This window comes from Esox lucius, chromosome 4 (assembly GCF_011004845.1).
Source record: "Esox lucius isolate fEsoLuc1 chromosome 4, fEsoLuc1.pri, whole genome shotgun sequence".
In the NCBI taxonomy this organism is placed as follows: domain Eukaryota; kingdom Metazoa; phylum Chordata; class Actinopteri; order Esociformes; family Esocidae; genus Esox; species Esox lucius.
Window position 1 is genome coordinate 29,620,735 of NC_047572.1, and position 72,089 is coordinate 29,692,823.

General features: G+C 43.9%; 2 protein-coding genes across 3 annotated transcripts; both read right to left on the minus strand.

The window, feature by feature from the left end:
• Positions 1-3,282: 3,282 nt before the first annotated feature.
• LOC117594429 (vegetative cell wall protein gp1-like) lies at positions 3,283-11,595 on the minus strand (the record flags this gene model as incomplete). Its single annotated transcript, XM_034291982.1, has 3 exons — positions 3,283-3,312; positions 10,237-10,418; positions 10,746-11,595. Coding segments are annotated over 3 exons (1,062 nt in total), but the record flags the coding sequence as incomplete, so codon positions are not given.
• A 9,839-nt stretch (positions 11,596-21,434) lies between these two features.
• Positions 21,435-60,472, minus strand: LOC105027974 (complexin-1). Of its 2 annotated transcripts, none has more exons than XM_010900381.5 (4): positions 60,029-60,472; positions 59,071-59,185; positions 28,022-28,200; positions 21,435-25,447 (listed from the first exon to the last, which is right to left on the minus strand). In XM_010900381.5, exons 2-4 carry the CDS (start codon positions 59,099-59,101, stop codon positions 25,250-25,252), a joined length of 408 nt encoding a protein of 135 aa, XP_010898683.1. In that variant the 5' UTR covers positions 59,102-59,185; positions 60,029-60,472; the 3' UTR covers positions 21,435-25,249. The 2 variants fall into 2 exon arrangements, with proteins under 2 accessions (XP_010898683.1, XP_010898690.1); XM_010900388.5 differs by lacking the exon at positions 60,029-60,472 and adding an exon at positions 59,886-60,013.
• Between the last annotated feature and the right edge of the window lie 11,617 nt (positions 60,473-72,089).

Consider the following 72,089-nt stretch of genomic DNA (forward strand, 5'->3'; position numbering starts at 1 on the left):
CGTAAACAGGATGCCCTTGGACTGCAGAGGACTACCTGTTTATTACCCGTCTCACACCGCGGCCTCGCCCTGGGCCTCGTTGACAGGAGAGATTGATGTAATACTGTCCTTTATGTTCCACTGCCTCCCACGCACTGCAGATAATACGACTCGTCAAAGACCTGCAGGCTTGAACGACAGCAGGAGAACGGAGGACTTTTCAACGGTAGTGCCGGCCCTATGGCTCTGTTCCGCAGCTCCAGGACCAGTACGGCTCATGTTTCCATGTTCTGAATTGGCAACGCCTGCATTGTGGTTGGTAGACGTGTGCAGCTGATGCGTATAGCGCTGTTTCCAATAGAGTCTTCATACATCACACTATTTACCTTGACTTGCAAGCTCAGGGCTTCGCCAATCTGTCTTGCCCAAGGTCGTAGCAAGCAGGGAGATGACTCAGCGCTGACAAGAAGGGAGCGAGAAAGTTAGAGGGAATATACCTTCCGAAAAGACAGCTTGTGAAAAAGGCTCGTAACAACATTCTTGTTTTGATAATTTGTCAAAGCTAAATAATTTTTCAATCACGTCTTCCTCACAGTCGTTTAAAAGTCGCACTGTGGGGATTTTTTTTTAAATCATGCACTGAAAAACAAATTGATGCATACATAATTAATTCCAAACTTTTAACAATCCTGTTATGATCCAAATGAGTTACCCAAATTCCAATAATATCACTGTCACCAAAGCACCTCTGAAGTCCCCGCAGGTACACTGATGCAGCAGGCGTTGGTCAGACAGTGGCACTTTTACATGGGTGGATTGATCATGTTTTGAATAACACATTTCTTCACTTCTTTTAGAACCTGAATCTGTACATTTCTACATACCCATAGTTGTTTTGTTGTAACAGTGAATGTGCCTGCCGTTTTTTTTTTCCCTGGGACTTCTGGTTAGGAACTTGGGATAAACTGCTGATGGATTAAAATAGATCATGCATCTCATAGGATCCTCCTTTTATGTCTGGCTTATTTTTCGGGGAGAGGTTTCTTCGCATGAAATGTCATGACAAGGTGGGGGGTTTGCACTGCCAACCTTTACTACTGGTGAATAGTGTCTAAATGGTGCACACTGCATTAGCTTTTCAAGTGTTCACTCGTACAGTGCAGTGGAGTATTGGCTCCGAGGAGTGGGCGGTATTTGGTTGGGAGGGCATGCAGTCATCCATCTTTTCGGGACGCCCTGCTTTCAGATCCTTCTTGCATCCAGAAAATATTGACATCCAAAGTGATCTATGGGCAGTAAACACGGCGGGGGTTTGATCGAGGAGAGAATTGTGTGGATTTAGATTCATAGAACGCATGGCTTGCTCTGCCCTTCCAGCCGCCTAGCTGGTAAATAATTTATTTACACTCTTTCCTCTGGGATGTGATGAGCCATCATGCTTGTGTAACTAGGCCAATGTGTCTGACTACTACAGTCAAGCACCATTTCATTGCTCTGGAAATGCTATTTAATGAAGTAGACCACGCACTTGCCATATTCATTTGTTTAAAACCTGGGGCAGTTGTCAATCTGTATGCCTGAAATGTTACAGATTGCACAATGTAAATGTAAAGATAATTTCTGATTGGTAAATTCATCAAAGCTCAACCAATGTCTACAATATATTACACAGAGGCCTAATGGAACCAAACATGAAAGCGTGACATTACTCGGAGACAAAAATACCACCGCATTCAATAACGCCGTGAAAAATAATTCTTAACGTTTTATCTGTGAAACATCCATGCAGAATCAGTCTGTTTCCATGCATCGTATTTCAATGTCCCTGCGTTAGGTTTTCTTTCAAAGTAGTGAATGATGTACCGTAGAGTGAATTCATTTTAGAGAAGGCGAAAAACTGCAGCATAACCTGTTTTTATGTGTGTGCTGTAACGTAACGTAACTTTCGGTTCAGGTAGACTAAAGATACTGAGAAGGTTTGTTCCAACTAGAATTCTGATCACTAAATGATCTCTTTCATTTAGAATAATCTTGATGTTATCTGTATGTAAACTAAATCCAACTAGTTCTTGCTGTGAAATAGTAAAACATTAGTAGGTACCATATTAGGCTACTGCTGAAGCCTCTGGGAATGCTTCGTTTCAGACACGTGTTGGATGCTTTCAAGATGGTTCTCTACTGGGCTGTAACAGAAAGCATCTGGGTAATGTTTCACTCTTCTCCTCTCACGTTTATACTGACGTAAAGTGTTGCTCAAGCACCTGGAATTCCTTCCTTCCGTGACAGGGAATTCCTTCCTTCCGTGACAGGAGAAACCTTGGCAGCTGTTGGACATCTTCAAAGTGGAAACATTTTATATCTCAAAGCTCCACGGAGCTCGGCAATTGTAAATTAATGAGATGGCAGCGTCCTGTTGGATGTACTATCTAGACCGATTCTCACAGTTGGACTGTAGGTGAATATTTTTTGATGATGCTCAAATCGTGTAATATCTGCAGTGACGTCTTGCTGTGATGCATTGGAATGTAGATTCTGTGGGAACACTAATACAAGTTGGCTCCCAGAAAGGGAGACATCGTTACAAAACAGTCAGAGAAGCTAACGCTGCTTACTCTGTTAAATAAAATACTCACTTTAAACAAGAGTAATAACAGATGCCATAACATTACTTTTAAAGGCAACAGTGAAAAATAATGTACATAAAAATACTGCATTTACACCCAGTTCGTAAATTATTCTCATTCGTCTGATACAATGAAATGTTTATGTAAGTCTAGAATATTGCAATATAGAGATCTGCTTTAAAATTGTATCGACCACCAAGCCATTGCCAGAGCTACGACACATATCTTACAGAAGGTTATGACAAATTTCTGTTTCAAAGTGGGTTAAATACTAAATAGTGCTCTGATTTATTGAGTGGGAAGATGGTTGGCCTGGCAGTCTTCCCTAATCTCAGTTGGGGGACATTCACTATGTGGGTGTGTGTGTGTGTGTGTGTGTGTGTGTGTGTGTGTGTGTGTGTGTGTGTGTGTGTGTGTGTGTGTGTGTGTGTGTGTTTGTGTGTGTGGCACAGGGATGCTTGCATGTGCGGCTTTCACATAAATGTTTAACCACCTGCAGGCTCAACTGGCCCCCGCGGGATTTGAGCACCATAGGCTGCCCTCCATGTGTGGTGGTCGTGGGGTACACAGTCTCCGGAGAAGGTTTCAAAGACAGTTATTTCACGCTGTAGCGCGCATATTCTGTGACACCGTGCGATCTATCGGTCTTGCAAATGTTGTTGCAAATTGAAAGCATGTGTCACAATAAACAGTCCGAGTGGAACTTCAACTGTGAAAGGAAAACAGAAAAAATAGCCGTTTGTCGTAAACTGATTGCCTTGACTCGGCGAACACAATGTGAAAATGGGGTTTCACATTTAATCAATGTCTCATTTAAAAGCCTGATTCATTTATTGTCTGTGTTAAAGTGAACAGTATCGTTGCTTTAAGATAAGATGTACACTGCCCGTGGTGTTAATTATACAGGAGTTTTTAACACTTGATTATAATGAGGATAATTATGAACAAGCTGAATATTCATAAATTGGTTGTCAAGGAAATGCACCAGGATTGTGGGAGCATTAGGCCTATAACTTCAGATTGGCTTAGCCATCAAACGTGTCACACGCCTGCGTTGAGACTGGTACTCCGTGAAATGATGGATGGTTCATGTTCATTTGACTATTCAGTGGTATTTTGTCATACCGAGGCTTTTCATCGAAAAATAATATTACCTCCTGATAAACCATCACCGTGTGCATGTTCTGCATGCGCGCGAAGAAATACTGTGTCTACTCAAATGTTTAAATCTCCCCATGTTTTATGATCGGTGAATGTGTTTTTGTTTGTGAAATAAGAATCAATCAAAGCATACCTTGACACCCACATAAGGCCCCTCCCCCGCGTGCGACAAGCTGTGATTTAATCAGCTTTATAGGGAAGCAGGTGGAATCCGGGTGTGAGAGTTCAGACGAGATGAGTGCTGCGCAAGATTCATCTAAACTTTCAAAGAAATTCAATTAAAATGGCAGAGATAAAAATACAAAAACTTGCCGGGGCATCCTTTGTGTACCGTTCCCTCTGTTCAAAAAGGTATTTGCTAAGCGCGTCACCAGGAGAAATAATACTGAATACCTACAGCTCCTATTTGTTTTCGAAATTCTTTTGTGCTAACGCTCCAAAAGAACTGGAACTGTGGAGTTTAGTCAGCACTGTGGTAAAAAGAGAGTACTTGTAAGAAACTGCATTAAATGACTGTTTTATATAATTTTCCGAATTCAAGAAATTGGGGTGGTTAGAGGGCATTTGGCTTGCAAACCCCATCATGTTGGAACACATTGCAGAAGGACCTGAAACGAAAACATTATTTTCAAATGTTTAAATAACATATTGGAGTTCTGCTGGACCCAAATTGCATGTTTATACACCTGCTCTGTTACATGTTCTTATGCCTAATGTTGACTCACGTTGTGTTTGTTTTGTGTATGCTTTTTCCCTTAAAAATAATAAAGAAAGAATGATACATTATACAAGTGCCTTACATTTTCCTGTTTTATCAACATTAAATGTTATCAGTCAAACTTAAAAAAAAGTATTTGCTAATTTTTAATAAAGGGACCTGGAGTGAATGAATACATAACCCTAATTCACCACACACACAGTAATTGTCCCCCATTTACACATTTGTTGTGCTTCCTTATAGCTTAAATGAAAAAGCTTTCTGTAGTTGTTGATTGGTCTCCCACATCAGGCTGGACGAATTTTGGCCCACTCTTCCATGAAGGACTGCCTTAACACCCATACCATTTAAGGGCCTTTTAACATGACCAAAGAGCGAGACATACATTCATGGTTCATCCAATGACATCCTCCAAGTCTTTACATGGCAAAAAACCCTCAAACCCAGTGGTTTCCAACCTATTTTGGTAACTTCACCAATTTTGACCTGCAGCGAGTAGCTGTGAAGTACCCCCTCATGTACATTTTACCTGTAACTTTATGGTCTAATGAGTTTCAATACCCCTGCTTGGGAATCACTGTTCAAACACCATGCTGTTCAGTTGGTACGCAGAAGTCCTGGAAAATTGGTTCTGTGTACCTACAGGTAGGTTTAGCTGTGGCTAATGTGCCGTATGTATATATATACAGTGGGGAGAACAAGTATTTGATGCACTGCCGATTTTGCAGGTTTTCCTACTTACAAAGCATGTAGAGGTGTGTCATTTTTATCACAGGTACACTTCGACTGTGAGAGACAGAATCTAAAACAAAAATCCAGAAAATGTAAAGATTACCCATGCCCTTAGAGCTCACATCCCCCCAAAACATCAGTGAGCCACCACAATGCTTCACAGTGGGGATGGTATTCTGTTCACTATAGGCCTTGTTGACCCCTCTCCAAACATAGAGCTTATGGTTGTGACCTCTCTATTTTGGTCTCGTCACTCCAAATTACAGTGTGCCAGCAGCTGTGAGGTATGGCAAGATCTTGGTTTACTACTTGGTTCATGCCTTGTGGTCAGAGCCGCCCTGAAGTCAGGAATCAATATGATTTGTTGAGACAATGAAGAGGGCGGAGCTTGCTTTTGAAACAAGCCGAATGCTCTAATTTGACATTTGACCAGATTTTGTGCCTTGTCCCTGCCCTGAAATCTAACCCACACTCTTGTTCTGACCCAAACACTTTTAGAGTTAAACTTAAGTGGTTTCAGAGATGGAACATGAGCTCCGCCCTGTCCATTGAATTGTGTTGGTGTTGGTGAAACTCTGAACTCCTGGCAGCAAGCTCTCAATGGTGCAGCTGGAACTCCCTAAGGATATGGGGGCCCATTCCAAATATTTTTAGCCTCCTTAGGGGGAAGAGGCTTTGACACATCCTCTTCACCACTAACTTTCTGTAACTGATGAGGACCCAAGTAACTTGACACTCACTATCATTTCCCCTTCACTTTTCCTTTCTCCGTGATGGGATTGAGGGGATTACGGTTTTAAATGCTAAGCTGAAGTTGGCAGACAATATTCTCATGTATGTTTTCCTCTTGTCCAGGTGGGAGAGGGCATTGTGGAGGACAGTCAAGCGGACGTTTTTCCGTGGAGCCGTTGGGCTGTCGTCCATGGATCGGTCGCCTTTCAGAGCACTTTACGTCACAGTGGTCTGCTTGCTGTACGTGGTGGTCCTGTGGGAGGCTGATGGTGCTGGGGCAGACACTGTTCAGCTGGTCTGGGCATGCTTTAGGTCTGCTCCATGGTGTCCTGTCTTTCCCCACGGCCTCGTAAATGTTGATGTGTTTAACGGTTTTTACTCACATCAGCCATGGAGAGCATGCTAAGGTAGTCGTCTGGAACAGCAGTTGCTGTCAAGTGTGGTTAAGTGTTATTTGCCTCGTATTTTGCGTGTCTGGTGGATTTGTGTTGCTGGGCAGTTTGCAGCTCTTTACTGTAGGTGGTTATTATTTTTAGACAGGTTCATATAGTACTTGGTTGAAGAGCTGATAACATTCAGGGTTAAAAACAGGCAAAACAAGGGAAATTGAAGGGGCAAATTTATTTTTCACTCTGCTTATAGTGGCTCTCAAAAGCATTCACTCCCCATGAACCTTTCCAGATTTAATTGTGTTACCATATGAAATCAAAATCCATTCAAACAGGATTTCCTACCACTGATAAACACAAGTCCATAATTAAATCAGTTAAAAATATAAAACTGAAAATGATTGCCTCTGGTGGGTACGACAGTTGGTTTGAAACAAAAAGGTCCAATGTACTGGAGTGTACCAGTCTTAGCCCGGAACTCAATCTAATTGAGAATATGCTGTTCACCAAACGATCCCCATCCAACCTGAAATGTTGCAAAAAAGAATGGGCCACAAATGATTTGTCCAAAGCCGGTAGAAACTTTTCCAAAAACACTCATGGCTGTAATTGCTACCAAAGCTATCCCTACCAAGTGTCTGAATACTTATGCAATCAATACTTTGCTAGTTTGTATTTATAATTCATTTAGAACTGGTTTTAGATTTCACTTTTCGCTTTAACATATTGGACTTTCTTTTTGTGTTGATCAGTGGCAAAAAAACAAAAAAATTAAATCCACATAGATTTCATGTTGTAACACAAGAAAATGTGGAAAAGTCCAAAGGGGTGAATACTTTTGAGAGCGACTGTATGTATGGTAGGGCACATGAGAGCTGTTCTAATATATTAGACGGTAGCCTCTGTGAAAGGTGCCACTGCGTCAGTGAGGTTGCAGTGTGTTCTGGGTACTGCTACTATAATTGGTCCCTGGCGCATGTTGAACAGACTTGTAATGGATTCCGAAAAGAAATATACAGTGCAAATGCATGTAGAACTGTCAGAGAACTGTCCATTGTAAAGACACGTAGAGTGGTGAGTGTAGTCTCCGTTTCGGAACGCAACCAAGTTTACTTCGACCAGGATTCCTTATTCTGTGCTGGGTCTTAATTTAACCGTTGGTGCTTTGCTTACTTTAGATACTGTAGGGGCAGATGGTACCTTTCACCAACTGCTTTAGCGCAGCACAGTTTGTGTCCTGAGGCCAGGCATTTCTCTGCTGTAGATGTTAACACACAAAAAAGGGTGTTTCGTATGGCAATAGGTTATACTCAGTTTATTGGCACGCACACAGGGTATATTTTTTTAAATACAGTAATCACAGTGTGTAGCTCCTACCGTAAAATATTTTAGATCGTGACCCAAAGTATTATCAACAAAACTGGGTATCAAAAATTGTATTATCAATCACTTGTCTACTCTTTCTTTTCATCAGTTTATTTAACTACAGTGGGTAGAACAAGAATTTGATAAACTTCCGATTTTGCAGGTTTTGTAATATGTAATCTGTAATATTTATCATAGGTACTCTACAACTGTGAGTGACGGAATCTAAAATAAAAATCCAGAAAATCACATTGTATGATTTTTAAGTAATTAATGTGCATTTTATTGCAAGACATAAGTATTTGATACATCAGAAATGCAGAACTTAATATTTGGTACAGAAACCTTTGTTTGCAATTACAGAGATCATACGTTTCCTGTAGTTCTTGACCAGGTTTGCACACACTGCAGCAGGGATTTTGGCCCACTCCTCCATACAGATCTTCTCCAGATCCTTCAGGTTTCTGGGCTGTTGCTGGGCAATACAGACTTTCAGCTCCCTCCAAAGATTTTCTATTTGCGTTCAAATCTGGAGACTGGCTGGGCCACTCCAGGACCTTGAGATGCTTCTTACGGAGCCACTCCTTAGTTGACCTGGCTGTGTGTTTCGGGTTGTTGTCATGCTGGAAGACCCAGCCACAACCCATCTTCAATGCTCTTACTGAGGGAAGGAGGTTGTTGGCCAAGATCTCACGATACATGGCCCCATCCATCCTCCCCTCAATACGGTGCAGTCGTCCTGTCCCCTTTGCAGAAAAGCATCCCCAAAGAATGATGTTTCCACCTCCATGCTTCACGGTTGGGATGGTGTTCTTGGGGTTTCACTCATCCTTCTTCTTCCTCCAAACACGGCGAGTGGAGTTTAGACCAAAAAGCTCTATTTTTGTCTCATCAGACCACATGACCTTCTCCCATTCCTCCTCTGGATAATCCAGATGGTCATTGGCAAACTTCAGACGGGCCTGGACATGCGCTGACTTGAGCAGGGGGACCATGTGTGTGCTACAGGATTTGAATCCATGACGGCGTAATGTGTTATTAATGGTTTTCTTTGAGACTGTGGTCCCAGCTCTCTTCAGGTCATTGATCAGGTCCTGCCGTGTAGTTCTGGGCTGATCCCTCACCTTCCTCATGATCATTGATGCCCCACGAGATGAGATCTTGCATGGAGCCCCAGACCAAGGGAGATTGAAAAAATATATGTTATGTTATGCAATAAAATGCACATTTATTATTTAAAAATCATACAAAGTGATGGAGTTGTTCCTGCCCCAAGTGGAGGAGTTTAAGTATCTAGGGGTCTTGTTCACGAGTGAGGGAAGGATGGAACGGGAGATTGACAGACGGATCAGTGCAGCTTCTGCAGTAATGCGGTCAATGTATCGGTCTATCATGGTGAAGAAAGAGCTGAGGCGTAAGACAAAGCTCTCGATTTACCGGTCAATCTACGTTCCTACTCTCACCTATGGTCATGAGCTTTGGGTCATGACCGAAAGGACAAGATCCCGGATACAGGCGGCCGAAATGAGCTTTCTCCGCAGGGTGGCTGGGCAATCCCTTAGAGATAGGGTGAGAAGCTCGGTCACCCGGGAGGAGCTCAGAGTAGAGCCGCTGCTCCTCCACATCGAGAGGGGTCAGCTGAGGTGGCTTGGGCATCTGTTCCGGATGCCTCCTGGACGCCTTCCCGGGAAGGTATTCCGGGCCCGTCCCACCAGGAGGAGACCCCGGGGAAGGCAGTATTATTCACTTTGTCAGCTCAGGGATTCAATCTTTATGTTACTGGTTGGATGCTCTAAACACTCTAGGCCACAAGTAGCCACATATTGTGAAAATTGTAATCAGTGACAAATTAGTTTTGTAAGTAAAACTTCTCTATAAGCATGGAAACGGGGTTGAACTTACATAACTAAATACATTTTGCTTACATATTGTCACGGTCGTGGGATGGAAAGGACACAGGCGCAGAGTAGAGGTAGGGAAGGTAATCCATTTTTAATCAAACAAAAGAAAGAAGGAATCCAACAAACAAAAAGGCAGCAACCAGTGACGTGGGTCTTCCTTACACAGGATACACAAAACCAAAATGAACCACGCCTTGGGGCCTAACGAACTAAACTTAAATAGGGTCCCCAATTGGAGGCAATAACTAACACCTGCCTCCAATTGGGGAAACCAAAAAAAGGTGTAGAGGTGGCTAAAGGCCACCTCCTGTCCTGTCCCGGCTATGCCCCGAGCCCAGCGCAGAGATGGCTAGGGGCACAGCCGGGACGTGACAGTACCCCCCCCCCAAAGGCGCGGGCTCCCGACCGAAAGACCGGGACGACCACACCCGGACCGGTGGAGGCTCAGCGCCCGGAGCCGCCGGCACAGGCCGGGGAGGCGGAGCCGCAGGGACAGGCCGGGGAGGCAGAGGGTCAGGAGACGGGAGAGCCGGCGGAGGGACAGGAGCCGGCAGGAGAGCCGGCGGCGGGTCGACAGCCGGTGGAGGAGCAGGAGCCGGGGGAGCCGGCAGAGGGTCGACAGCCGGCGGAGGAGCAGGAGCCGGGGGAGCCGGTGGAGGAATAGGAGACGGGGAAACCGGCGGAGGGTCAGGAGCCGGCGGAAGAGCCGGCGGAAGAGCCGGCGGAGGAGCAGGAGACGGGGGAGCCGGCGGGGGAATAGGAGCCGGCGGAGGAGCAGGAGCCGGGGGAGGCGGAAGAGCCGGCGGAGGAATAGGAGACGGGGGAGCCGGCGGAGGGTCAGGAGCCTGCGGAAGAGCCGGCGGAGGAGTAGGAGACGGGGAAACCGGTGGAGGGTCAGGAGCCGGCGGAAGAGCCGGCGGAGGAGTAGGAGCCGGCGGAGGAGCAGGAGCCGGGGGAGCCGGCGGAGGGTCCGGAGCCGGCGGAAGGGCCGGCAGTGGGTCCGGAGCCGGCGGAAGAGCCGGCGGAGGGTCCGGAGCCGGCGGAAGAGCCGGCGGAGGAGTAGGAGCCGGGGGAGCCGGCGGAGGGTCAGGAGCCTGCGGAAGAGCCGGCGGAGGAGTAGGAGACGGGGAAACCGGTGGAGGGTCAGGAGCCGGCGGAAGAGCCGGCGGAGGAGCAGGAGCCGGGGGAGCCGGCGGAGGGTCCGGAGCCGGCGGAAGGGCCGGCGGTGGGTCCGGAGCCGGCGGAAGGGCCGGCGGAGGGTCCGGAGCCGGCGGAAGAGCCAGCGGAGGAGTAGGAGCCGGGGGAGCCGGCGGAGGAATAGGAGCCGGCAGAGGAATAGGAGACGGGGGAGCCGGCGGGGGAATAGGAACCGGTGGAGGAGCAGGAGCCGGGGGAGCCGGGGGAGCCGGCGGAGGGTCCGGAGCCGGCGGGAGAGCCGGCGGAGGAGCAGGAGCCGGTGGAGGAGCAGGAGCCGGTGGAGGAGCAGGAGCCGGGGGAGGAGCAGGAGCCGGGGGAGCCGGCGGAGGGTCCGGAGCCGGCGGAAGAGCCGGCGGAGGAGTAGGAGCCGGGGGAGCCGGCGGAGGAATAGGAGCCGGCAGAGGAATAGGAGACGGGGGAGCCGGCGGGGGAATAGGAACCGGTGGAGGAGCAGGAGCCGGGGGAGCCGGGGGAGCCGGCGGAGGGTCCGGAGCTGGCGGGAGAGCCGGCGGAGGAGCAGGAGCCGGTGGAGGAGCAGGAGCCGGGGGAGGAGCAGGAGCCGGGGGAGCCGGCGGAGGGTCCGGAGCCGGCGGAAGAGCCGGCGGAGGAGTAGGAGCCGGGGGAGCCGGCGGAGGAATAGGAGCCGGCAGAGGAATAGGAGACGGGGGAGCCGGCGGGGGAATAGGAGCCGGTGGAGGAGCAGGAGCCGGGGGAGCCGGCGGAGGGTCCGGAGCCGGCGGGAGAGCCGGCGGAGGAGTAGGAGCCGGGGGAGCCGGCGGAGGAATAGGAGACAGGGGAGCCGGCGGAGGAACAGGAGCCGGCAGAGGAATAGGAGACGGGGGAGCCGGCGGGGGAATAGGAGCCGGCGGCAGGTCGGCAGCCGGCGGAGGAACAGGAGCCGGGGGAGCCGGGGGAGCCGGCGGAGGGTTGACGGCCGGCGGGGGAGCAGGAGACAGGGGAGCCGGGACAGGCGAGGGCGCCGCTGAGGCCGGGACAGGCGAGGGCGCCGCTGAGGCCGGGACAGGCGAGGGCGCCGCTGAGGCCGGGACAGGCGAGGGCGCCGCTGAGGCCGGGACAGGCGAGGGCGCCGTGGGACGATGCGGGGGCTCCTGGGCAGGTGAAGGCGCTGCGGGACAAGGCGGCCAGTCAACCGCGGGCTCGGGCGGCGGCGGCCAGTCATCCGCGGCCCCGGGCGGCGGCGACCAGTCATCCGCGGCCCCGGGCGGCGGCGGCCAGTCATCCGCGGCCCCGGGCGGCGGCGGCCAGTCATCCGCGGCCCCGGGCGGCGGCGGCCAGTCATCCGCGGGCCCGGGCGGCGGCGGCCAGTCATCCGCGGGCCCGGGCGGCGGCGGCCAGTCATCCGCGGGCCCGGGCGGTGGCGGCCAGTCATCCACGGGCCCGGGCGGCGGCCAGTCCACGGCGGGTCCTGGCGGCGGCGAAAACAGGGCAGCGGGAGGAGCTGGCGGCTGAGGCCACTGGGCAACGGGTGTAGCTGGCGGCTGAGGCCACTGGGCAGCGGGAGGAGCTGGCGGCTGAGGCCACTGGGCAGCGGGAGGAGCTGGCGGCTGAGGCCACTGGGCAACGGGTGTAGCTGGCGGCTGAGGCCACTGGGCAGCGGGTGTAGCTGGCGGCTGAGGCCACTGGGCAGCGGGAGGAGCTGGCGGCTGAGGCCACTGGGCAGCGGGAGGAGCTGGCGGCTGAGGCCACTGGGCAGCGGGAGGAGCTGGCGGTAGAGGCCACTGGGCAGCGGGAGGAGCTGGCGGTAGAGGCCACTGGGCAGCGGGAGGAGCTGGCGGTAGAGGCCACTGGGCAGCGGGAGGAGCTGGCGGTAGAGGCCACTGGGCAGCGGGAGGAGCTGGCGGCTGCGGCCACTGGGCAGCGGGAGGAGCTGGCGGCAGCGGCCACTGGGCAGTGGGAGGAGCTGGCGGCAGCGGCCACTGGGCAGCGGGAGGAGCTGGCGGCTGCGGCCACTGGGCAGCGGGAGGAGCTGGCGGCTGCGGCCACTGGGCAGTGGGAGGAGCTGGCGGCTGCGGCCACTGGGCAGCGGGGGGCGCTGGCGGCTGCGGCCACTGGGCAGCGGGGGGCGCTGGCGGCTGCGGCCACTGGGCAGCGGGGGGCGCTGGTTGCGGCTCCCGGGCAGCAGGGGGCGCTGGCGGCGCTGGCTGCGGCCACTGGGCAGCGGGAGGAGCTGGCGGCTGCGGCCACTGGGCAGGGGGAGGAGCTGGCGGCTGCGGCCACTGGGCAGCGGGGGGCGCTGGCGGCTGCGGCCACTGGGCAGCGGGGGGCGCTGGCGGCTGCGGCCACTGGGCAGCGGGGGGCGCTGGTTGCGGCTCCCGGGCAGCAGGGGGCGCTGGCGGCGCTGGCTGCGGCTCCCAGGCAGCGGGGGGCGCTGGCTGCGGCTCCCAAGCAGCAGGGGGTGCTGGTGGCGCTGGCTGCGGCTCCCAAACAGCAGGGGGTGCTGGTGGCGCTGGCTGCGGCTCCCAGGCAGCGGGGGGCGCTGGCGGCGCTGGCTGCAGCGCAGGCGGCGGTTCCCAAGCAGCAGGGGGTGCTAGCGGCGCTGGCTGCGGCTCCCAGGCAGCAGGGGGCGCTGGCTGCGGCTCCCAGGCAGCAGGGGGCGCTGGCTGCGGCTCCCAGGCAGCAGGGGGCGCTGGCGACGCTGGCTGCGGCTCCCTGGCAGCGGGGGGCGCTGGCTGCGGCTCCCGGGCAGCGGGGGGCGCTGGCGGCGCTGGCTGCGGCTCCCAGGCAGCGGGGGGCGCTGGCTGCGAGAACCGGTACGGCGGGTCCCGATAGCCCCACCAGTCCTCACATCTCCCTACATCAGGGAAAGCCCTCATAGGCCCCCCCGGCGTTGTTGCCCGACGCCTAGGAGCTGGCACCGGGCAGGGCTGGGGCACCTGGACTACCCCACACGTGAGCACGGGTGGCACGGCTGCGTCCTTCCATTCCGCCTGCCCCCACAGCACCCCGCCAAGAAATTCTTGGGGCGGACACACGGAGGTTTGCTTACGTCGCCTCCGTCGACGTCTCCTCTGGGGTGGATGCTGTGGAGGCCCGGTGTGCCGCAGAGGACAGTAGGGGTTCTCCTCCTCCTCGGTGTCGCTGTCCGGCCAACCGAGGAGTTCCCCTACCGTCCATTTCTGCTGTGTCTCTTGGTGGTGGTTCATTCTGTCACGGTCGTGGGATGGAAAGGACACAGGCGCAGAGTAGAGGTAGGGAAGGTAATCCATTTTTAATCAAACAAAAGAAAGAAGGAATCCAACAAACAAAAAGGCAGCAACCAGTGACGTGGGTCTTCCTTACACAGGATACACAAAACCAAAATGAACCACGCCTTGGGGCCTAACGAACTAAACTTAAATAGGGTCCCCAATTGGAGGCAATAACTAACACCTGCCTCCAATTGGGGAAACCAAAAAAAGGTGTAGAGGTGGCTAAAGGCCACCTCCTGTCCTGTCCCGGCTATGCCCCGAGCCCAGCGCAGAGATGGCTAGGGGCACAGCCGGGACGTGACACATATACCGTTAGGTCCCGAAATATTTGGACATTGACACAATTTTCATAATTTGGGCTCTGTACGCCACCACAATGGATTTGAAATGAAAAAACTGAGATTAAATTGAAGTTCAGACTTTCAGCTTTAATTCAAAGGGTTGAACAAAAATATTGTATGGAATTGCAACCATTTTCATACACAGTCCCCTTATTTCAGGGGCTCAAATGTGATTGGACAAGTTAACACAATCATAGATAAAATGTTCATTTTTAATACTTGGTCAAGAATCGTTTGCAGGCAATGACTGCCTGAAGTCTGGAACGCATGGACATCACCAAATGCTGAGTTTCCTCCTTGGTGATGCCTTGCCAGGCCTTTACTGCAGCTGTCTTCAGTTGTTGTTTGTTCGTGGGTCTCTCTGCCTTGAGTTTTGTCTTCAGTAAGTGAAATGCATGCTCGATCGGGTTGAGATGAGGTGATTGACTCGGCCATTGCAGAATATTCCACTTCTTTGCCTTTAAAAACTCCCGGGTTGCTTTTGCAGTATGTTTTGGGTCATTGTCCACCTGTAAAGTGAAGCGCTGTCCAATCAACTTCGCTGAAATTGGCTGAATCTGAGCAGACAATATATCCCTATACACTTCAGAATTAATCCTGCTGCTTTTGTCTTCTTTCACATCAATAAACACTAGTGACCCAGTGCCACTGGAAGCCATGCATGGCTGTGCCATCACACTGCCTCCACCATGTTTTACAGATGATGTGGTATGCTTCGGATCATGAGCCGTTCCAAGCCTTCACCATACATTTTCCTTCCCATGATTCTAGTACAGAATGAAATAATTAGTTTCAGCTGTCCAAAGAATGCTGTTCCAGAACTGGGCTGGCTTTTTTAGATGTTTTTTTGGCAAAGTCTAATCAGGCCTTTCTATTCTTGAGGCTTATGAATGGTTTGCACCTTGTGGTGAACCCTCTGTATTTGCTCTCATGAAGACTTCTCTTTATGTTAGACTTGGATAATGATATGCCTACCTCCTGGAGAGTATTCTTCACTTGACTGGATGTTGTTAAGGGGTTCTTCTTCACCATGGACAGGAACCTACAATCATCCACCACTATTGTCTTCCATGGACGTCCAGGCCTTTTTGTGTTGCAGAGCTCGACAGTGTATTCTGTTTTCTCAGAATGTAGCAAACGGTTGATTTGTCCACTCCTAATGGTCCTGTAAGCTTTCTGATGGATTTATTTTTTGCAGCCTAAAGATGGCCTGTTTCACTTGCATTGAGAGCTACTTTGACCGCATGTTGTGGATTCACAGCAACAGCTTCCAAATGCGAATGCCACACCTGGAATCAAACCTGCCTAATTGATGAAGAAATAATGAAGGAATAGCCCACATCTGTCCATGAAACAGCTTTTGAGTCAGTTGTCTAATTACTTTTGGTGCCTTGTAAAATACCCTCAAAGTAAAGCTGAGAGACTGCCCATATTCATTATTTAACTGTGACTTAAATATATTATTGGTAAAGAGACAATATAACAAAGCTTGTGTCAGTCTCCAATTATTTCCAGACCTAACTGTATGCAGTACATACATGCATATATACATACAATACCGGGTCACTGTGACCCTCACAATATGCAATACAAACTTACACACTTGCATACATACATACGAATATGGAGAGAACCAAGAAATTATTTTGAAATAGCTTTTGTTAGCAATGTAATCCACACTCTCCTGCAATTTACACGTAACTGAATAGAAGTTTCAATGCAACTTGGCATAGATTCTATGCGTCTCTGGAACTCCCCTGGAGTAACAGAGCAATATTCTTCAAAAAAGATTCCCTCAAATGAATTCCCTCTTTTGTCCAAAACCTCCTATAGGTGCATAATTGGGTTAAAAAGTTTATACTCATCAAACCTCTCATGCTCTGTGGATGGGGGCATTGTATTCCTGGAGGGGACCAAATAATTAACCCTTTTTTAAAGTCACCTATACCCTTTTCTATTTCCATTTTGATCCAAAATGAGTTCAGCTGGGCCTACTCGGCGTCTTTATTCATGCCACAGAGCATGGTAGGATGTTAATTAATCTGCATTTGTTATGTTCCTCCTCTCACTTATTCAGGATTTTCCTTTAATTTGTCACCCATCTGTTTATATGCAGAAACACACAGTATTGAGGTAATTGAAAAAGACATCAGCATCAGTCACTGGTTTTAATGGTGGACCAAATTAAAGGCAATGTCCTCCACCATAACTACACTCACCTAAAGGATTATTAGGAACACCTGTTCAATTTTTCATTAATGCAATTATCTAATCAACCAATCACATGGCAGTTGCTTCAATGCATTTAGGGGTGTGGTCCTGGTCAAGACAATCTCCTGAACTCCAAACTGAATGTCAGAATGGGAAAGAAAGGTGATTTAAGCAATTTTGAGCGTGGCATGGTTGTTGGTGCCAGACGGCCCGGTCTGAGTATTTCACAATCTGCTCAGTTACTGGGATTTTCACGCACAACCATTTCTAGGGTTTACAAAGAATGGTGTGAAAAGGGAAAAACATCCAGTATGCGGCAGTCCTGTGGGCGAAAATGCCTTGTTGATGCTAGAGGTCAGAGGAGAATGGGCCGACTGATTCAAGCTGATAGAAGAGCAACTTTGACTGAAATAACCACTCATTACAACCGAGGTATGCAGCAAAGCATTTGTGAAGCCACAACACGCACAACCTTGAGGCGGATGGGCTACAACAGCAGAAGACCCCACCGGGTACCACTCATCTCCACTACAAATAGGAAAAAGAGGCTACAATTTGCACAAGCTCACCAAAATTGGACAGTTGAAGACTGGAAGAATGTTGCCTGGTCTGATGAGTCTCGATTTCTGTTGAGACATTCAGATGGTAGAGTCAAAATTTGGCGTAAACAGAATGAGAACTTGGATCCATCATGCCTTGTTACCACTGTGCAGGCTGCTGGTGGTGGTGTAATGGTGTGGGGGATGTTTTCTTGGCATGCTTTAGGCCCCTTGGTGCCAATTGGGCATTGTTTAATTGCCAAGGCCTACCTGAGCATTGTTTCTGACCATGTCCATCCCTTAATGACCACCATGGACCCATCCTCTGATGGCTACTTCCAGCAGGATAATGCACCATGTCACAAAGCTTGAATCATTTCAAATTGGTTTCTTGAACATGACAATGAGTTCACTGTACTGAAATGGCTCCCACAGTCACCAGATCTCAACCCAATAGAGCATCTTTGGGACGTGGTGGAATGAGAGCTTCGTGCCCTGGATGTGCATCCCACAAATCTCCATCAACTGCAAGATGCTATCCTATCAATATGGGCTAACATTTCTAAAGAATGCTTTCAGCACCTTGTTGAATCAATGCCACGTAGAATTAAGGCAGTTCTGAAGGCGAAAGGGGGTCAAACACTGTATTAGTATGGTGTTCCTAATAATCCTTTAGGTGAGTGTATGTGTAATACATGCAGCATTATGAACTCAGGTTAGCATAGGAATCTTCTGAAACAAAATCATGATTTTCAATTTCAAAGCTACATGCTTTGAAAAGGGGCAGAGTAACACTCTGTATAAACCTAAGCACAGCCTTTTGACTGAGGAACAAATTCATGTCTTGTATTGAGTCTGAGACAATTCGGCTTCCAACAATAAGTAATTGGTATTCTGATTAGATGAAAAGTCTTTGGTTCAGGCCAGAGTGGGTTAGAGGAGGAGTACATGGTGGGTTGGAGAGGAGTACATGGTGGGTTGGAGAGGAGTACATGGTGGGTTGGAGAAGGAGTACATGGTGGGTTGGAGTGGAGTACATGGTGGGTTGGAAAGGAGTACATGGTGGGTTGGAGAGGAGTACATGGTGGGTTGGAGAAGGAGTACATGGTGGGTTGGAGAAGGAGTACATGGTGGGTTGGAGAAGGAGTACATGGTGGGTTGGAGAGGCGAAAATGGTGGGTTGTGTGGACCTGACAGCCCCAGATGTTTCATCAATCAGCTGGGTTATCATATATCAAAGACATTCCTTGGGGATGAGGGGCGCTTCGTATTTAGACTGTGGTCTGCACTTGTATTTCTATTTTTCTGTACTCTAGTCTGTAGACTTTTCAGAGTGGAAATTCAGATGTCAGGTTGAGAGCATTACCCTCAGTTATCATATCTCCATAGATGGCTGGCAGTTCAATTTTGCAGCTCAGCAGAGCTTAATCTTGAGCACCTCGTTCTGGGTAGTAAAGACGAGAGATTTACTCTAGGAGAATGTGCTGCAATAAACTGTGTAGTTGGTTCATGTTTAAAGGTAATAAAACTCAGTTGCTGAAAATACACTGGCAATCTTGCTTGCAAACCCATGTTTCATGAAATACTAGCTACAGTATGCATATTATACAGCACATATATACATATGATGTTGATAAATTGATACATTTATGTTCTGAAAAGTTATGACCAAGGAGATTTACAGTGTCTATTATACTATTATATATATTCTGAATATCCATCCATGCATGTACTGCATTTAATGTGAGTGACAGAGAATGTCTTGTGATACAATATTTAGAAAGAACAATTTATATTCAAGCAGGGAACAGAACCAGCGCTGTAAATATATGTCTCCAATCCATCATGCAACTTCCTGTTAGCAGTCCACATCTCCAAATGGAGAAGCATGTGGGATTTATAATCTGATGTGCATAGTGAACATGGTGGATATTTTTTTTAACGTAGCTCTAAATCCAAATCATGTCAGCCATTTTAGCAGAGGAGAGGCTTAGTGCTGATATTCTTACCATCATCACATGCCAAAGCCAAGGACTCCAAGGGGACACGTTCACTAATTGAGGTCAGAAAACCTCCCAGACAGGACATTTTTTTTAAGTATCTTTGCTAGTCATTTGTTGCTCTTTTTAACCCAATGAAATGGAGTAGGTCCTCCAGAGGTTCACTGTGAAATTAAATGTGCTATAATTCGACTGAGTGCTGTCACTGGTGGATGGACAAGGTCCCCCACACCTGCACCTAATATGGCGAGGGGTCTCTGGGCCTCTTTATTCATTAGCGGGTCCCATTATAGCTTCATCCCTATTCCCGCTACTCCAATCTCCAGCCAATAAAGGTGTCAGTCTGGGCTAGCCCTAGTCACACTAATACCTGGCTCACTGCTACAGTTCAGGGTTGTGGGGAGGAAAGCCCACGGAACGTCTGACAACTGTTAAATGGGTTTCTGATGGTTTGGAAATGTCTAATGCCCTCCTGGATTCAACGCCAATCAACATGCAAAACAGCGCCTGTGAATAGAGTATTGCCCACGTCTGTTCTGCTGTGGCCAGGAGCAGTGCCTTAAAGGGAGGACTAAGACGTTGGCGTCTGCAGGGATACGTGCTGCTTCTTTTTTGCCTCGTGCACCCACAAAGAACATCGGCTATGACAAACTGAAATAGCTGCAGAAACGTGTACCCCTCGCAAGCTGAAATAGACAGCACATAGGAACAAACGCTCCCCCCCCCCTGCAGACGGGCTCTTTTTCCGCTGTGGCAAACTGGCTCAGATTGTGACATGGCATGTTCTGGACCACCATCAGGGAAGTGCATGTTTTCCCAACGAGCAGTAGCCTGGGAGGCTACGTACGCACTGCCATTCTGCAGGCTGGCTCCTGCATTGCCCAGTGGTGAACAATTAATTGACGTAGACTTTGCATGTCTGCAGGACACCAATTGAGGCCCAGCTACCCCACTGTTCTGAGTGGTTCTGAGTGGTTCTGAGTGGTTCTGAGTGGGCGGGCAGCTGGGAATGAAAAGATCACCCCTGAGTATGAATGCTAATGGTATTGATTTATTTTCTCACGTCCCGCGGTGAGACCTTGGGCTAATGTTGCCAAGTAGTGGACGGGGACGCAGCGCAGAGATGTTGCTAAGTGCCAAACCGTCCAGTTTTCTCTGCAATACTGGGGGAAACCTCTCTTGATTCATCAACTCAACCGCGTGGACAGTCTCCACGGAGACCCTCAAATTGGCACAAATCATTTTTTGGAGGACACATCAAATTCAAGGTAATCCTTCAATTATGGCTTGGCGAAGGCCAGCCGTGCGGTCGTTTATGGATCCAGGTGAGAAGCCACACTGAACGTCGTCAGTGACCTTTTGCAACACAGGATATTTATTCATCATAACCGCCACAGACACGGAATGCGTTTTGCTGCAGTCACTGCAGCGAGTTCTTTTCCCGCTGTTAATGCGAACAGCATGTAGTTGGTGTGTGATCGACTGCTTTTTAACGAGCTCAAAACTTGCTCGCTCTTACATAATAAGTGAAATGGTCCGTTGAAGCACTAAACCGTAATAATGGTTGACATAAAGAGTTTGCTATAGTACCGCATTCAGTGTTCTTCCTTTAAAGACACTAAAACATAATAAAATAAAAATAAAAATGTTGAGAGGCTCCTTTAGCCAGCCACGTTCACCCTTCCAGGATAAATGGTCCATAACACCACACCATCATAATCGATTAATTTGAATCCTATATCAAACTCCTACGTATGATTAGGCATTTAACACAATCCAAACAAATTATTTACATCTATAATCTTTGCTGGGCATACTTCCATTATCTTTCTAGTGGATTCATTTATTGCACAATGTTGCTTAAAACCATATCAGAGACCCACTTATGGCAGACAGACTTTTTTATGAGGAGTGCCATTTGCATGGCTTTGATGTCCCTTTGCCACTCTGCGTGCAACGTGACAGCCATTTAAATCTTTTGGAAACAGGATCTGATCTCCATTCGCACAACACAGAACATTCTGTTCACAGCCCTTTCACTTTTATTGAATAGATGTCAGATTTCTTCGAAAACCGGAAATGCATAACAGCCATGTTAAGAGGAAAATGAATGTCAGCGACAGACAGAGACACATGCAACTTATACATTGTTGCTTAACTCTAAAGGGAGAAATATTTAATAGTGAGATTGTTATTCTCTACAATCCTACAGAAACTTGTGTCTCACTTCTCGATAGCAGAATAATTGAAATACCAGTGTAATGCTTTCAAATTATTTCTGATCATTAACAATATAATAACATACAATGGACCATCAGAAATTCCAGACAATGAGCAATTATATGAAATCACTTTATTCTCAGAGTGTGTCGTGATTCCATTTTGGCAGGAATGTTACAGAGACTAAAAGGTCAGCCTAAAATGTCATGCAGTGAGGCTAACAGGTGAAGCTTTTCAACACACAAAGACACAAAACAATTACATTGACAACCTTGCCTACATCAAACACCACAAGCATGCATACATAGAACCGTCAACAAATACTGAGAGCGAAAAGAGAGAGAGGGGGGAGAATGGTGAGAAGATTTTACAATACAAAATCATCTAAAAACTGATCTCACAAAGAACAACCATAGTGGACAGAAACAGGAACGATACTGACAGAGAACTGCACCAGAATAAGCATCTTCTCAACACGTACAAAACAGTCAAATGCAATGCAAAGGTAGAAACATCGGACAGTTACACTCAAGTCACAACTAAGGAGTATTTTAAGTGGCATTTTTGTCAGGCAGTTTTTATCATATCGATGAGGGGTGTAATGAAATAATGGTTTCACTTGTAAGCATGAATGAGATGATCGACAATGATCCAACATGGTGTAAATTGGAATCGCAAACCAACTGGTGACTTGTTTCTTCAAACGGTGGTCAAAACTTGACTATTTCAGTGTACAATGGGAAGTGACTGTTAGAAAATGATGTTTGAAGTGGTGAGGGGGAGCACTATCCTGTTTGATCAGTGTTTTACAATGTGTGTCTCCTGGAAATTTGTAAATTGATAGGTTTTCAACCGTAAGTAGCTGAAAGATCTTGTCGAGTTGGGCAGTTTATGTAGCTCTGTATAAAAAATCGACAAGAGGCAAGCCAGATGCTGTCCACCCATTATCCTTGCAAATAAAAAATGCTGTATGCTTCTTCCTTTTGAAACAAAATACTACTTCTTCAAACTACAACGTGGTCATGAAATGATCACTAGAAAATGTGATTAAAGACATACAAAAAGAAAGGCTAGAATACCTGAGAATTTCAACTAAACAAAACATGGGATAATTAAATTAAAAAAAACAAATATACATTTCGTGAGACAGTCTACGGCTAACAAAACTATTCTTTGGTTTTAAGAAGAAAACATGTCAGTTATGTTAATGTTGATGTCGTAAACATGTCAAAGATGAATGCTGTTGCATGCATGTGCCAATAATTACTGTATAGCTATGTGGTATAATAGTATAATATCAACAAAGTATTGGTGATTGATCTAAGCAAAATTTTAGCACACTGACGAATTATAGGCTGAAGGCAGTTCATAAGTACATAAAAATCACAGAACGTTAGATGTGCTCTATAAATGACCTCAATGCTGTGGATTCACAGGTCTAGCTAGAAACATTGTAGACAATTGGCAGCGAGGATTGACAGCGTACTACAGTACAGTATGTAGCTAGGTTTAACATCATGCTGAGTTTTCTTCTCTATTTCACAGCTACTACTTTAGTAAAGCCCCAGAATCACAATTGGCAGGTATCTAACAGCTAATCTTGTATCTAACTAGCATCAACACCAGGCCAATGAGAACAGTGGCAGTTAGTTTCATAAATACCATCACTAAACAGCTTGGTACTTGTCCTAGCTTGGCACTCAACATCCATTGGTTTGCAAGCAAATGACAATGTCATTGAAAGCATATGTGGTTATCTCAGGTTGTGCATTAATGACAAATGCTAGATAGCTAGCTAGCTAGCTTGTTCACTGCAGAATAAAGGCTTAACAATCCATTAGCAAGTAATCTATAAGTTAGCTAGCTGCTATTTAATTCATTGTGTCATTCTTTTAATTACATATTGGACTTTTTTACTGTACACGGCAGGCTAGATAGCTATTGACATTTACTTGGTCATATGTTGAATTTCTACTAATCCTACACTTACAAATCCTCTTCCTACTTAAAAAATCCCCACAGTTAGTGAAGGACATCAAAGCCATTCTTCACACTAGCAACAGAATTGTCATATTTTATGTCAAAGACACTATGAAGACAATTCAGGCCCAATGGAATGTCTGAAATATTTGGAATGTTTGGAAAATCCCATCTACACTTAATTTATTTTCAATTACGAAATAGAGGGAAAGAGATTAAAGAACTTTAAACATTTTGAGGTTTACATTGAAACTGAATGAGAGGAATGTCTAGTGAAACTTTGGGGAGAAAATTGACAACGCGTATAAGAAGTGGAAGACAACTCTTTCTTATTTTGTGTCCATGCCTCTGAAGTTAGCAGTAACAACATTCTTGTACAGATTTCTCTGTGAACAAAAATTACCACAAAAAAAATCCCACTGTGAGGCAATATCCCGTGCTGGTTAAAATGATCAATCCGATCCAACACACGACATTAAGGGTTGATTTCACAGAGAAAGGTTAAGCGTTGTCCAAGACTCAAAAACAGAAAATCTCCATTGAGCTTAGTTTTGTCTGGGTCCAGGAATAGTTTTAATCTGTATCCAGCCCTAACTTCATCCACTATTTTACACCCTTTATAATGTGGACAAAGTTCTATGCTTTGTAGTCAGTCAACACTGCGCCTTTACACTAAAACACCTCACGTTACACATAACAATGAAGATTGTCTGTTATTGCTGATTTGGGGATTGTACTCCCTTTAGATAACCAACGGACACAGGACAACTTCCTTTCGAACAATATATTGCACCGTTGTCACTGTCTGCTCACATAAAGTGTGTTTGCAGCATGGTTGCTGTTGTGGAAAGTACAAATCCACCTAATAAATCTATATTTACAGGGATGGAAATGAAGAAGAGTAAACACATAGGCCTCTAGTCCAATTGTTTTGGTCAGATTTGATTCTCACATCCTAATATACAGGAGCCAAGCAGATAAAGTTAGCAACAAGACATACATTCGAGGGATAACAATAATGTCAGAACATTTTCAGTGTTGTTTGATTTTAGATTATAGAGGACTCCTATAATCTGCAGTCGGTGCATTTAGGATGTTTACATATATCCTATTTTAAATAGTAGTGTCACTTGAAATTAAACTAAAAACCAGAGTTATTGCCATATATATTAATGTATTTCACGTCACACGAGTTAAATGGAATTTGTACATGTACTGTACTGCACAGAAAATATGACTGCATGCTTTAAAATCACTTCTTGTTGAACGAATGATCAGTTTTGTTTCTGGTTTACAACATTGCTACTCTTACCATCATAATATTGTACATTAAAACATATTAATGTATTGGGACATAGAGCAATAAACTGATTAATTCTCAATGGAGAACCAATAAAAGCATATATATACACACAAATATATATATATATATATATATATATATATATATTTATATACACTACATGTATATAGATCAATATTATCTGGAACAAAACATTAAAATTCAAACAAATGTTGATACAGTATGATTCGGAGAATTTCTTATAAGTTAAAGTTATGGCTTATACTCTTCATATATATTCTGGTACTAACGTATATTTCTTTTAAACTCTAAGGTATTTACAAACAAAAAGGGCGGATTATGGTTGATAATCAGAACACATTCTAAGACCTGGACAACTTGAATGCCGGCCATCAAAATTTGCCTTTAAGTTAAGTTACTGGATCTATGCAGATGTTACACAGATTAAAACGCCACGCCTTCCCTTTCTGAGGACTCGAAGTAACATTGCGGACAGATCAGATAAGTTAAGGACAAATGTTACGACGCGTAGAGTCCGGGGATCTTAGAATGGGGGGTGTACAGGTGGAGAAGGGCTGGTCGGAGGGGGGGGGGGGGGGTCTTGGCTATTCATGTCAGAAGGTTGAGAATCTAACGCTGCCAACACTGTTACTTTTTATTGAACATATCCATGAGGGGACCGGGGAGAAATTTCATGACTGTGTCCATGATGCTCTCCTCCTCCTCCTCCTCGTCCCCACAGCCAGGCGGGACAGCCTTCTTGGGGCGGGTGAGGCTCCCCTCTGCTGCCTGCTCCAGAGCAGCCTGGGCCTCAGCCTCCTTCTCCTCCTTCTTCTTGATGCCGTACTGGAAAAGCAGACAAACACATTTTAAACCATTTTAAACAGCAATCTCTCACCTGACAAGTTTGAATAATTTTTTTTCTTTTTTGGGGGCCTCGTTAGTCTCAGTTTGGCTTTGTGCGCCTTAATGTAACAGTACAATACCCAAAACAATTTGCAACAAGGAACTTAAGAATCCCTTGGATATTTTAGATATTGTAATTATAGACCAAAATTGGGTTTTAAAAGCTTGCTATATTAAATAATAGGTGGTATTTATGTAACCAAATGAGAATTACATTCGCTAAGCTTTATTTTAATGAAGCGTTTATGGAGTTAAGCATTTTAATGTCTTCTATCCACGTGTGTCACTTCTTGGAAGATTTGAATCCACTTCCATTTTCTCTCAGTGTAATCATCATTATGAAGACCTAGTTATTTTTGTTGCTGTGACAAGGTAATTTCTCCTGTGATAAAACATTAATTTACGTCCATCCCCGATTCTAAATGCCCAGTGCCGTAAAGAGGATTCCCCTGTTTTCTGGATGTTTTTCCCCCCAAATGTAGGTGTCAAAATAACAAAATAAAATATCATAATGAAACAAAATGCCTAAGTGGGAATCCTTGGCCTATTATGTCATAATATACAATCAATGGCTGTTCTTCTGGGTAATGAGGTTAGCTCTAGACCATCAGCTGGTCAGAGCTGTGTATAGTATAGTATATATTTAGGAAGTACAGCTATTGACCATTTGCTGGTATTTTGCGGTAGACATTGAATGTGGAAATCTACTGTTACTGATGGATAGACAGATTAAAACATTTCAACAATCTAAATAATTTTGTGAAGCCCAAATTCAATTGCCGCTTCCTGTTGATCACAACAGCAGGAAAATTCCTATCTAATTTAAGATGAGATGTCAACTCTTTACATTTATTTGGCCTTTAATCAGCACTTGATTATTTCACTGGCGTGTCTATCTACAGAACTTACACATGCCCTAACCCTAATTCTACACAAACTCCTAAAAGTGACCCTAGCAAGCAATAACTTATCAACAGATATCGTGTAGCCAGTATATTAATAGTATGGCTATCTGTCTATGAAAAGGTGAAAACTGGTAGTCTCAAAGTGTAAACATAATCCTTACTTAATAACCTCTTGATGAAAACATTTCTTATGAAGTCACATTTATGCCACATTAAAATTTTTGGATTCTGAATTGCACAATGCACACAGTGTTTTGTTGAATGTACAATCCTAATCCAGAGCTTGCGATGAGCGTTCAATATGAAGCACCAAGATACGTTGTACCAACTGGTATTGAATCATGTGCCACTCAACCTTCTTCACCATGAATGCCTATCATTTGCATGGTGTTACACACTGACCTCGAGCCCCATTCCTTTGAAATTAAGTGTTTATGTTCTTGAATAAAAGCTGAATATTGGCAGGAATATTAGTGAGGAATAATTTTCTTCACCTTCAGTTTAGGTTTATATAATTGATAACTAGGCAATACTCTGTTTCCCTGGAGACATAAAATGGCTGTGCATATTCATTGTCATGACATAAAATCTCAACATGGTCATAAAATCTCTGGTCATCGATCAAGCAAAATAAAACCTATGGAACGTAGAAATTATTTCCTCTTTTAGGGCAATAAATATAAGTCAACCATTTATCATAACAGAAAACGAGAGCTCACAGCTGAGGCATGTTGAAATAATACTGTTAATAACCATGTTTAGTCTAACTTTGTCATGACAACACAATTGAAAAATACGTAAGGCATTCCATAACATGAATCCGACTGGCCATATTCCATATTTAAAAATGCGGTTGCAAATTTTTTTTTCACTGTTAACGGTAGGTCTCATTTGAGGCTTGAAGAATGAAAATTAACTCACTAGTTTCTTCCCGAGACTACTCCTGACTATTTCACAGAGCAGACAGATATTGCTTCGAGATTATTAGCTGTAATACCTACAGAAATCACACAGCAATGAGACCTTAAATTCAGTTTCAAACACAGCACACACCCGTTAATTTGTCTTTTAGTTCTCCTCAGAATCGATAGATTCCAGGTTAAAGGGGCAAAGCTTTTTTTTGCTTGAATGACTCTTATTCCTGCGCTCTGTCACGCTAACAAAAGGCTGTGTCCATTTCAGTGAAAACATTCAGGTTCAGTCAGTTTCCACAGCCTTCCGTTTCCATAATCTAATGCTTGCAATTGTCAGATGGCAGCCCTGTCATTTCTGTCGCTCCGTCAGACCATAACTTGGATTCTCAGGACATGCTGAACCTCACAACTGACTTTCCGCCTCTCAAGATTGTTTCTCTGAGGCTCTTATGCTGGGCTCAAAAGATCCCAATTTGAATCACTGGATGGGAGAGTGGGAAGAAATCACCAAAAAGAAGTTTAACAATCATGGTGCATGGATGTTTGTATTGACAGACAGATTTACAGCATCATTAATGCAATGTATTAACATATCTGCGTTGAGAGGTAATTACATTTGAGTGTCAAAAATAGGCATTGGGATTTATGATATTTCCATGATTCCAAGTCACCATTCAACACAGTAATATTTGTACCTTATCCCTGATTCCCTGTCGGATGTTTTCTCTCTCCGCTTCCATTTTTGCATATTTTGCCTTCCTCTCCTCCTCCTGTTGTCGAAGGGCTTCTTGTCTTTCTTCTTCCTTTTTCTCCGCGTCGGGGTCTTTCTCAGCTTCGTCGCCACCCAGCATTTTGCCCATGTCTTTGGTGGCTCCTTCGGAGGGGGAAAGAAATGGGGGAATAGATGTCTGAAATGGGGAAACCATGGGGTAACAAAAGACATAGACAACAGGAAGTGCCTATCCTGGCCACAAACCGAATCAAAGAACCTCTTGGTTGCCTATTTTTCTGGGGGTTTAGAGTTGGTCTTTGGCCCAGCACATAAATATTTTAACTGGACGGTGGGTCAATACTTGAGAACAAATTGCTGTATCCTGCATTAGAGTTTTGTAAGATGACTGGTCAAATATGATTTCTTACTTAATAACATCCGGCTTTTATCACAGAAAAGAGCACTCAGAGTTTGCCGGAAACCAAGCAAATTCTCAGAAAGATTGATTGTTTGTACAAACTTTATTCAATGCAGAGAAGTGTTTGTATAGGACCTAGGTCATATACAACCCCATTACTAAAGAAGTTGGGACGGTGCGTAAAATTTAAATAAAAGCAGAATGCAATGATGTGCAAATCATTTAAACCCTACATTCAATAGAAAACAGTACAAAGACAACATATCAAATGTTGAAACTGAGGCATTTTATTGATTCTTGAGAAATATATGCCCTCTTTGAATTTGATGCCAGGAACACGTTTCAAAAAAGTTTGGACAGAGGCAACAAAAGCCTGTAAAAGTAGTGTAATTTAAAAAAACTAAACCGGGTAGAATATCACACAACTAATTAGGTCAAATTGGTAACAAGTCTGTAACATGATTGGGTATTAAAAGATCATTCCAGAGAGGATGGGTCTGTCAGAAGTGAGGGTGGGGTGGGGTTCATCACTCCGTGAATGACTGCGTGGGCAAATAGTGCAACAATTTAAGAATAACTTTTCTCAATGTAAAATTGCAAAGAGTTTGAGGATCTCATTATCAGCAGTACATAATGTCATAAAAGATTCAGAGATTCCAGAGAAATCTCTGTATGCAAGGGACAAGGCCGAAAACCAATATTAGATGGCTATGATCTTCGGGCGCTCAGGCAGCACTGCATTAAAAACAGACACGATTCTGTAGTGGACATCACTGCATGGGCTCAGGAACACTTCCAAAAACCATTGTCTGTGAACACAGTATGTCGCTGGATCCACAAATGCAAGTTAAAATTCTACCATGCAAAGAAGAAACGATATGTAAACAAGATCCTGAAACGGCGCCACCTTCTCTGGGCCCGAGCTAATTTAAGATGGACTGATGCAAAACTGAAGTGGAAAACTGTCCTGTGGTCTGATTAATCAAAATGTGGAATTTGTTTAGGAGTCATGGACGCCGTGTCCTCCAAGCTAAAAAGGAGAGGCACCATCCGGCTTGTTATCAGCAAACAGTTCAAAAGCAAGCATCCATGATGGTATGGGGGTGCATTAGTGCACATGGCATAGGTGAGTTGCACATCTGTGAAGGCACCATTATTGCTGAACAATATATACCAGTTTTGGAGCAACATGTGCTGCCTTTCAGACAACGTCTTTTTCAGTGAAGTCCCTGAGGGAAGTTGCTTATTTCAGCATGACAATGTCAAACCACATTCTGCACATATTACAACAGCATGGCTTCATAGTAAAAGAGACCTGGGGCTAAACTGGTCTGCCTGCCGTCCAGACCTGTCACCCATTAAAAACATTTGCCGCATTATGAAATGAAAAATATGACATAGGAGACCACTAATTTTTTGCAGCTGAAATCCTATATCAAGCAAGAATTGGACAACATGTCACTTACAAAACTACAGCAATTGGTGTCCTCAGTTCCCAAAAGCTTACAGATTATTGTTAAAAGGAAGAGGTGAGGCAACACTGTCACAAACATGCCCCTGCCACAATAAAGCGTCTCAGTTTAAACATTTGATATTTTGTCTTTGTACTATTTACATACAAATATTTGATTTGCACATTATTGCATTCTGTTTATATTTGCATTTGACACAGCGTCCCAACATTTTTGGAAACAGGGTTGTAGATCACATCTGGGACTTTGGTACGTTTTCCTTACCAACATTTTAGAAAAGCTACACCTCATCTTAATTAAGCAGTTTGCTTAGCCAGCAAAACTGACACCACGCCAGCTGCTCTGAACATAATGAGAAACAAAATCACATTAGGACAACTGCAACACACACACACACAAATTCAACACTTGCACTTGCTCCCATTTCAATGGCTCTGAGGAAGACGCTTGTGTATTTTCCTACCATCAACACAACGTAGCTAGAAGTTGTTCCAACTGCCTGCCATCTGAAGACGGGCAAGACACTTGCCTCAAAACACCTGCACCGTTTTTGTTAAACCATCTTATTTTGCTTGTTTTGTTTTCAAAGTGGCTTTGAGATTCTGCTCATAATGAAAAGCAAACAATATATTATTATTGCACTTGTGCTAATTACCTCCATAAATAACACATAAGGGAATAGGCCATACCCTTATTTGTAGAGAGTCGGTCTACCCTGACCTGCTCAAATAGCCGTCAGACTGATGTCTGACACAGAGTACGTCTGTGCGTTAGATATTGTGTATTCAATCCAGAAGTCCCCCCCCCCCCCCCCCCCCCCGGAGCAGCTGAACGCACGCCAGTGCTCAACCTCCGTCGCAGCCACGCAGGGATCTGCAGACGCCCTGACACGCCACATCGCTCAAGCCCCGACTTGCTGGAAATTTAAATGAGGAGCAGGCCTCCCTGATGACATGGGGATACGTGTCGGAGACGGCTCCAATGCTGCCCATCCTTTACTGTTCTTTCCCGCTCCAAATTGCTTTCTTGTTCAGTGTTTGCCGCTGTGTGGAGATAGACAAGGGCACCAAACAAATGACCATCTGGCTTTCAACCAAAATGTAAAAGAGGAATCACCTGCCTAGACCCTGGCTGCTCTCCACTTTCCATTATGCAGCTGGAAGGCAGGAGTTCTGCAAAACGGCACTCAATTTTGCCAAGAACAGTCACTAACAGGTTTTATGTGTATTTATTTGTTTCTTTAGCTATTTACAACCACAACTTGATTGCAAGGTTCAGTTGAAGCCTTGTTGTCACTGCACTCGTCAGAAATGGGAGGAGAGGTTCTTCTAACGTCCTGCTACTATGAATTACACACAGGTTGAAATGGTGGAAAATGCACGGGAATTAATTTCCTTTCCTTAGTGTTGCAGACCACAATTAAACTCCACAATGCCTCCACCTGTATTATTGTAATCTTGAGATGCTTCCATTTACAGTTACAATCATAACCTTACCCCCTGGCTACAACTGCTGACAGTGAGCAAGTCGTCCGATGGACGAGATTAAAGTAATGATCTAGCTTCCTCTGTATCCATTGAATAATAGAAGATGGATGGAATGAGATGGAATGAGATGTTATTTTGTTTCTTTAAATGTAAGCCCCATGGAAGATGTCAGATTACAAAGCTACATTCCCCTGAAACAGAGAATAACACTATCGACGTCCATGCAGAATCCTTGTAATGCAATTCGTAGCTGCTCCTCACGGTTACTTCAGGAAAACATATGACAGGCATGGCTTTGATTAGCTGTACGGAAGCAGCTTCATCGCAGTGATTATTCCACAAAGTGCAAAAAAACACTGAGCAACAAGGTGACCAGTTATTTTACTGGAAAATGTTCACTCAGGGTCAGAATAATCAAAAGGCTAAACTATTTACTGTGGTAGAAACCGCTGTCCATGTGGCAAGTTTGGAACCAGAGGTTTCAGTGAACACTCTTCATTCTTGCTAGTTGCCCGCGGCGATGTTCCCAGCTGTCACACAAAGTGTTTTCTATTGACTCTGAGCTGCCTGTTTGCTTCAAAATGAATACATTCTGGGAGCTACTGTTTCACTGAGCTCTGCTGCGCCAAGTTCTCAGTCACATTTTATTCTGAGATTATTCCTTCATGTTTTTTTTACACGGAATGGTCCTTTCTTGGCCCTTGGCTGTCGTAATAAACCAGAAAACCTACATGGACTCCCCGGCGTGCCACAAAAGTATGCTATCTTCTCAGCCCTGCCTGCCTTGGTTCATTTTGTTGTCGATAGCAACGGCATGTGAATGCTTCACCTTTGTGAACTCCTGTGTGCTTAATTATCTGTTTTTAATTAATGACATTTTCTCTTAGATACGCTGCATGTCCTGCTCCTCTTATTCCACCACACTGTACACCTAATCTCTGCTCCTGAAGCTAATTAGCTCATCTGATTGTGACAAAGTTGCAGCTGAACAGCATGAGACAGCCGCCGTTCCCGTAGCCTTAGCGGCGCGTAGCGTTGCCAGCTGTACAGCCATTTGGGGTGTACAGCATTTGGGGTGCATTCACTGAGATGAAGGCCCAAAAACAATTTCAATGAAGGCAGGAGTGATTGCGCATTGCAGCTCAAGGTGTCGACAGGGAAAAGTACAGAAGTGCGTATTGGGCAAAACCCCTTTGGGCAAAAAAGTTTCCGATAGAGGTCAGGATATGACTGAAAGGAATGGCAGACGTGACAGGAAGTCTGTCAGTCAAAAGTTGACGTTCAAGTGTTTAAAAATGTATTACGCAGAGCCTCCTCCTCTACACATTTATTTTCCAGGCCTCCCTGTCACAGGCTGGGTAGTAGTTGTACCCCAGCTATTCGTCCCGGGGCCCAGACACGGGTTATCACACTGCCATTGGTTCTACTAGTTCATATGGACCTTTGACAGACTTCATCAACAGGAAATATGTCCTATTACACTGGGTAGGTGTGCGTGTTCACACTGTAGGTGTCTTGACATTGTGTGTGTGTGTTTGTGTGTGTGTATGGAGGACGCTCCGTATGGGGGTGGCAGGGAACAACATGTACCACTCTTGACAGTACGTGAGTGACTCCCTATGTGAGGGTTTGGGAGAGCTTTTGGCTGTGTTCATGTGTCTGTGCGGAGTTTCTCTGTGTGTACTGCCGTGTGTTTGTGTGTGCGTGTTTGTGTGTGTGTGTGAGGTGCCTTGATGAAGGGCTGTGCAGTCCCTGTGGTGGCATCACCGCGGAGCAGCAGGACCAATTCAAGGACTGTGTGTTCCGTCTCCTCCATCTGTTAACCATCAGACCTGTCACCAGCCCTTTTACTGCGCCCTCCAGAATAATCGGCACCCGATGAGCGGATAAAGTCAGTGAAAAACATAATTGTTGCTATCAACATTGTTTTCCCAATTATGTGTTACAGACTACATCTGATATGACTATCTTCCCAAGTTCGATACTAAGTCCATCCATGACTTCCTGTTTCCCGGGGTATACATATTGGGTGACACACATGCCAAAGACCCTCAAACATCGATCAACATGGGGAAGGCTGAATAACTTATACTGTAAATTAAGTGAGACAAAGGCTTGTTGACCTTCATAAATAAGGCCATATTACCAAATACATATATACATGAAAATATTTTCTCCACTATTAGGCTAATCATTTGAAAGTTCTCACAAACCTGCCTGTTAGAGGACGCAAATGTATTCTGCCCCCCAGTCATAGTGAGGAGGATGACATGAGTGGTAAAGACATTTGCAGATATTGTTGAGTCTAGGTGTCACCAAGTTTCACAAACTACAATCAGATGCCAGCGCAATGCCAATAAGGTATTTTCCAGGTCTTGCCAGAAGAAAGCCTCTACTGTTAACAAGGACCTAAGCCCCACCGTGAAGTATGTCTGTGGATATGTAACGTTGTGGGGCTATTCTTCTTGCAGAAAAAACCAGGTACTCAGTCAAGCATCTTGTGATTGAGACCCTAAATCTGTCTGCCTCTGCCAGGAGCCTAAAACTGGGTATCAACACAAACATTTATCAGTCAAATTTATTTCAATCAATCACATTTATTTATAAAGCCCTTTTTACATCAGCAGTTGTCAAGTGCTTTTACAAAACACCCGGCCTTAAATCCCAAGGAGCAAACAACAGTAGTGTTGAATTTCAGTGGCTGGGAAAAACCCCCTAAGAAGGCTGAAATTTAGGAAGAAACCAAGAGAGGAACCAGGCTCAGAGGGGTGACCAGTCCTCTTTTGGCTGTGCCGGGTGAACATATTAAGACTACAAATTGTAATAATTCATAAATGCATGTGGGCTTAGTCCAAAGTCTGAAAAGCTGAAATCGTCAGGTATCGTCTTGATCTGCAACACAACCAGGAGGGCTTTGGACAGGGACAGCAATGGGTCTTTCAAGCCTGGTAACCCTCAGGTATGGGCCAAGACCTCATGTCCTCCTAAGTTAAAAACGGCAGGAGACAGGAACATTTTGAAAATGCATTCCTTAGATCTACAAGGATTTATAGTGGAGAAGCAGAACTGACCATACTCCCATAGCACAATAATATAGCAGCGTAAGACCTTGGGGCTGAGACAGGGGGGTCCGGTGACACTGTGGCCCTATCCGGGGGAGGCCCCGGACAAGGCCCAACAGGCAGGAAATCAATCCACCCACATTGCCAAGCATCAGCCTAAAGGGACACCCACCAACTGCAACCACCCTGAATGAGGGCCGTGTATTGCCAGCAGAGTACAGCCCAATTGCACAAGTGCGCAACAGAGAGACAACAACAAGCCAATTACTCCACCCCCGAATGGCATTGGAGGGATGGCATCCCAGTGGCGATGAGAGGCCACCTGGCAAGACAGCAAGGGTGGACAGTATCAAGCCTTTCTGGTCACCTTCACGCCCCTGGGCCAGACTACACTTAATCATAGACCATGCTGTAGAGTCTTTAGTAGACACTTGAAAGTTTGCACTGAGTTTGCATTTCTAACCTTAATTGGCAATCCGGCTGGTTGTTTAGAAATTCTAGGTGCAGTTAAAAGGCCTGCATCTTGCGATCTAAGGTTACGTGTAGGTATGTATGACTGGATCATTTCAGCAAGGTAAGTAGGAGCATGTCCATGTATTGATTTATAGGTTAACAATAAAACCTTAAAATCAGCCCTAACCATACTGGAGTAATGTGTTAAAAAAATGTGTTCTAGTTAGGATTCAAGCAGCCATGTGCAGCACTAATTGAAGTTTCTTTATTGATTTATCAGGGTAACTGGAAAGAAGAGCATTGCAGTAATCTAATCTAGAAGTAACAAAAGCATGGATTAGTTTTTCTGCATCCGTTTTTGGTAGAACGTTTTTTGTGCAATGTTTCGAAGATAAAAATAAGCAACTCTTGAGAGAGTTCAGGGTCTAGGGTAACACCGAGGTTTCTTACAGTTTTTTGGGAAACGACCATGCAGCCGTCGAGGTTCACAGAAAGATCTGCCAACAAAGCTCTTTGCTTTTAAACTCAAGAAAAACAGAAATGCTTGTTTTAGGACCCAAGAAACAATGTCTGAAATGCATGCTTCCAAAGTAGCCAATTTTGGGGCTTTTCCATGCTTCATTGAAATATGTAACTGTGTGTCATCAGCATAACAATGAAAATTGACATTGCGATTCCGGATTACATCACCCAGAGGCAGCATATATAGTGAGAACAATAATGGGCCCAGAACCGAGCCTTGAGGAACACCAAAACTTTGATTTGTCAGAGGATATGCCATCCACACATACAAACTGATATCTTTCAGATTAATAAGATTTAAACCAGGCTAGAACATGTCCACGTAGCCCAAAATGGGTTTCCAATAGTGTCAAAAGCAGCACTAAGATCAAGCAACAGGACGGATGCGGAACCTTTGTCTGAGGCCATTAAAAGGTAATTTGTTACCTTCACGAGTGCAGTCTCAGTACTATGATGGGGTCTGAAACTGGACTGGAGCATTTCATAAATGTTATTTGTTTTCAGGAAGGCATACAGCTGTTGGGAAACACATTTTTCTAAGATTTTTGCAAGGAATGGGATGTTAGATATTGGCCTATAATTGTTTAATATGTCTGGATCCAGATTATATTTTCCTAGAAGAGGCGTAATTTCCGAAATTTTTTGTGAGTTTGGTACACATCCGGAGGAAAGGGAGCAACCAAGAACAGGGAATCGGATCTAGCTGACAGTTTGTAGATATAGAACTCATTACAAATTTAGTGAATGTGTTGAGCGATACAGGATCAAAAAATTGTCCCCATTAACACCTGGTCAGGGAGGTTCAGGACATTCCCAGGACAACTGAGATTTTGGGAACTATAACTATTTGAGGAGTCAGTTATTGGTTTTCAAATGGTGATGATCTTTTCGTCAAAGAAGTTCAAGTCTTCATTACAGCTAAAGTGAAGACCCACTTTTTGAGCATTGCTTTTTTGTTAACTTTGCAACTGTATCGAAGATACATTTTGGATTGTTTTTGTTCACCTCAATCAGGTTGGAGAAATAAGCTGATCGAGCAGATGTGAGTGCTTTTCGGTATTTTAGTGAACTGTCTGTCCAGGCTAGTCTGAATACTTCCAAATTGGTGGAGCGGCACTATCACTCCAATTTTCTGGAGGCTTGCTTTAATTGTCTCAAATACCTTACCATATGTTCTCCTGCCTCATAAAACATAATAGGAAAAAATTATCATGTCCAATATTTTTCAAAAAAATATATATTTCTTGATTATAATATACATTTTTATTCAGTTAAAGATAATATATTTCGATTGTAATGTGAAATTGTTGGACAACAATCACATTTTTATATAATTTTTTCCTCGTCATTTTTTCCATTGTTGCCAATAATTGTGCCACAGTATGTTACCACCTTCTATGACTGTAACCACCTTCTATTGTATAACTGTAATCACCTTCTATATCTGTAACCACCTTATATAACTGTAACCACTTTCTGTAACTGTCATCACATTCTACAACTGTAACCACCTTCTATAACTGTAACCACCGTATATTACTGTAATCACCTTCTACAACTGTAACCACCTTATGTTACTGTAACCACCTTCTATAACTGTAACCACCTTATGTTACTGTAACCACCTTCTATAACTGTAACCACCTTTGGAATAGTGTTGTTAAAACAGCAATTGTTGTGGTGATAGAAACCTAACCAACCTAAAGTACACATCAGTTTGCTCAAATGGCCAAGAAATAGCTGACCACAGTCAACAGACACAGCCTATCAGTAGGACTGCTAGAGGTGGATCCATTTTCCATTTAGATTTGTTTTTTGTGTGCAATTCATCTTTTGCCCAGACAGCAAACCTCCCCACACACATCAGTGTAGAAGGTATCACTGATGGTATTTTCTGGAATTTTGTATCAATCAGCAGTGGGTGAACAGAGGAACAAAGATACTATAAAATGTCCCAAATGGCTAACTGATTTGGGCTGCAGACAGAGCGGTATAAGACCACAGCCACCATTTTACATAATTTAGCCGGTACTCTTATCCACAGGCGCTATCAATAGTAAATGCATACATGTTCATACTGGCCTTCTGAGGGAATCGAAGCCAACACCCTGGTAATGCCTGCATCATTCTCTACCAAGTGAACAACACACAGGACAACATACATCTCCTGGGGAAGATGGAGAAAAAGAGGAAGAATGTTCATCACCACTGCAGCTTTATAATCCATTCTCCACCATTATCACTGGAAGGCAGCCCATAGACTCTCAGCATGGAGATAAGCTAGAGAACTCAAAGCATTTATCACCTCTGTGGTTCACCCCAACAACACTGGCTGACCAGCTAAATTCTGTGGAGACAGAATACCACAGGTTTGACAGAAACAGAATACTTGTAACTTTTCTTCCTGCGTCGGTAACTGACTCATAACAGCAATAGGGAACCTCTGGGGTTTGGAGTATATGGCCAATGTACCACGGCTAAGTCAAAGAGGGCCCAGAAACACCATTATTAGCTGCACTGTGATGACGTAGACAGAAAGAAATCTGAAAGGTGCTGGGCCCTGCTCTCCTTTCACCACAATGAAAGGGGCAGTGGACCTACCGCTATCCGACATTAAACAGAGTTCAGGGCAGACGGATTTTATCTGGTTCCCCAGATAAGCCTTCTGTTTAGCAGTGCACGCTGAAAACAACCGTGGGCAGCCCAGGACGGTTCACCTGGTTGCCTGCCAGACATCACAGAAGAGCACAGCCGTTCTGGAGTGATTACAGTCCCGTCACCGGGTGGAGATTCAAGGTAGGAGACCAACCCCCCCCCCCCCCCCCCCCACCCCTCCCGCCGGGACGCTGAGGACATTGAGGGGGCGAAGAGCCCTGATGAGTAAACGCTTGGTAAACGTTATCGTTTTTGTTCAGTGAATTTTACCCAGTTTCTGCTTAACAAAATCCTTGAGATGAAGCATTACGATAAGACCCTTTATCAGAGTGGAATGGAGCAACGGAAGGCTATTGACACCCCTTGACTCACAAGATTTCTAAACTAAAATAGGGGGACAACGGGAACCGTACACGGACTACAGCAGTATAGTAGCGAGTAAAGAGTCCTAAAGTGATGTATCACCATAGATTAATACCACATACTGTGCTTTCACTCCTGTTTGTTTTCATAAACTTTTTCAGCTCGAGACACAAAGTAATTGATGTCCTGCTTTCAAGTCCTTCAGTGACTTAAATTAAGAAGAAATAATTTGTGTTTTTAGTCTCACAACATTTTCACATTTTACATGCCCAGGGCCTACCTTGGGTCCTGAACCCCTTATTTAAGAAATGATACCATAAAATAACAGATGAAAATCTGTAGTTTAAGAAATGATACTAAAAGGTTATGGATTGTGTATGTTTAAGAAACTCTGTTCTAAAGAAAAATCAACAAGTACCTCAAAATAAATGTTTGTACTCAGTCTGAATATACCTGACCTGCTCTAAAAATGTATGAGAGATTATGTGTAGTAAGATTTTAGGTAATGCTGTAATAATGTGTAATAGGACAGTGTGTAATAAGATAATAAGTTATGCTGTAAAAATTTGCATTAAGGTAAAAATAATGCAGTATCTTATAACGCTGTGGCAATATGTTATAATATAATAGGTAGTGCCATGTAATATGACATTAGGAAATTGGTAAATAACAAAATAATACTTTAAAGATAATGCTGTAATAATGTGCAATAAGACGATGGCCAACAAATGGGCTCCTATATAACTCTGATAGGGTAAGGAAACCAAATGTGTCTTTCTCTGATTTGGGTGGACTATTCATTTAACTGCTGTCCGTTATACCCAGGAAGACTCGCCTGAAAGGCACTTAATCCATGCAACGGCACCTCGGCAGAAATTGGTTTCCCAACGTTTCAATTGTTGCCCGGCTGCATTTTGTTCCCTGAATTCCCTAATCTTTTCCACCTCAGCTAATTTCTGACCTTTCGATACTGAGGCTATTTTCCGCAACTATCAGCACTTCCCGCACGTCCTCGTATTTCTGAAAACTCAACACGGATTTCTGTTGAATAATTAATAGTTACGTTCGGAAATACGTTTTTTTTTATATACATAAATGACTGATCCTTCTATAACGGAGGAGGTAAAAGACATGTCAGTGTCATTAGGTCAAGCTCATTAGATTGACATTATGTAGAAATCCATGTGCACCCAATTATGGCTGCCAACACCCATTCAGATGGGGTTGTGTGGATGTTGTGAGTTACCAACACCCATGACAAACTGAAAGCGTTTGATGATTCCCAGGACCATGCGGGCTGACTAACTAATTATTCAGGGCCTAATTATAAATTGTTTACGCAAGAGTTGTTGCATGGTCCTGTTCGAACAATTGGGTTGATGTCGCTTTACTGGTTAACACCACACATACTTTCTGAAGGTGTCATTTAATTGCCTCTGAAACATGAATTGATTAGGCTGGAAAGTAAGCCCAACTGAAAGATGATTTCAAATTAAAATGAGAGTTAATCAAATCTATACAAACTAATTTGCAAGATAAAATAGGGTAGGGATCGGCAACAGGTAGCACACAGACCAAAATTCTCTCAGTATGAATAGGATTTTTTGGGTCAGAAAAGAGTCAGCTTACCAAAGATACAGGGAAATCAAGTATTCCCAGAAATATGAGACACTATCTGGTTATGTCTCAATGTAATCAAAGTATGACATCACAGGTATTTTCAAATACAATCTTTATTTGGGCTTGGTTGTAGGTAAGCTTGAAGTGTATAAATAACTTTTTATAACTACTCAAAGTTTCAGATCTTCTCCTACAAAAAAATTTAAAATAGGATGATAAAAGATGCCTTTTAAAGATAGTCAGAGCCAAATACCACTGCATCCATGACAGAGTGACTGCATTGTTAACACTTCCAGGCAGAACCATGCAAGTCAGTAGTGTCTTCAGCACAAATGCTGTTACCTCACACCTCACAAATAGACTCCTCCCAGCAGGCAGCCGTGAAATGAGTACCTGTGAAACACATTTCACAACTCGACATGTTCAAATGCAAACAACTCTATGTACACATTAGACTGTCATTCACTTAATTATCACATCACAGGTTCATGATCTTTCGCAAAATGTTCATCCTTCATATTTGTCAACCAAGAAATGAGCTCTTGCGCCGTTTGTTGTAATCTACAGAGAAGGGAGCGATGGGGTTGCTCTCCCATTTCAGCGGATTGCTGCATCAGCTAGTCTCTTCTATGACTTGCTTTGACAAGTGATGTAGGCTGCCCCATACAGATAAGCTTTCCTCTCTCAGTATTTTAAAAGTCCCCCACTAAACTATTAAAAGGGATATTCTATTTTATAGTGTGTTAGAGTTCATTTTCCAATTACTTTGACTATTGAAGCATAATCCAGACAATTTCCAAAGACAGAATTATATATATATATATATATATATATATATATATATATATACTGTATATTATTGACATGAGTTTATAGATCTCAAAGGCACCCTGAGATGCCGTTGCAGTTATGGGTAGATGTTTAAAATGTTTAAAATGTATTTCGGTGTGTCTGGAAACTGCAGTGTGTGCTTAATGCGTGCAACTATACAGATAAATAAATCTTGGAAATGGCTCATTAACCAAAACAACTGTCAGGAAGATGCTTTAACACAAGAAGTGGAAAATTAGATCTAATTAGATCTAACTTTCAGTGGAAAGTTCTGGTTCACTGTTCGTGGTTGAATTTTCTGAAAGAACAAGGTCAATATCACTGCAAGGCAAGATCGAGGTAAGATGGAAACATTAGCGCCACGTTTTCTCTCAGATTTTATCACAGGCTTGAATATGAACATTTGGTTTGTGGTGAAAAGTCAGTATTTGGGTCGGTCAAATTCACGTGATGAAAGGTCTGAAACTAAAATGCTCACCTCCTTCTTCCTCTCTGGCCTCCTTTTGAAAAAGATCCAAGGCAATCAAGGAGAGGAGACAGGTGGTGTCAAGGTGTCAAGAGGACGTGCATAAAAATGAGTGTGCATTAAAGTGGTCCAACTCCCACCGCCCCTAAATGACAAACTAATTAAGTTGTGGAAAACAACTAGAAGGATGAGAAGCCTATCGCTTGTAAACAAAACAAAACCGGACTCAAAGGAGGATTTCAAAACCTCCTCCGTGCGTGTCCTTGACGCTGATTATCCTTCCTCTAGTCCACCGACAGATTGACATGCTCACAATCGCTTGTCGGTCGCAGGAGAGAGCACGAAGGAAAAAGGATACAGGATCGACTTCAGCCAAATGAGAAAAAGGCCTTTGTGTAAAGGCAAAAGTGTGAGACCGCTGTAGGTCTCAGTGTTTACTAGTTATAGGGATCAACACAAAGAGTAGCGACTCTCAAAACGTCTGGATCACAAAACGACAATCCGTGACCTCCAAGTGTTTTGCGTGGAAAAGTGTGAGTGATCTTCAGTGCATCCGCTGGGACGCGTGAGCGTTTGACTCCAGCACGTCTCGCTTTTAAACATGTGTCAACTGTAAATTGCTTTGGGTGGAAGCCTGTGATAACAATTATTGGATGAGATCCGACCACCGGAGTGGTCATCACTCTGAGCATTTTCCACGTTCTCTGCTGCACTTTGATGGCTCTGAAGGGACTTTGGTATTCGTACACTGAACTGTAAGACTTCAGGCTCCCATCCTCTGCCACATATTCCATCCTTTCTCAAATCCTGGCTCCATGGTACTGTTGAACGGAATGATTAAGGCCCCCTCCTTATCCCCGTGCCTCCATGGCTTTGCAAGACTCACCCTGCGAATGAGTCCAGCGAATCTATTGCACCCTTCTGTGCATAATCAAGTCTCCCCACCCTCTTCGCAACTCCTGAGAAACACTCATCAATCACGCAGGCAATCTGATTTCTAAGATAACTAACGCCATTATTCAAACATGAGATCCCTTTATACTCCCAGCCACCCGTGGGCTGAATATGTATGGTTTCGGCTAAGCTTGTGATATATGAAAATCAATTCATGCCAATCCCTGCCTCAGCATGTGGGAACGCTGTGAATTTCACCACTCAACTCGGAACGTTGTATCCATGTATCCATGTATCCATATATATATATATACAATATTTCACAAAAGTGAGTACATCCCTCACATTTTTGCTAATATTTGATTATATCTGTTCATGTGACATGTGACATGAAATGATACTTTGCTACAATGTAAAGTAGTGAGTGTACAGTTTGTATAACAGTGTAAATTTAACTCAACACACAGCCATTAATGTCTAAACTGCTGCCAACAAAAGTGAGTACACCCCTAGACGTATGAGTGCTGCCATCATTGCTGCGAAGGTTGAATGGGTGGGGGGTCAGCCTGTCAGTGCCCAGACCATACGCTGCACACTGCATCAAATTGATCTGCATGGCTGTCGTCCCAGGAGAAAGCCTCTTCTAAAGATGATGCCCAAGAAAGCCCGCAAACAGTTTGCTGAAGACAAGCAGACTAAGGACATGGATTACTGGAACCAGAGGGTGAAGCTGAGGGTAAAGGTAATGGACTGGCCATGCATGTCTCCAGACCTAAACCCTATTGAGCATCTGTGGGGCATCCTCAAACGGAAGGTGGAGGAGCGCAAGGTCTCTAAAATCCACCAGCTCCGTGATGTCGTCATGGAGGAGTGGAAGAGGACTCCAGTGGCAACCTGTGAAGCTCTGGTGAACTCCATTTGATCATTTTCTATTTGATGTGCTCTTTTGGTAGAATCTTGGGTGTTTATAGTCAGTCACGTGTAAGCTGCAATATGCTCCATGTAAACTTGGGTACATAAATTAAACAAATCTTGTCTTCCTGCTTGCTTTGTCATAGCAACTAACTACTGCTGATGCAGATGACAAAACGTGACTTGAAAAAGGAAATTCATTCAACAAACACACTCGTTGTGGACATTAATGCAAATGGAATGGAATACTACAAATGGTACCAATTTGTAACAAATTCATATGTTGAATGTCACAATGGCAGTTGGTAAAATAGCTATATATATATTTATTTTTTTACTTAGCTACTCCTACAGAGGTAACAATCCCTACGATGAGAAAAACTGTTATAAAACATAAATCAACAACAGCAGTGTTGATGGCCCATTTCATTACTGAAAGCCCTGTCATATGCAGTGGATTTCAGCATTTATGTCAGTTCATGTAGTTCTGAATTCTGCAATTCAATATTGCCTGACGTAAAGGCACAACCACGAATAAATAAAAACTTGCCGTGCCTGAAATGTTCAGAAATAATAAAAAGAAAGTCCTACAAATCTTGCATTTGTCTCAAGTCACTATAACCTCCTTAAGCAAATGTTTAAACAGCACCAGAGGTTTGCTGCAGCACGCACAAAAATGACCAGTCGGACCACTTTAGGTTCAGACTCCTTTAATGTGTCTCCCTGGGAGCAAGCGAGCTGAGAAAAGGAGGTCACTGTCCCTTCCTCCTGCTCTAAATATAAAGCCAATTCCTTCAGTGACAAGGAGGTGATAAAGGTGAATGGCCGGGTTTGGGAGAAGGCAAGCAGATGTGGACCCTCTGACATCATCATGCCCACTCAGCCAATGATCTTTCTCCCCCTGACCCTCAGGCGTGTATAAATCTCCACAACTTTCCAGTCTGTTTCTTTTCCCACCCTCCCCGAAACACCCCCACCACGACCTACTCTACCTAGGCTTTCGGCTATTAATGGTTTCTCATGGGTGCACATGAGACAGTCAAGGCTGGGACCTTTTCAATGCCGCAGGTATAAATAAACATCCTACAAATAGATGTTTCTATTATTGGAGATTGTTGATGAATTAGAGTCTTTGGGATGAGTCAACAATGATCACTCTGAAGAAAGCTGATGGCAATGCTGCCTATTACACAGAGAGAAACCATGCCAAATCAGCGCGTGCCAATTATGTGGTTAAAGGTCAAAGCCTTGGCATTCATTTTGCATTCATTCAGCAGCAACAGTCAAAGTTTTGGCATTTGGTTCTAGGCTGCATGACAACTCCCGATATGATGTGCCCCAAAATCAGAGCCAAATGGGAGAGGAGTGGTAAAGGCTTTCCATGGAGAAGCACCCCTTGTAACAGTTGTTGTTCTCTCATCACAGCAGACATTATTTAGAATGGAGACCATCATTTCAGGTTCTGAAAACCTTTCAAGATTCTGTCTTGGTTTTGTACCTTAAAATATACCGGGTTTTTTTTCTGGTAACATGATACCAATTCCTCACATGTTTCGAAAGCGAAGCAGACAGCAAGTCCTCAACATGAGAAAGCGGAAGAATGTGCCAACACCGGAGACGATAAATGTCTTCCCTGTCAGGAGGGATGATCACCCTTGAAGACTTGCTTCAGGACTGGGATGATCATCGTGTGTGGCGGATGCACATGGTGTAATCGTCCTTGAAGATCACCGCCCAAGTCAACCACCGCTTCCCTCTGAACTGCCAGGGAATAGCTGTAGCTCACACCATGGAGGCAGACACAACCAGGGGCTTTCGAAACAACACTGCACCGCTCACATCCATGAATCGCTATGTGCATCTGACAGTAAAAAATATCAGTTTGCCCGTCCAATGTATTTGTGTGTCTTGTCTAAAGTGTCAACTGGAAGGTGTCAGACGTGTGCTTAGTGGCATGCATTTAGAAATGGACTGTGTGAGCGAGCACTCAAATGTTCCTGGATTAAAGGTTCCTGGATCAAATGTTCCTTTACCTTCAACACATTACACTCCAGGTGCTGTTTTTATCCCCCATATCACTGAATAAACACCAATTAATCAACACTCCTTGCATCTGATCCTCTCTGTTTGCAGCCCCAGTTTAAGCCATCAGTAATTAGCAGTGTTAGGATTAGCATATCATCACAGCTGAATTCCAAATTAACACTGTTCTAACCTCCAGACCTGCCTATTACGTCTGTCCTACCTGAATCACATGAGCATGAAGCTGCTTGATGTAACTGTGATAACACCCATGCAAACAAGGACTGTAGCGCAAAATTCGACCTTGCAATTTTCTTCTTTTATCAAAAGTATTTTTCAATGTGTTTTTTATTTCACTGTTCGGTTTAATTTTTAAAAAAATCAATTTTGAAGTACATGTAACTCATTTTGAATAAGAATTGTGTGTTGCTGTGACTAAAAGTCGTATATCATTTTGAGCACCTCGTAAATATATTTACCATGACAGCAAAGTAATTACCTCAACAGTGTGATGGAGCAAGCGGAAAAAACAAATGTTACAAATGAAAGTTTTATTAATGAGACTTTCAAAGCTGTTTGGACAGAAAACTGCTCGCAGTTGTAATTTACCTTAATATCTTGACATTCTGTACTTGCCTTGAGTCAACTCTGCTGTTTATTAATAAATTATTTCCCGTCACCTTTCAGCTAGGTAGCTTGTATAATGAACTGAACTTACACCCCACATGCTAATGCTAAGGCAGGAGCTAAAGGAAGAGAGAAATAGCTTGAGTCGTTTTGTGAGACCCATTGATCTTGGTGGAGAACTCTGTTGTGTAGGGTCCTTCCTTTTTAGGCCCCTACAGTATCTAGGGTCATTACATTGGCATGGCTGCGTTCGTGGTTAAAGGATGGCCTGAATACATTATCAGGCGTGTAGCTGACCTAACATATCACTCCTTATATTTGCTATGACCTCAGTGAAATAACATTTTCATAGCCCAAATTATATATATAATCTTTTGCCCAAAGAACCGTATTCAACTCATCTTCAAAATCGAAATCAGGTGCAGACATCGTATCTTAACAGAATAATCCTGCAGCAACATGAAATGTGCATTAATGGAAATATTGTTTGGGAGATTAGAAATGTTCTCTCAAATCTTCTAAAGCAAGTCCACCGTGGCATAAAGACAGCATCTGCAGCACTTCAACCTCCAGCTCCATGTCCTCTAAGTCGGCCGTGGTGATACTCAGAGAATTCCATGTGGACGTTGGAATTTGATCTGAGTTTACTGTTGCTGTAAAACAGAGATGTGAGGCTCATCACCGTCCCCTGACACTGGATCAATCACTTCCAAAGGCATAAACTGATATCCAACAGAGTCAGATCTGCTTTGTCAGACCATCCAGAAGACCAGAAATGTAACTCAAATCCAGGAATACCTTATCTCATCTGAAACCCTTTGGTCCAGCTCATTTGGCCTTTACGGCTCAGGTTATTTGTCCTAAGGATAGATTGGACAGATAGCACAGTGCAGCTATTCTCCAGGATGAAGCCTGGCATTGAGTCCCTCTCCTGTATATCCTCTCTTCAGGCAATCGATGTGTGTTGAAAAACAAAAACAAAGACGCTCCATCCTCAAAGACCATGGGCCCTGAGGCCAATATCAATTTGATTCATCTATTGGATCTAGTGTTGGTGTCTAGATGTGTCCTGTGTTGGTGTCTAGGTGTGTCCTGTGTTGGTGTCTAGATGTGTCCTGTGTTGGTGTCTAGGTGTGTCCTGTGTTGGTGTCTAGATGTGCCCTGAGTTGGTGTCTAGGTGTGTCCTGTGTTGGTGTCTAGATGTGCCCTGAGTTGGTGTCTAGGTGTGTCCTGTGTTGGTGTCTAGGTGAGCCCTGTGTTGGGGTCTAGATGTGCCCTGAGTTGGGGTCTAGATGTGTCCTGTGTTGGTGTGTCCTGTGTTGGTGTCTAGATGTGCCCTGAGTTGGGGTCTAGATGTGTCCTGTGTTGGTGTCTAGATGTGTCCTGTGTTGGTGTGTCCTGTGTTGGTGTCTAGATGTGCCCTGAGTTGGGGTCTAGATGTGTCCTGTGTTGGTGTGTCCTGTGTTGGGGTCTAGATGTGTCCTGTGTTGGTGTCTAGATGTGCCCTGAGTTGGGGTCTAGATGTGTCCTGTGTTGGTGTGTCCTGAGTTGGGGTCTAGGTGTGTCCTGTGTTGGTGTCTAGATGTGTCCTGTGTTGGTATGTCCTGAGTTGGGGTCTAGGTGTGTCCTGTGTTGGTGTCTAGATGTGCCCTGAGTTGGGGTCTAGATGTGTCCTGTGTTGGTGTGTCCTGTGTTGGGGTCTAGGTGTGTCCTGTGTTGGGGTCTAGATGTGCCCTGTGTTGGTGTCTAGATGTGCCTTGTGTTGGGTTCTCCTCTCACATCTAGAACAAATCTAGCCACCTGTCTCTCTCACGGTGCTTTGTGCACAGCTGTCAGCACGGATGTCCGCGGTCCTCTGCTTTACATCCAACATTCTACCATGGCCTGTGATCAGTACGACAGGAGCACTGTCTTTGTCTTGGCAAACAATCCCAATCCTCTTGTTCTCTGTCTTTCATGTCAACGTCCTCTTCCCCATTGGCGACAGTCACAAGTAGACCCTACTTAACATTCGTCAACAAGTTAGAGCTGCAATTTCAGTCTAGTTAGTGAACTGATCTGATTTTCTATTTTTGTTTTGTAGGAGAGAAAAAAAATCTCCAGTCTGTGCTAAAACAGACCTCGTTTCGGAGGGGTTTCCTTGTGTCATTGCCAAGATGTAAGTGGCCAATTCCATCCACTCTTCACCCCAAGCGAGTGACACAATCAACCGTCCTGAAATAGAACCAAGCGTAGCTATTCCATTCCAATTCACATCTGCAAACTAATTAGTGTTCCATTGTGTGTGATGGTGTCTATTCTATGGTTTAAGGATTATAGCCCTTAGTAATGGCTTGGCCTCTTGTAGAAACCTGCCAGGAATATTTTTTTTAGTGTGCTTAGCCTTGTGTACTCTGTGTCTGACTAATACAAAACGTGAACTTGAGTGTTCTTAACTTGGTCCTGCAGGGTTTCTTGGTCACTTGTTTGTTTTGCACACGACCTACATTCATAGTGAGTGACAACATAATTTTAAAAGCATCACTTCTAAAAAGATTATATCTTAAGGCCCTTTTTCTTCATCTACATTGTAGAGGAATCTGCTGAACTGTTTTCAGAAGCAGAATCAGCAACAACATCAGCAAAATAACCTGTGAGCCTTGACAAATCAACCAACACCAAAACCCTTTGACCTTACCTGCCTCCAGTAGTGACTCAACTTGTTTTTCTTAAGATGCTTCGTCTGGCATTTGGCCATGCTTTTATCCATCAAGCTTCAGCCGGTTAGCTAAGCTCACTGCAAGTAATTGTTTTACTAACCCGCATTTCTGGAGTACACAGACATAAATGCAGCTCATAAACTTAAATAAAATACATAAATACAGCTGATAAACTTCAACAGCGCTAATATTAATCTTGGAAGACGGTGAGGAAATAGTCTTCTTCAAAGTAATGAACGGTAATAAGTATTAACCTGTGTACACCCCTCACATTTTTGCTAATATATGATTATATCTTTTCATGTGACAACACTGAAGAAATGACACTTTGCTAGAATGTAAAGTAGGGAGTGTACAGCTTGTATAACAGTGTAAATTTGCTGTCCCCTCAAAATAATTCAACACTCAGCCATCAATGTCCAAACCGCTGGGAACAAAAGTAAAGATGGCCTAGGCTATAAGAAGATTTCCAAGACCCTCAATCTGAGCTGCAGCACGGTGGCCAAGACCATACAGTGGTTTAACATGACAGGTTCCACTCATAAACAGGCCTTTCCATGGTCGACCAAAGAAGTTGAGTGCACATGCTCAGCGTCATATCCAGAGGTTGTCTCTGGGAAATAGACATATGAGTGCTGCCAGCATTGCTGCAGAGGTTGAAGGGGTGGGGGGTGAGCCTGTCAGTGCTCAGACCATACACTGCACACTGCATCATAATGGTCTGCATGGCTGTCGTCCCAGGAGGAAGCCTCTTCTAAAGATGATGCACAAGAAAGCCCGCAAACAGTTTGCTGAAGACAAGCAGACTAAGGACATGGATTACTGGAACCATGTCCTGTGGTCTGATGAGAATAAGATAAACGTATTTGATTCAGATGGTGTCAAGCGTGTGTGGCGGCAACCAGGTGAGGAGTACAAACACAAGTGTGTCTTGCCTACAGTCAAGCATGGTGGTGGGAGTGTCATGATCTGGGGTTGCATGAGTGCTGCCAGCCCTGGGAGCTACAGTTCATTGAGGGAACCATGAATGCCAACATGTACTGTGACATACTGGCATGATCCCCTCCAATCGGAGACTGGGCCGCAGGGCAGTATTCCAACATGATAACGACCCCAAACACACCTCCATGACGACCACTGCCTTGCTAAAGAAGCTGAGGGTAAAGGTGATGGACTGGCCAAGCATGTCTCCAGACCTAAACCCCATTGAGCATCTGTTGGGAATCCTCAAACAGAAGTTGGAGGAGCACAAGGTCTCTAACATCCACCAGCTCTGTGATGTCGTTATGTAGGAGTGGAAGAAGATTCCAGTGGCAACCTGTGAAGCTCTGGTGAACTCCATGACCAAGAGGGTTAAGGCATTGCGGGAAAATAATGGTGGCTACACAAAATATTGACACTTTGGGCCCAATTTGGACATTTCCACTTAGGGGTGTACTCACTTTTGTTGCCAGCGGTTTAAACATTAATGGCTGTGTGTTGAGTTATTTTGAGGGGACAGCAAATATATAAAATTATACAAGCTGTACACTCAGTACTTTGTAGCAAAGTGTCATTTCTTCAGTGTTGTCACATTAAAAGATATAATCAAATATTTGAAAAAATGTGAGGGGTGTACACACTTTTGTGAGATACTGTATGCATTTTTTCCGTTGGAATCTATGGGTAACATGCTTTTTAACATCGAACAATGCCGGCCACATAAAAGCAGCCACATCTGTCACTGAAAAAAAAAAAAAAAACATCACAATGCAGTCCACACAAAATGGCCACTTCCGTCCTTGGAACATAGCAATTTCGCTTGCTTTGAATACTATCATCAACGTCAACGCGGGCCATTCCCCCTTCCTATCCAATTAATAGTTTCAGAACTGAATTGCAATAAAGCCACAGGCTCAATGCCCGACTGTAATCCCTTTCAAATTTAAGCTAAACTCCAAACCAATGCCCGTGAATGAATCTGTCATTCACAAAGCCTGTGATGATTACAGGTGCAATAGAATTTTATTAAAAACCAAAATATTGTCTCGCTCCTACTCTCCCAGAGCGTATGGATCCTGAGAGGGGATTTGTTCAAGGGCGTATTAGATAAACTGAGGCGGAGGCACAAACAGCGAAAGCGCTCATTTTTACATTTTCCTCACATTCCTTAGAAGAATCACAACGGGGCCACCAAATAGTTTATCGTGCATGATCGGAAGTGGCTGACATCAGGCTGCAGACCTGTCTGTCCCTCCCAATTCCAACAGCATGTCTCCCGAGCAACGGGTGGAGTCAGTTATGAAACAGGCGAGTCCTGACCAGAGAGACATCACCTGATCAGCTCAGATATCTGCTATGAGGCAGATGAGTCATCCATTAGACTCAGCCCAGGAGGGATGCAAAAGTCGGCGTATACCTGAAAAAGAAAATCGAATTTCCTCTATGATCGCCTCTCCTTATACAACTAACCCCTAAAGTCATGCAGAACAAGTCTTCCATGACGGCAGAGCTGACGGCAAACCAAGCATCTTCTATCCACAAATACAACGCTCTCCAGCAACTGTCTTTCTACCCGAGCCCAATTGTCCTTGTTCAGGAGCAAGGGAGGACAGGAATGTCCAGGGTATCACTCCGGCCACCTTTAGCCCCCGTCGGTGGAACCCAATCCAGTCCATACGACCTTTCCCTCAAGCCCGCTCAGCTCGTAAATGACCAGCCAGGCAACATTGCTTGCTCTTTACCTGATTTCTAGAAGGCTGTAGAAGGACCCCCCACCCCCCCCCCCTCCCACATGGAGGTGTGTGTGAAATGCCATGAAAAATACAACGACTATCTGGCCATTCGTCTCCTATGCGCGCATTCACGCACTCACTCCATTCCTTTTGGCACGAAACAAGCACCAGACGCCAGAAATGTACAGGACAAGTATCCCAGCACTCCTAACAGGTCCATGCTGATTCATAGATCATCCAGCAGGTCTGGGTTGCTGGAACTGATAAGCCTACAGGGAGGAAGGGAAAGGGGCTAACAAGGAACGCCGGGAGAAATCTGAGCGGTCTGTTACTTGAAGGAAACCGCCTCTCACCTTTGTTTTAGTTGTACCGTAAATCATTGGCTTATGCCTGGCAGACAGAGATAAAGAAGGGGCCATTTTGGAAGCCGGTCAGGAAGGCACAGCGAGTAGAAACGATTCCGCAGCCAAAGTATCATAAAGGACAGCCAGCCAGTAACACACTTGCATCTGTGGTGCGGGGAAGCCTACTGTATCACAGACCAGATTGGAATATGGCTGGTTATCTAATGGCCAACGTCACAGGGCTTATTTTAGATGGCAGGGGTTCTGATGCATAATCAGCCAAGACACAAGGCAGCGTTTGAAGTCTCTGGAATGAACTTTTCACCTTTTGCATAACTGTGAACTTTCAGAACCGGGAACGGAAGGAAGCAACCGTCAATTTTTTTGGAACACATTTAAGTAAATTAGGTCAGATGATTTACATCGCCAAGAGGATAAACAGAGTTTTAAAAAAATACTTTTAATGCAATGTGATCATGGATCAACAATTATAACATGGTCTACGTTAAAAAATTTAAAATACTATTATTTTAAAAATACTATTTATTATTTTAATCTATTATATCGCATTCTGCTTGAAACCATTTCTGTGGTACAATTCTACTTGTCCCTCTTTGCTGATTGAGACCTTTGAACTTCAAAGCATCCCTGAAAAAGACCAATACATTCTGATAATCTTAAGTATTACTCCCTGCTGCCCTGTGGGACAAACGCCAGGCAATTGGTGAGGAGGATAATACCAACTTAGCAAAATGTCGATTCAAATGAGATAAAAACATTGTGGCTTCTGAATCACTGCCCAGTTGGTTTCCACAGATACATGTGAACTTTGATCGGGCGAACAGTTCACAGTGTCAACCCACGGGTGGGTAACCTGGAAAAGGTGCCAATATCTAAACAAATGAGTCCCTTTCCCCCACATCATCGTCACAGCAGAGGAGATGAAGTCCATCTGTGACCTGCATATGGCTTGGAGTAAGGAGTGTAGTGCTGGATATTTGTTTTAATTGTTTATGTAATTGCAATTTTCCCTGTACTTGTGTGTGTGTCCCCCTATGTGTGGGCATGTGTGTCTGCTGTGGCAGGTGTTTTCTCTCTGAACCAGGGCCCCATGATAGGCTGGGGTTGGCTACAGCAGAATCTTAATTCCTACTGCCTAGAGTCAGGGGGGTAGCACTGCCAAGTGGGATGGCCAAGAGGATAATTCACAGCTGCTGACCCCTAAAGAAGGCTGTGACAGTATGCTGCGCAGCTTTTCTGGACACCAACCCAATACACCAACCTCAGTCTCTCTGGACCTCGACACAACACATATACCTCAGTCTGTCTGGACCTCAACCCAATACACCAACCTCAGTCGGTCTGGACCTCGACACAACACGTATACCTCAGTCTGTCTGGACCTCAATCCAACACATCAACCTCAATCTCTCTGGACCTTCGACCCAACACATATACCTCAGTCTGTCTCGACTTCAACCCAACATATCTTCCTCAGTCTGTCTGGACCTTAACTCAACACATTTGGGTAATTTTTTCATCTGCTTGCATTGCAACTCTTAAAAAGTTGTTTTAGTGTGTTTCCTTACTTCCAAACAATCTTCTAAGATTGTTTAGATGCTGGTGATGCTTGAGGTATTACAATGCTTGGATTAGTATTTTTTGAGAATCAACACAAATCATATGTAAAGTTAATTGATGTCAATGGACAATGGCTGCCCTTATTCACTGAAGCCACTAAAGTTTCAGGCCAGCTGCAGTACTGCTGGCATTGACTTCAGAAAACACAATTATAGTCAAAAGGAGTGTGGTACTTATTGCAGTCAATATTTGTGGATTTAAGCAGGGGAATGCAACATTTAACAAACGTTAATACAATGTACTTCACCAGTCAATGTGCACATCCATAATAGTGGTCGATAGATTCTTAGCTAGATCAGCAATGCATGTAGGTTGATTAGCAATCATAGTTTTTTGATATACAGTACTGCGCAAAAGTCTTAGGCACCTGAAAGTCGAAATGAAGGCCATTTATTTGGGTAGTAAGTGTTTTAATGAAAAAAAAATATATAGATAAATACATGAAGATAATATATGTATATATTTAAACTTTTTTTTACAAATCTAAATAAATTACTTTAGTTCAACTTTCAGGTGCCTAAGACTTTCGTGCAGTTCTGGAAATACAGAAAAAATTGAAAAAGCCAAGAAGCAGTGAAGGAACCAAGTGAGTCATTGCACTTGTAAGGACAGTGAAGACATGAAAGCATGATATAATCATCCTTATTTCATATTGTTTTGCAACAATACAGTTGTCATAAGCTAGACTAGTCCAAAAGATCACAATGCAGTGAACAATACAGTTGTCATAAGCTAGACTAGTCCAAAAGATCACAATGCAGTGAACAATACAGTTGTCATAACCTAGACTAGTCCAAAAGATCACAATGCAGTGAACAATACAGTTGTCATAACCTAGACTAGTCCAAAAGATCACAATGCAGTGAACAATACAGTTGTCATAACCTAGACTAGTCCAAAAGATCACAATGCAGTGAACAATACAGTTGTCATAACCTAGACTAGTCCAAAAGATCACAATGCAGTGAACAATACAGTTGTCAAAACCTAGACTAGTCCAAAAGATCACAATGCAGTGAACAATACAGTTGTCATAATCTAGACTAGTCCAAAATATCACAATGCAGTGAACAATACAGTTGTCATAACCTAGACTAGTCCAAAAGATCACAATGCAGTGAATAATACCGTTGTCATAACCTAGACCAGCCCAAAAGATCACAATGCATTGAAGAATACAGTTGTCATAACCTAGACTAGTCCAAAAGATCACAATGCAGTGATGTAATTGCAAGCAGTAGACCACCCTAGGTGTGTTCATATAAACCGGTAGACCACCCTAGGTCTGCTCTTATAAAGCAGTAGACCACCCTCTGTCTGTTTTTTTTATGTTAAGTAGGGGAAATCTGAATTGCACATTTGGACACCCAGATGTGTGGTTTGCTTGCATGACATCAAAGCAGTATTTAATCCTCAAAGTCTCATCTTTCTGCACAAATAGACTTGAATTGATCAACAGCAATCCCCTTATTCAAAAGTAGCCCAATTAGGAGGGATGGGGAAGAATTTTAGTTTTCGGCTATATAATGAAAGCCATGACTTCTGATGTAATTTACTGTATAGTTTGTTACTGTTACATAATTAAAAACTGAAGTACCTTTACACGTAAGAAAACATTTGACTAGATTTAATAATGCAGCTAGTAAACACATAAAATCAACACAAAGTTGGCAACAATTAAATACAATGTGTGTTGAGAATATAGGAGTATAGGGTTATATAGGTAAATATATAATATACATACATGATTTAAATTTGATGTACATATTCACAGTTCAGCTGTCAGTAAACAGAACAAAGCCACTTAGTTATTATTGACCAAATCTGCCATGTTTAAGCTGTGTACAGGATTACAGGGGCTGTGTGTATTAAAAGCGAACAATGAAGTCTATATTCTGTCTTACTTTTGCTTCCCCCCACAGACCGTAACCCCCTTGGACAAATGTTGAATTTGGAAGTGAGACCATGACATTTTGGTGTGAGAGGTCGCCATGAAACTGAGAGCAAATAGATTTGTTTCCATTCCACACACTAGCTACATCCATTCAGCAGCTATGTCCTCCTGATTTTGCTGTTTTGCACCTCCTGCCAACCATCTAGCTACATCCGTAAGACAGTAGTGAAGGCATATAAAACTGACTCCTTGATTATTCCAGGATGATCTTGTCATCAGCTGAGGTACCTGCTTCAAGTGCCTATTAGAAGTGATACCAGTGGTACAGGGTCGTCCAGGGTCGTCCAGGGTCATCCAGAGTCGTCCAGGGTCGTCCAGGGTCATCCAGGGTGGTCCAGAGGTAAAAGCCACTGCCGCCATTGCAAATAAATCGCTGCAGGATGAGTTTGATTTCAGCCTTCGTCTTTCACACTATCTTCATCAGGAAAAGAAAAGGCCTGATACTATGACTTTGACTCTATAAAGTAGGGTATAATGTGGTGTTGTCCATTATCTCCCACTAGCCACACCCAGTCATCTAATCTTTCCAGCGAACACAGGGCATGGTGGGGGGCAGAGCCCCACCTGGCTAGCTCATCACGGATGCAGTATTTATATCCTATCACTGCGGTACATTTGCTAACTTCCTGGCCATTCATTGAACTATTAAAAATCTCACCGGCTCAGCATATAGTCTGCTATTTGCTTTTTCTAGGTCAGCATATGAATCAATAAGCATTAGACTCATGCACAGTCGACTCCCCAAAGTCACGGTGGACTGTTTTGATTCCCACTCCTGCTGAAAGAAAATACTGCAAGAAAAAAAAAAATTGGAAACATAATTAGCCACGCGTAAACTAAGGAAGCAGATTTGCCATTGAGGGGCTGCTGTGCTCATAGTGAGAAAGCCTTGATTGACTCAGCCGGCTGAACGTGGGTTCAGAGGTGGTTTTACCGGCAGATTATTGTAATCACCATGACGGCGATGGCTGCGCTAACGAGAGTTATAATAAACCCAATGGTATGTTTGTGCATATCTAATGAATGCATTATTGTCTCAACGAGGGTTAAGTCCCTGGCGAATCTAAAACAACCTCTTTCCATTATCAGGGAAGCAGACTAGGGACTTTGACAGACAGCGGTCAGTAGTGGATCCCTCTTGGTGTTGTAAACCCAGTGGTCATTGGTCAATCTCCTGCCCTCGCCACTGCAGACAAAAGCCCTCAGGATGAAAGAATTTGTCATTCGTCTGCTACGTGAGCAGCGAAGGACACACGTCAGGGGAACATGCCGAGGACGGACCACACGGAATTGATGACAGCCGCCGTAAATACATCAATCAATATGGATTACTGTGTTTCCCTTCAAGCCAGTCCATTAGGTATCTTACCAGGTACTGTAGATATAGCATAGTGATGGGGGTTGGGGGAATACATCCCTGTAAACCTAAAGCCCACATTCCAATGGATCCCATAATGGCAGAGGCCTGTACAACGTCAACCAGGGCTCGACTGCCTTCCTCATTTTTTTGCCAGATTTTACCTTGTCCTGCCGTTTCCTGTAGTTGTTACAGGTTCAGAAGCACCATAGGCCGTGCGTTTAGCTCACCAAGACGAGTCTTGTGTCTGCCTCATTAGCCGTGAAGGGCGAGGACTGGGCTGTCTCCACACAGAGACAGAGGGCATGGAACCGGGAGGAAGGCTGCTTGGGGTTTGGGTTGGTTGGGTGGATGGATGGGTGGGTGATTGGGTGATTGGGTGGGTGGATGGGTTGATTGGGGGATTGGGAGGGTGGGTGAGAGTGTGTTTGTGTGTATGTGTGTGAGCGAGCATGTGTGTTTTCTGGGAGTAACTCCCGTCGGACTGTCTAACTCCTGTCGGTGTATAATTCACCAAACAGTGTCCGTGTTGTGACTCACAGACGATTCCACAGGAGGTCACGCTCATGTACCATAGATTCCACCAAGACTGGGGCCCTTTTGCTCTCCCTTCCCACCGAAGATGACCTGGTGCCACTAAAGTCCAGAGCCCGTCTCGCTATCATATCAGCTCAGCCCCAGGATTATCCTCTAATACTGGCCAAGGTCTTTGAAAGACCCTAACCCCAACCCTCTTCTCTCTCACACACACACACACACACACACAAACACACACAGTCACGCACCTCCCCCACTCAATACCCCTGACGTCTGGCTGGCAGATTTAGATTGCCTTGCCCCTTTGGATTTACTATAACCATCAGATGGAGACTCCGAGCGCTCCTGCATCTGACAGCTTCACCGCTCGCTCCCTGGGATAGCCGTGTCTACAGACAGATCAACCTGCTGTTGGGAAAGACCATTTAAAGATCAATTTGTGTGTCTTATCTGTGCTCCGCGGCAGTCCTCTGGGCACGGGAGCCGCAGACGGTTGATGAGTAGAATGCTGATTCCTGTTTGCAAGCACATTTCGGGTGGCGTTCCGACGGCCCCTCCGTAATGAGTAGAACCCAATCGTGTGCGCACACTGTATGTCGTTGGGCTCCGTACGTGGAGACCCACAATGCATTGTTCCTCTGCGCAGGGTCGCTGTGAACACGCAACCAAAAAGGCAATCGGGAGCCACATGCATTCTCACTTGACATATCAAGGTGGGGAATTGAGACGTACGTCCAAATGGCTGATTTTCCCACGTGTGAAATGCCTTTCGCAAACAGTCCAGCGGATTGAAGTCCTTTTCTTTATCGATGTAGCTGTGTAAATTGGCCCTGACAAACTGCCTTATCTGGATGTTTAATGAAACAAACCCGAACCATCCTTCTTTCAGCCCCCCCCCCACTCGCTCTTCCCAATCAGTCATGGATGACTCTCCCTCATATCCATCTTGCTTTGTTAGAACATATGCCTGTCAAAAGTCGTTGAAGACAGGATGTAACAGACTGGAAAACGATAAGTCATATTTTGAATAGGTGGCAAAGACAAGTGTGTGTGTGTGTGAGTGTGTGTGAGTGGAGGGAGGGAGTGTTCATTTGAAAAGGCTACTGTATTAGAGACTATCTCAACGTTTAGTCCCTCTTCAGACAAGCCACTTACTTCACTATCCACTCGATTGATTAGCATATTGATAGGATCAATGCGTTACATTCATTAAAAAAATAAATTACTCTCTGTTAATCCAGCATAGGGACATTTCAGCTCAGGCCATTATGAAAAGTGCACTAATTAAATTGTTGAAGATTTAATTTGCGCTGATTAATGTTTAAATGGGTAGTCGGCATATCAAGATGTGGCCTCGTGTAGATTACTGCGCACATTCATTATCGTCAGCAACTGTCCGTTTATAGTGCTCATCGAGAGGCTATAGGTAGACGGACGCTATATTGGTGTATTGGATGGATAACGGTTAAACCTTCGCCCCAGATCATCTTCATGGTAGAGTACAACTCTCAGACGAGGGTGTTTATTATCACATGTAGGCTACAATACGTCGTCTGTAGGTACTGAAATGCGCAAAATTTGCAAGAGCGCGGAAACAAAGACCGTCTCCAGGAAAGGCAGTGTGAATAAACCAAATAGTGATAATTTAAAATACTATCATTTATTCGACCTAATCTAACAATAAAGGACATAACTTTATAAATATCACTCCTTCTGACATTACAATGATGCTACACTAAAATTTTGAACGGACTGCTATTACAACAACGCGTAGACAAAGGTTATCTATTTAAAAAAATATCAACATTGAGCAATATACAGTAAAACAGTGATTTCAGTCTCCTTAACCGAGCCCGTCATTACTCATAGTCTGACACGCGTGATCTTTCTCGGACGCTCCATTATCGCCAGATAGACCACCAACAAAGACTTATTGTATGATGTCAACAGGCGCTATGGCACATTGTAGGCTATTAACTTACCTCCCAACGCTTGCTTCATGACAAAATCCATGACGATGGCTTTTAATTCCTGCCCTCTTTATCCTCACGATCTCACATTCAGGTCCAGCCGTGTAAGTAGACTAAGTAGCCAAATCTAAAGTTAAAATAAGAAGAAAAACTGTCAGTTTTGTGTTTCCAACTGAAACTCGCATGGAACCGAAAAACACAATTCAGCCGAATTAAAATAATGAGACATTGCAGTCCTAATGGAATATTTATTTAAGCGCCAATACAATACGCAGGTGATTGACAGTTCGGTGCGCCATACGAAGGACACCAAAGGTCACAATGTCAGAACTCAAGCATGTATTAGCATGCATGTAACGTGGCGCATAACCATGAACCTGTGCACTTGTCCAACTCATATTGGACTATGAGTAAGCTACTCGCTTAAAACATCAAATGTCATCATGTCCAGTTTGGGATTGTGGGAATCATAATACGACGTGTGTTCATATTGGTAGGCTACTCAAAGTAAAAGTGTGTCACCTGTACTTAAAATTATAGTTAAAAACTATTCCCGGGAGTAGCACAGATGTGAGGGGTTATGATCAACACACACAGCGGTCCTTCTCAAATTGAAAACTTGCAGTACATCTTCCGATAGAGAGTTGTAAATGTTGCCACTCATCTACCGATGTTCCCACGGTTTCTATCCGACGGCGTGGTTTCATGCACAATAACCATAATTTTCGATTGAATGTATCCTTTTGCAAGAATAGTCTATGCAATTAAATTATCCGTTAAATGTTACATATAATCGATTATTAGAGGCGTTGTATTCATGAACGCACCATGGAAATGATCGCGGTGATACGGAACCACTTCCCTGTTCGATCAAAGGCAGGTTTCAGCACCATTGCTAGTGGAGAGCTCCCTTGTCTTGCTACAACCGAGTAAACCCGACGGAAGGGTTTTCTTCAGCGGTCATAATTACCTGTCCGGCGATTGGAATCTGTAAAAAACGATAACTAGACTCTCCAAAATGAAGTTATCTTGCAGAAGCAGACGATGATTATAAAGTGTACACGCCTAGCATCTCCGGTTTCCAGGCGAAAAGGGACGTCCTTGCTCCTTCCTGCACACTGGAACTGCAGCCGCTGATGAAGGGACTCACTGAAATGCATGCACAGCTCACTTCTGAAACGTCCCACGTTCAGACCGAAAGAGAGCAAACAACTAAGCTACTGACGCTCCTCTACCTAAACGCTTTAGTGATTTCGTCTGGTTCACAACCAAAAAAAAAAAAAACGTTACACGGCTTTTGTGACCCACAGTGTGCCTTCAAGCATTTTAAACACCTCTGACCAACATTCTATCTTCCTAAGCGTATGTTTTGTGTAGATTGTCTATGTGATTGAACGCGTCCTTTTAACGGTGTCATCCGTCTGTGGTAGCCTTTAGGCTCTAGTTCTAGACTGTGCATTTTGCTTCAGTACTGCTTATGAGCGGAAAGGACAACGTTTGATGAGCAATTTCAAACGCTGCACAATGTATCAATTTTAACAAATCTGTTTGTTTTTGTTTTTCAGAATTCAGTTATGACAATTACTTAATCAATGACAAACAGTGGTTTACTATCGAAAACATGATGGTTTTATTTCAGAGTTTGATATTTTGTTTCAAGTTTTTACACAGTAAAATGTAACAAAAAACTATGGTTTACAAAGGACTGTACAAATGATACATTTCTGTTATCAGTAAAAACTATGTATGAATAAGTACAATTATTGTACAGTATGAGATCTGTATGTAAAAACGTCTGTAAAAAAACGATGATTTTAGGTATTTATCCAGAGAAACGTACAGTTAAGGTTTAGTTTGTCTTAGCTAGGTAAGACCACCCCATTTAATATACTGTATTAACATTCAATTCATGCTAAACAATGGACATACAGTGAATGCACACTGAGTTATGCAACAACAACAAACAATAAATAAACATTAAATATCTGAGAAAAGCAATACCTTGCACTCATATGAATTAGGCCTACCTGCATAAAAAAATAACTCTGATAAAACAAATTGAGAAATGATTGTAAAATATTACCTTTTGGAAGTATACTGTTAATTTACATTGATCTTCATCACATTGAATTGCTCATGCACATTATTACTATTACCAAGCTGGTGTTGTTCTAACACACATGTATGGCCACAGGTCCATATTTTCAACACAACAATGAAGTAACTTACTGCCATTGAAAATAATGAGCGGATTATTTAATTAATAACTTGGTGAAATTAGGATTAGACTCAGCTGATCACAGTTTCCTGTTAACCTTTGACCCATCAGTCAGAGAAAGGAATGAGGGAATGTTTTCTTGGTCTTATTGGATTTAAATTGAGCTAACCTTTCCTCCAAACAGATGGGTAGGTTTCAGTCACCTGTTCAATGTGAAGCTCTTCCAGTTCAAAAAGGGTAATTGCTAAAAGGCTCTAGGTTCAGGTCGGGTCAGCGGTGACCTTCTCCATGCAGACAGATATACTGACAGTAAACATTGGATTATTTGAAAGTACATTATTAATAGGAAGGAAAAACACAGTAACACGCTTGCCAGCTTCATCTAGACAAACCAAACGTGTGCCATGACTAACGCCCTGGTTCTGCATTAACACTCTCCTGGGTCTGGCTTCAGAGACACGCATTTCGTGCATGACGATGATGATGCGTGTCTCCCCGGCTAAAGTCCTGTAATAGCCAGGATTACAGATCGCCGTGGGTGTCGGATTCCTTAGGAATATGAAACCTGACATTTGGAGATATATCTCTCTCCGCCCACTCCAGGAGCTGGCTCAACGCACAGGGCGACATCGCCTGTTGCGTTTAGTGAGCCCCACCCACACAGGAAACTCTGGCCCACACACAGTCGAGTACAAAAACAAACAAACGAATTGATGAGCTGTTGGCATTGTTGTGGTAGTGGTTAGGATGTCTTCTGTATATAGCGTAGTGCTGCACTATTTTGAGATACAGATCATCTGCCGACTAAACGAAACATTTTGACTCACTATGTGCTAAACCTAACCCTTACTTTAACCTTTATTTACTCTAACCCTAACCTCAACCCTTACACCAATCCTAACCCCAAACCCTAACCCTAACACAAATACTAAACATTTTGACAGTTTTACTGCCTGTACAACATCTAGAGATGAAAATAGAGACTTCCAAAATAAAGTTTGACTCTTCCTGCAATTTCAGTGCATTATATAAGAGCCCACATTGCCTCGTGATATCCCATAAACCCCTTTCAGTCATGGTCAAACTCTCTGTGGTTGGAGGTGTTAACCATGCAAGTCAAATGCAATAAACTGTACATACATTTGTCTTTTGTAGTTTTGAAGATCTTAAGCAAGACATTATAGGCGACCTGTATGGATTGTATGGTTTCCCTTAACACCTTCATTTACCTTTTCAAATTCGTGTACACACGTATAATTTGCAACATAACCAATGTCAGTTGCCTTTGGTTTTCCATTGTAACAGATTGCATTTTCTCATGAAATTAGGACGCATTTTCTCATCCCCCCTTTTATCTTTCTCCTTAGTTTCATTCTGAGAATCAGAGTAACACCGAGGTGGAGATGGAAGTGCCTTGCCAAAAGCAGGTAATTAGTTGAACTCTGAAAAATCCCCAAAGAGGTATTTTCCCAAACACCACCACATTAAAAGTGGAGATAAAATCCAGATAAACAGCCCCATAACATGCATTGACTAAAAAGGGTGGTGGCTCCATACAAAAGACAGCATGACATACTGAAACATACAGACTCCATACATAAGACAGCATGACATACTGAAACATATAGACTCAATATATAAGACAGCATGACATACTGAAACATACAGACTCCTTTCATACGACAGCATGACATACTGAAACATATAGACTCAATATATAAGACAGCATGACATACTGAAACATGGAGACTCCATATATAAGACAGCATGACATTCTGAAACATACAGACTCCATGCACAAGACAGCATGACATACTGAAACATACAGATTCCATATATAAGACAGCATGACATACTGAAACATACAGATTCCATATATAAGACAGCATGACATACTGAAACATACAGACTCCTTTCATACGACAGCATGACATACTGAAACATATAGACTCAATATATAAGACAGCATGACATACTGAAACATAAAGACTCCATATATAAGACAGCATGACATACTGAAACATGGAGACTCCATATATAAGACAGCATGACATTCTGAAACATACAGACTCCATGCACAAGACAGCATGACATACTGAAACATACAGATTCCATATATAAGACAGCATGACATACTGAAACATACAGATTCCATATATAAGACAGCATGACATACTGAAACATACAGACTCCTTTCATAAGACAGCATGACATACTAAAACATAGACACTCTATATATAAGACAGCATGACATACTGAAACATAGAGACTCCATGCACAAAACAGCATGACATACTGAAACATGGAGACTCCATATATAAGACAGCATGACATTCTGAAACATACAGACTCCATGCACAAGACAGCATGACATAATGAAACATAGACACTCCATACATTACTTGAGGAACCCTATATGAATGTTTTTACTCTTCAAATATACATCTAGTAGTGTTGTTATTAGTTGTTTTTTGTTTTGATTTAGTTAAAGATGCATTCTGGGATTTTTGGCCACTGGTTGTACAAGTGGCGGTGTCTGCTACAATGTCATGTTCGTGCCAATCTGTGGCCCATATCATGAAAACCACCCGCTTTAAAACCAGGATTTTCATGGTAAACTGAGGTTTGATAGTGATTCTACCTAAAGATAATTCTCAAAATAAACAACATATTACACAAATATATAATAACCCTATACAAACAGTAGGCCACTAAGGGACATATGACACCCGCTTGGATACAGTGTTTGTACTTGCTAATCCATCTTCAGGCTCCCTGTGAAGTATATGAAACGTCTTCATAATGGATGCTCTGCCTCCCCAGGTGAGAAAATGAATCATCCGCCCAGGATCATGTTTGCCTGAAATGCTGGTTGGCCACTCAATCCACAGGCCCTGTTGACCTATGTATTCCATAGGCTGTTCCCTGACTCCCTCGCCCTCTGATCTCCCTGAATGTGTGGAATTTCCCCGGAGATTGTGTGTTTGATATGATTACCGGGCAGAGGACATGATGCTGTAGGGCACCCGTGGAACCAGGCTCACCTCGGCTGTGTGCGGCTCCGCTGTCCTCTCCGGGATGGGAGGGGACGCTCTCCCCTTCAGCACGGCTGCTGAGCCATGACTGGCAGGATGGCTGTGGGTAAACAACCGGCAAGTCGGTCTCTCTACCCATTCTCCTGTCATGCTGAGGCCATTTTGGCGCGCTTACCACATCCTGGTTTTCTCTTCTGTCGATGAGCACGTTTTAACGACTTGAATTGACTGGATTGGGGTGGGGGGTGTCGAAGGCGAGCGGCCTGTTTCGGCGGGAGGAGGGTTATATTCAGGCAGAGGGGTGACCGACAGGCACAGTGTATAAGTGGCCCTCATCGGTCCATCTTCGGCCACCTGCATGGTAGCGCTAACAAGCTAGCCAGCAGGTTAAAGGTTGCGCGTCATGCGACCAGCCACTGCCTGCCAACACAGTAGGGGTCGGAGGTTAGGACGACCTTCGGTTGGGTTACACACGCTTAGCGCTGCCCGGCATTTGTAGGGCTCAGCTGAATTCTCATTCAAACCTCTTGCGCAGCCAACTGTCCGTAGACCAAACCTCTATCCGGTTTTTCTTTCAGAGAAAATAATTAGGAGGCAGTTCAGTGTATCACAGGCATCAGCGCCATTCATGTCCGCGTAGGTCTAAGAAGAAGGAGAGGAAAATATAAATCAGATCTATTTCTGAACTGGACATTGATCTGTGATGTATATTGATAAACTGTACATGAATCTGTATATTGACAAACTGCACATTGATCTGCATATTGATAAACTCTACATTGACCTGCTTATTGTTAAACTGTACATTGACCTGCTTATTGTTAAACTGTACATTGACTTGTATGTTATGAGATCTACATGGACCTTTATATTGGTCTCTTTAATATACTCTTCAGTCTAGTGGCTTTCTGGTCAGTACCTAACTAGGATTTCAAACGTATGACTACCCACTATACTTAAGAGAAACTAAAGTCATTAAGCCCTTGGCGATGAGTAGTTACAGTTGATACTTGAGGTTGGGTGAGTGATGAGCACACATTTAAATTATCATGAGCAATTATCCAATAACTTATTTGAGCTGTCCTTGGGCTGTATTTACACACAGCTATCCACCCACCAATACACACAAACATACACACAGAGAAACTGAGAGAACGATCTCCGACATTCACAACATGCCTTTATTTCTGAAATGCCTCTGTTGGCACACATTCTGAAATGCCTCTGTTGGCACACATTCCGAAATGCCTCTGTTGGCACATATTCTGAAATGCCTCTGTTGGCACACATTCTGAAATGCCTCTGTTGGCACACATTCTGAAATGCCTCTGTTGGCACACATTCTGAAATGCCTCTGTTGGCACACATTCTGAGAATTCCTCTGTTGGCACACATTCTGAGAATTCCTCTGTTGGCACACATTCTGAGAATTCCTCTGTTGGCACACATTCTGAAATGCCTCTGTTGGCACACATTCTGAAATGCCTCTGTTGGCACACATTCTGAAATGCCTCTGTTGGCACACATTCTGAAATGCCTCTGTTGGCACACATTCTGAAATGCCTCTGTTGGCACACATTCTGAGAATTCCTCTGTTGGCACACATTCTGAAATGCCTCTGTTGGCACACATCCTGAAAAGCCTCTGTTGGCACACATTCTGAAAAGCCTCTGTTGGCACACATTCTGAGAATTCCTCTGTTGGCACACATTCTGAAATGCCTCTGTTGGCACACATTCTGAAATGCCTCTGTTGGCACACATTCTGAAATGCCTCTGTTGGCACACATTCTGAAAAGCCTCTGTTGGCACACATTCTGAGAATTCCTCTGTTGGCACACATTCTGAAATGCCTCTGTTGGCACACATCCTGAAAAGCCTCTGTTGGCACACATTCTGAGAATTCCTCTGTTGGCACACATTCTGAGAATTCCTCTGTTGGCACACATTCTGAAATTCAAATTCAGTGCTACACAATGTGGGTCAGACCACCTATCACAGTTACTGAACCCAGACACAGTTTCAGGAAATAAACATCCATGTTAGACCTGTATCAATAAGCCTTTTAAAAAATCATTTTTGCATTAACACTCTCTTGGGCCTGGCTTCAGAGACAATAAAATAATTAATTATTCATGAAATATATTTTTTCCTCTGAATCTAGTAGTCTAAGCCCCATTCGTTAGACATCCCTGTCTCTGAGCTGGTGGAGGACTGAAGAGCTGCACCCTGGGAGAAGTTACTCCATTGAACCGCTTCCAGTCTGAGCACTGGGGACGTCACCAGACTCGGGGTGTGGGCTGATTATCATGGGCCGATCGCCGTGGGCTGAGTTAGGGATGGAATGGAATGCAGACAAACAAGCACTACTGAAATGATTCTTTGGCTCCTGCTACACAAGTTTCTTATCATCCCTGCTGCATTAAAGGGGGCGCAGTATTTGCATGAAAAAACTAGCAAAATGCAAAAAAGCATAACATTTTATTTTGTTGTTCTCAGTGGCTGAGATATTCCTCATTTGAACTTTCTCGCCGGTCAGCTTACACTGACTAGTATTCTCCTTAAATATTATATATTAATAACACATTATATATTACATATTAATAACACACAGCAGTACTGTTCCTCCAACCCCAAACCTCCCTGGACTCGTTCATACTATTCCAGTCTGGTTTGGTAAGTGAAGAGGAAGAGGATAAGTGGTGTTATTGCTCAAATTCAGTCTTGTAATCATTAGAGGCAGTGTTCTACACAGAGCCCATTCAATGTCAGCCTGCACAGTTATTTTGCAAAATGTTTGCTTGCAAAAAACGTTTTATAAATTTTTGCAACTGGATCAAATGACCCACAGCTACTCCAAAAAGATCCAGGGCTGAATCCCCCAGAAGCCCAGGCCCGACAAGAACACCGCCAGTGCCGTTTTGACCCAGAACACATACGGGTAAAGAAGCTTTTTGAAAATCTGTCAGGTCTTTGATTGTATGGATTTGAAATCTTGTTGTTCAGTCCTTGAATGAGACGTTTAACCTGTAATAGGTGCTGTCTGTCCTCCCAGATAAGAGCCCTGGAGGGCTCAAATGTAAATGTGCCCCTGTGTAAATGTAAAGGTAGCCCCTGTGTAAATGTAAAGGTAGCCCCTGTGTAAATGTAAAGGTAGCCCCTGTGTAAATGTAAATGTGCCCCTGTGTAAATGTAAAGGTAGCCCCTGTGTAAATGTAAAGGTAGCCCCTGTGTAAATGTAAAGGTAGCCCCTGTGTAAATGTAAAGGTAGCCCCTGTGTAAATGTAAATGTGCCCCTGTGTAAATGTAAAGGTAGCCCCTGTGTAAATGTAAAGGTAGCCCCTGTGTAAATGTAAAGGTAGCCCCTGTGTAAATGTAAAGGTAGCCCCTGTGTAAATGTAAATGTGCCCCTGTGTAAATGTAAAGGTAGCCCTGTGTAAATGTAAAGGTAGCCCCTGTGTAAATGTAAAGGTAGCCCCTGTGTAAATGTAAAGGTAGCCCCTTCCGTCAGCAGCCACAGAGGAAGAGACAGAATGCCTCCATTTATATTTAAGGGCTTCTACCAATTGAATGCATTCAACTGGGTAAAGTTCAATGACTTTCAACCCCGTGGACTCTGTTGAACAGAGCTCCATCACCATTATCAAGAAGGACGACCACGCTAGAACTCCTCCTAGAAGAGTCCATCCATCTCTATGACCCCGCCTTGGCTCGTAATGGGCCTAGTTGGTAATGGTCACTTGCCGTCAGTGGACCATCGGAAATAAAAGAAAATCTGCGTATTAAATCTGGTCTGGTTTGGTCGTAATCCACACGTTTTTCTGAGACAGTCAACTCCATTATAGAGCGCTGAGGTTTATGTCTCGTTTAACGGTGTTGAAGTGCATCAAGGAAAACTTCAGATCGATGCTACAGACCCACACACCCGCACAGCCACACACACGTCCACCATTGGCATGCAGCGGCCCAGGGGTCCCCCGTCTTCCTAAACACTGCCCTTTAGCTCCCGCTCCCAGTCACAACCCTTTTGTCTCTCCTGGGGTCGCCTGTGATTGTTTCTGGGTCGCACCGCAAAAAACATTTAGGCGGTGAGTCATTGTTCCCCGTTAACCCTGCCACAACCAATTTCACCGTGACGTCTCTCACGGATGATGATCTGTCTCCGGCACCAGCCGATCTGTGCGGGCAGACATCGGGGGAACTTTCTCCATTATCGTCTGTTTTATTGGGTCACGCACCAGAGGTCTCTGTGATGGGGAAAGGAAATAGCATGGGTAGTTAGGTATGTGAACGAATGCTCATGGCGATGAAAAGTACAAAGTCCCCAAAATGTATTTTCGGCCCCTGTACATTGCATGGCAATGTATTCTAACCGTAACAAGAGAAATGTTGCCCCGTCACCAGATTTCTCCTGGTCTTTTGTCACCCCCTTGACATTATGTTTCTCCCTGTATGTGCCATTTTATGGATTCTGTGCCACGGCATCAGCCTTATTCGCAAAGGCATGTTGGAAAATATTTCTGACATCCTGATGGGTTTACAATAGACAAACTCATTTGGCGTGATGGTACCTGGATTCGGCTCTACAAGCTGTATTGAAAGCTCATTGAAGAGTCACTTCCTCCATACACCAAAGGCTAGCCCAGGTCAGCTCGAACTTCACTATTTGCTTTGTATTGGTTGCCATGGTCACATGAAGTGTGATTAAAATGTATCATTCCTTTCCATTGCTTTAGGAGGACAAATTCACAGATGCCTACTGTATTAAAAGAGTTTTAGCGTTTTGACCAAATAGCTCAGGGCCGTTTTGACAAACAACCCATTTCAGTGTTATCAAACCACCAAGGGACTAATTGGCTGATGTTCATTAGAAGTGTGACCGAACTGTGTAATTGTCTCCTTGTCTCGGTGAGAAAGAGAGAACGCTGCTATGTCCAATGTTTGTCAGTGGACCCTATTGTTTATCACTGATGTTTCATCTGTCACTGCCCAGTTCTATATACCGTAGGCCCTCCTCAGGATATGTGTTCCCCTAGTGTGCAGTCGGGGGCTGAGAGAGCTGCATTGTACCGTGGATGACATGGCAATTTCCACTCATTACAATGTCATTCCCATGGCTGTTCCCATGGCTGTTCCCATGGCTGTTCCCATGGCTGTTCCCATGGCGGTTCCCATGGCGGTTCCCATGGCTGTTCCCATGGCTGTTGCAAGAAGTACGTGGAGAACTGTTCAAAATGAACTGGGTCCCTCGATGGAGATTATCAAGAAAGGCTGCATTAACTAAATAATATAAATATTCAGCCATGGTTTGATGAATACAATAAAAAAACAAGTCAAATGCACTTTTTTTGTCAACATTATTGGAACTCCTATTTTCTAAATTGCAGCATCTTTCCCTGGAAAGGATAACGTCCGGTCAGTGTTTAGTAGTAGTAGTTGTGGTAGTAATAGTAGTAGTAGTAGTAATAGTAATAGTAGTAGCAGTCATAGTAGTAGCAGTGGTAGTGGTAGTAGTGATAGTAGTAGTAGTGTAGTTGTAGTAGTAGTAATAGTAGCAGTAGTAGTAGTATTATTAGTAGTAGTAGTACCAGTAGTAGTAGTACCAGTAGTAGTAGTAGTATTAGTAGTAGTAGTAGCAGTAGTAGTAGTGGTAGTAGTAGTAATATTAGTAGCAGTGGTAGTAGTGATAGTGGTAGTAGTGGTAGTACTAGTAATAGTAGTAGTAGTAGTAGTAGCATTAGTAGTAGAAGTGGTAGTAGTAGTAATAGTAGCAGTAGTAGTAGTATTATTATTAGTAGTAGTACCAGTAGTAGTAGTACCAGTAGTAGTAGTAGTATTAGTAGTAGTAGTAGTAGCAGTAGTAGTAGTGGTAGTAGTAGTAATAGTAGCAGTAGTAGCATCAGTGGTAGTAGTGATAGTAATAGTAGTGGTAGTACTAGTAGTAGTAGTAGTAGTAGCAGTAGTAGTAGAAGTGGTAGTAGTCACAATAGTAGTAGCACTAGTAGTAGTAGTTATAGTGGTAGTAGTGATAGTAATAGTAGTGGTATTAGTAGTAGTGATAGTAATAATAGTAGTAATAGCAGTAGTAGTAGTGGTATTAGTAGTAGTTGAAGATCTCAGTAGGAATATTGGCCAACGGCATACAAAAATGTACAATGAACAAAGCATACAACAGTGAAAAATATCCACTATATTGTAGGCATAATGACGAGAGGCAGCAAAGCATGTTATCATCATGGCCAGTTCAACAGTCTACCATGCATATAGCTGACTTAAAAGACCACATGCTAAACCAAATTAAAATAATCAATCATTTGCTTTTGTTTTTGTGCTGCGCCTGCGGCCTCTTAGTTAAAAAATGTGTTATTGGTTATTGTGTGGCTTATTTGGCCAACTGGAACACTGGGGTTGGTCCGCCCCTAAGGTGTGGGAAGATGTCTGTCTCATTCACCCGCTAAAGTCTGTTTCTGTCTCACTCACCTGCTAATGACCACCTGTTTCTGTCTCACTCACCTGCTAATGACCACCTGTTTCTGTCTCATTCATCTGCTAATATCTGTCTATTTATGTCCCACTCACCAGCTAATGTTTGTCTGTTTCTTTCTCACTCAAAGGCGCTATTGTCTGCCTGTTTCTGTCTCATTTATCAGCTAATATTGGTCTCTTTATGTTCTCCTCACCAGCTAACGTCTGCCTGTTTCTGTCTCACTCAACTGCTAACGTCTGCCTGATTCTGTCTCACTCAACTGCTAACGACTGCCTGTTTCTGTCTAGCTCAGCTGCTAACGTCTGCCTGTTTCTGTCTCACTCAGCTGCTAACGTCTGCCTGTTTCTGTCTCGCTCAGCTGCTAATGTCTGCTTGTCTCAGGAATGGATAGCGTGCTGCTATATTGCTTTCATGTTCCAAGTTCTTTACAGATCTGTGGTCAGTCATAATTAAAATGAATAATGGACAAGACACCACAGTTTGACTAGAGACACAGTATATATGACCAAAATGAACTCATTGCGTAAAGCCGGAGGAAGCAAGCAAATTTAGGGGAGAGTTCAGTAGATTAAGATGGAGTTTATGGCCCATCACTGGCCATAGTTGAGCGGTCTGTTCCCAATGGAGGTGTACTAATAGAATATGGTAGAGTAAATTAGGTTTGTGCCAAGTCAGCTCCAACGCCGCAGTGGAACAATGATTAGCCTCCCTGGATAGGTGTTCGGGGGGGGGGGGGGGGGGCTTGAACTCATTGGTAGGTTAATTCAACCTGCATGGACCATGTGGAAATCAAAAACTAACCAGCAACACGCATGATACAATTCGTCAAGGTAGATGCAGGTTAAAGCAACCTGAATGGATCTAGAAACAGCCTTAACAATAATATATTATCAATACTTTATTTTATTAAAAATGTTAAATGGATGGATCTACAGCAACATACTTTGTGTACACAATGACATGCATGAAGTATATGAGAAAACTAAATAGACAGAATGTAATGGCAGGAATTACCTTAAAGGTCTTATGAAGTAGAAGTAAAAAAAACAGGAAACAGAAAGATAGTGTGGGAGAGTAAGATGAGTGTCCTTTAATACTCATCCAAGGCCTTCAGGTCACCCAGGCCATCATCACTTACTCCTCATTTGATTTGGGAGGAAGGGTGACATGGCGTTGTTTTCTCTAATGAGAGCAGAAAGAGCCTGAAGCCTCAGAGACTGACACTTCCTCATTGTGACATTTTGGGTTAGCTCCAAAGCCGGCAAAGAAAAGGTTAAATACCACGTAAAGGA

Excerpts from the sequence above, each read along its gene's own strand:
- LOC105027974 (XM_010900381.5), bottom strand. The coding sequence starts at position 59,101 with ATGGATTTTGTCATGAAGCAAGCGTTGGGAG. Across the intron at positions 28,201-59,070 it reads CATGAAGCAAGCGTTGGGAG|GAGCCACCAAAGACATGGGC; the intron begins GTAAGTTAATAG and ends CCCCCTCCGAAG. Across the intron at positions 25,448-28,021 it reads GACAGGGAATCAGGGATAAG|TACGGCATCAAGAAGAAGGA; the intron begins GTACAAATATTA and ends CTGCTTTTCCAG.